Source organism: Chelon labrosus (assembly GCF_963514085.1).
Source record: "Chelon labrosus genome assembly, chromosome: 20".
NCBI lineage: Eukaryota > Metazoa > Chordata > Actinopteri > Mugiliformes > Mugilidae > Chelon > Chelon labrosus.
The window spans coordinates 18029200-18090997 of NC_140353.1; the positions used below are offsets into that span (position 1 = coordinate 18029200).

The following is a 61798-nucleotide window of genomic DNA, read 5'->3' on the forward strand; positions in this document are numbered from 1 at the left end:
AACAAAAACACATGTGCTAAGGTCGTTCAGCCATTGGCTGGTAAACGTATAGGCGGGGTAAAGAAGGAAGCCAAATGTCCCACGTAAATAGGCTACAATGGAGACTTTGCGTACTGTAGGTCTACTTGTTATTATGCTAGCAATATGGTTTATAAACTTACAGCTTGTGCTCGAGCGTCAAGACCGTTTGATGCAACATGAGTTTAACCATATCATGCTCGTTATTTTGCAACGGCTCATCTCTACCTAACCTACCTGCGTTTGTTTGCTTCACGTGTCTCTCTCTGTTGTGTGTGTCACTGGGCTATCCTACATTTCCCATAATGCGCGAAAACTACGGGAAACTACGGGAGCTCGTCAAATCCAAAAAGGTAGATTTTTGCAACTTGGGTCGGATCGAGGTCGGGCTGCTTTCACACCATAAAGGAACCGCACCAGGGTTCGGTAGGAACCGCTCCGAGACCACCTCCTCAGCTGGGTCTCGGTCCGCTTGTTTGGTCCGCACCAGAGTTCGAGTGATTGTATTCACACCAGTCAAAAAGGTCCGAACCAAGCAAGGAAACGAACTTGAGTTCGTTTTAATCGAACTAAACAAGGCAGGTGTGAATACACCCTTAGACTGAATTGGAAGAAAATATTCCAAGTCAAGGCAACAGGTGGTGTTCCAGAAGTGGCAAATATCCTACAGAGACACAAGGGTGTATTTGAGGAAGGACCCAGCAACATCCATGAGTTTAAGGCTTCGATCAGGATGAGGCCAGATGCAAAGTCGATATTTAAGAAGGCCAACCCTTGTGCCATGTGCTCTAAAAGGTGATGGAAAAAGAACTGGACAGACTAGAGGCTATGGGAATCGTATCAAAAACAGACAAAAGCGAATGGGCTGCAACTATAGTGACGGTGCCGAAGGCTGACAAAACAATACGGATTTGTGGAAATTACAAAGTGAATATAAATCAGTGTGTGGAGAAACCTATCCATTGCCAAATGCTGAAGATCTGTTTGCAACACTGGTTGGATGCAAGCTATACTAAGCTGGACTTATCACATGCTTATTAGCAGTTGGAGTTGGATAAAGACTCAGAAAAATACCTCACAGTTAACAAACATCGGGGACTCTACACGTGCCATAGGTTAGCCTGTGGAGTCTCCAGTGCACCATCCATCTTCCAGGCTGTGATGGACCAAATTCTACAGGGAATTGAAAATGTGACGTGTTTCCTGGACGACATTTTGATCACAGCTGGTTAAAGAGAAGAACATCTGTGTAAACTGGAGAAAGTGTTGAGTCGCCTGGAAAAGTACAATGTGAGAGTCAAGCAATCAAAATGTAAGTTCATGACAGACAAAGTGGAATATTTAGGACACATTGTGGACAGTGACAGGCTCCATCCAACGGAGGAGAAAGTGCAGGCCGTCGTAAGTGCACCAACGTCACAGAGTTACGTTCCTTCCTGGGACTACTAAACTACTATGGCAGGTTTATGACAAATCTGTCCATGTAGCTGAAACCTTTACTTGAGCTACTGAAAAAAGAAAGTGTTTGGAAGTGGACATCTGAATGTGAGGCTGTGTTCAAAAGTGCAAAAGATCAACTACTACAGAGCACCATAGTGGTTCATTACGACACTAAAAAGCACTGAAACTAACCTGTGATGCTTCGCCTTATGGTGTTGGCGCTATCATTTCACACGTGATGAAGAATGGTGAGGAAAAGCCCATAGCATTTGCATCTCGCACATTAACAGAAGCTGAAAGCAAATATGCCCAAATAGAGAAGGAAGCCCTCTCTATAATTTTTAGAGTGAAGAAATTTCACGAATATTTATATGGGAGGAAGTTTACTTTCATCACTGACCACAAACCTCTCTTGGCTATTCTTGGGTCCAAGTCAACTATTCCCACACTAGCCGCTTTGAGAATGCAGCAGTGGGCACTCATTTTGATGGCCTATAACTATGAAATACCGCCAGTCTGCAGATCATGCAAATGCCGATGCACTCTCAAGGTTGCCAAGCAAAGTCAAAGATAACACTGCAGAAGAGGGAAAAATATTTTATTTCGCTGTGATGGAGGATTTACCTGTAAAAAACAGTGACAACGCGCAGAGCACAAACAAAGACCCCGTGCTCAGCCGAGTAAGGGAGCTCACCCTAAACGGTTGGCCAAACCACAAAAAGGAGGAGACACTCAAAGCATTCTTACAAGAAGAACTGAACTATCAGTATGGAATTATATTTGTGCCAGTATCCTGAGCGAGCAATGATATATTCTGAGCACACAATGTGAGATTTTGAGCACAGAAAAATATATTTTGCAAGCACATCAATTATATTTCAAAAAGAAATTACACTTGAGCAAACAAAAATATATTCTGTACTCCATAAATGTGTTTGCATGTTAGTTTTACTCATAATGTTCTCTCACAAACTCTTTCCATGGTGCACAAACAGACCGCTGCGCTCGCTCGCTCGCTCGCTCGCTCCCCCATCCCTCTCTCGCTCAACCTCTCTCGCTCTTCGCGCTCGGGTTTGTTCTCTCCGCGCGCTCAGCTTGGCACACACGTTATAAATGTGCCACAAAACCAACCAATCAGAGAGCTGGCGGAAGTACATCCTGATTGGCTGTTCGCTCTCCAATTAGATCGCTTGTTACATTAACCCGGAAAAAACAAAGGAGATCGCATCAGATGGACTCGGACTGGATGAGGAGGACTTCTTTTAAAAACAAATTTCGGTCAGTATTTATTATTATTATGATTATTGTCTGATGTTACGTTAGGGTTGTGTTGTCTGGGCTTACATTATGTCCTCTTATTTTGAGACATTAGCTGTTGTGTGACTGACGAAGACTTTTCCTTTCTGTCCTGGGCACCATTAGATAATGTCAGGTGAACAACAACAACCGCATGTAAGTAGTTTGTGTTGCCTTTGTTATAAACACAGTGAGTTATAAAACATTTGTAAAGTTCTGTTTTTACGTTAGTTTTAAACATTGTAAGTTTGCGAACTAGCAAAACTAGTTTGCAAACCTTTCACTAGCTAATGTTATGTCAAGAAAGTAGTAATGGCTAATAGTTTGACATCTTAATTAGATAATCAGTCATTTTATTTCAACATATAACGCCTGAAGAAGGTACTTTGGCGATATGTCGGGCATTACGAATTGCGTCGGTTTCCTCAGGGCACTCCGGTTTCCCCCACCACCAAAAAACATGTACGATAGGTATAGGGACTGCAGATGGAAATTAGCCATTGGCTATAATCAGATGTGTGTTTACATTCAATACCTAGTACTGAAATGTTCAGTAACATGCGCTGTCCCTCCCAAATAAACTAAACTAAACTAAACTTAAGGAAATAGTCTTGATTACCTTTACATAAGATTTGATATTCTAATGTTGCACTGTCAAATATGATTTGTAGGCATGCATTCCCCTCAGTCACTATTAGCTCTGAAAAGTTTGCTTTTCTGACAACATGGTTATTATGTCTAATGATGAGCTTGTCATGATTTGTGTAGATGATGCAGATAATTTTCACTAACAAACCATGATGCCTTTGTTGGTTGCAGTGAGTGAGAGGGACATGTTTAAAATCCTTGGCAACGGTTCAATAACCAGTAGTTTTAATTTCTATGTTGAGTATAAACAGATACACTTTTATGGAACAGTTGTTTATTTTTATAAACAAAATACACACAGCAGTGTAATATTTTAATAATAGTTTTGACATATTGTTTTTTATTTTTTTGGTCTTTCTGGATCTGTAGGAACTTCAAGACCCAGGCACTGACTGGGAGAGTGTTGTACTGCAAGAGGAGAGTTGTGGTTCCTGAAATCGTATGCCCACTGGATGACGATGCCCTGGAGGAACTTCAGAGAACTACTGATCCTCTGGGACATTCTCAGTCACATGGTCGTGACTTGTACGCACAATTTTTGCACAAGGTGTCTGACATTAGAACATGAATAGACACATTAGCTGTATGAGGTATTGAAAAAAAAAAATGAACAAATAAATGAATAACAAAACTTGGTAACTCTTGTTTGTTTTCAGATCAAACAGCCATTGGTATATTAACTTCTTGTTTTGAGTAGTCTTGTTAAACTCTGTGGAATCCACCACCATATCGCACTGCTTCACTCACGATTCTTCTAAACTCAGTGTAAGTGCGAAGATGCTGTACTGGAAAAGTCACAGTCTGAGTGCATGCACTCACTATTGGGTAACAAACCGAGTGGTCTCCAAGCTTTTCATTGCATTCATGGTCAAAGTTGCATGCTATTTTGAAATGTCTCTTTTCATCAGGGAGGATGGGGATGTGGGATTGCCTGGTCATCCACTGGAGCACATGTGGCACTGCAAAAGGTTCTGTGTCACCAGCTGCACTGTCTGTCTCCCCATCTGTGATTAATATATTTTTCAAATAACATGAATTTAAGAAACAGTTTAAACTGAGTTTAAAAAAAAAAAATCCAAGAATATGTATGCGTTTGGTACATTAAATGATGCTATGTGTATACTATACAGTACATCATACCTGGCATTTCAAGCTCTTCTAAGAAAAAAGTTGATAATCTTCCTCTCAGCTCTTTCCTTAGATGTCCCCTTTTCGCTGTAATGTGGCTGGCAGTTCATCATCATGAAATCAGCATCAGGCTATGAAGAGAGCGAATGCAGATTTGGATAAATATCTTTAAGTGTACAAACTCAGGCTATTAATGACATACAAAATGGTAAGTTAAACAACTGGACTGACAGCTGTACCTCTGTGTGGTCACCAGCTTCAGGAAGGCTCACCATCTGTCTCCCCATGCCCGCCTGAAGGAGTTCAAGCTCCTCTACTGGTAACGGTGTATGGGTTGTATTTTTTGGCAGCGGATAAAAGTTTGACTTGAAATATCCAGGAAAAGATCTGTGGATTAAAATATAAATGTGAGTTTAGTAAGTGTTGTATTCAAATTCTAATTAACATGTTTATATTTTTTTCCAATGTAATCACAAACCAAACTCCTGTCTGAGTGTGATTCAAAATGACAACAAAACGTTTTTTCCCCAGTACAAATGAGAATGACGTTGTGTGGCTTAAATAACAAACCTTGTCATTTCTTGCTGCACAGTTACATTTCTAGGGGCTGGGGCGGGCTGCTCTGTCTCCTGTCTTGTGGGCCTTGTTGAGCCGTTTGTGGCCCAAGTGTCGAGTAGTACAGACACCAGGTTTCTGGCTGCTGACTCAACTGTACCATGACCCTAAATCAATTCATGATGTAACGTTAACATGTTTTCTGTTCAAAGTAATTAGACATGAGACTGGCGGCTGGCCTTAAAATCACGGCTAATGGTTGTTAGCCGCCAGTTTAGCTGGCTATGTTGCCAGCTAGCAAAATTAATTTGATCTAAAAACTGTCGGATAATAGGTGTAGTAGGCATCATCATCAAAGTACCGACCAAAATAGCTAACCGCTAGTTCGCAAACTTACAATGGTTAAAACTAACGTAAAAACAGAACTTTACAAATGTTTTATAACTCACTGTGTTTATAACAAAGGCAACACAAACTACTTACATGTGGTTGTTGTTGTTCACCTGACATTATCTAATGGTGCCCAGGACAGAAAGGAAAAGTCTTCGTCAGTCACACAACAGCTAATGTCTCAAAATAAGAGGACATAATGTAAGCCCAGACAACGCAACCCTAACGTAACATCAGACAATAATCATAATAATAATAAATACTGACCGAAATTTGTTTTTAAAAGAAGTCCTCCTCATCCAGTCCGAGTCCATCTGATGCGATCTCCTTTGTTTTTTCCGGGTTAATGTAACAAGCGATCTAATTGGAGAGCGAACAGCCAATCAGGATGTACTTCCGCCAGCTCTCTGATTGGTTGGTTTTGTGGCACATTTATAACGTGTGTGCCAAGCTGAGCGCGCGGAGAGAACAAACCCGAGCGCGAAGAGCGAGAGAGGTTGAGCGAGAGAGGGATGGGGGAGCGAGCGAGCGCAGCGGTCTGTTTGTGCACCATGGAAAGAGTTTGTGAGAGAACATTATGAGTAAAACTAACATGCAAACACATTTATGGAGTACAGAATATATTTTTGTTTGCTCAAGTGTAATTTCTTTTTGAAATATAATTGATGTGCTTGCAAAATATATTTTTCTGTGCTCAAAATCTCACATTGTGTGCTCAGAATATATCATTGCTCGCTCAGGATACTGGCACAAATATAATTCCATATATCAGTGGAACAAGGATGTGTTCTCTGGGGAACGAGAGGAGTTATAGTCCCTTCAGCTCTCAGAACAAGGCTACATTGTTGGAAATGGCCAACTAGGGTGTGGCAACAGATACACATAGATTTTTGTGAGAAAGATAGACAGTATTTTTTAGTCCTGGTTGACAGTCACTCAAAATGGCTGGAGGTGGATCACATGACAATCACAACATCGGCTAAGACTATTGAAGTTTTGCGTAGCATTTTTTTAATCTTATGGACTTAATGAAGAGGTGGTTTCGGATAATGGGCCACAATTCACATCCAGTGAATTTAGACAGTTTCTGAAGGGAAATGGTATTAAACAAACTTTGGTCCCAGCATATCATCCCGCTTCTAATGGGGCAGCTGAAAGGCAGTGCAGACAGTCAAATCTGCACGGATGATGTTTCTGAAACGTCAGATCAGGAACCGTTTTAGTCTTCTGAAGCCAAGTCTGACTGGGACTGTTGAGGAGAAACAACTACGTCAAAAGAAATACCATGACAGGGGAAGAACCAAACTGAGAGAGTTGTCGGAGGGTGATCGCGTGCGTGTGAGAAATTTTCGTGAGGGAAAGGAGAAATGGATCAGAGGAACTGTTGTAAAACGACTTGGACCTGTTTCTTACCTGATAAATGATGGTGTGAGAGAGCGCACAGTTCACATTGATCACCTGCTACTCTCACATGAAGAAGTTGTGGATTGCAACTACAACACCTCCAATGAACATACTCATCGGACAACCGATCTGGATTCGTCACAACCAAGCAGAGGCATCCCGGAGGCTGAATATAGGATGACTTCTACTCCAGTACCGGCTTGCTCTCCGGTGAAGCCTGCTCCGCTCCCTGCAAGACCTAGCCCTGCTTCCTATCCGCACCCTCCAGTCCTGTGCGGGAATACTGCAGTGAAATCATCAGAGTCGGTGGTTGTACCATCCGACATACAACAACCAGGCCGCCGCTATCCAGTTCGCATTCGGGTTCCTCCTGAAAGACTGAACCTTTGAAGTCCAACATAAACTCTATTTGTCTTGTTTTTGGTCAGGTGTTCTGATTTCCCCTTGTTAGTTCTAAATAGATGGATATTGGTAATACGGGGAAGCTGATTGTTCGGATATTGGGAAACTGGATTGGTATAAGTTGAGAAAACAAGGTTTAAATTCAGAAAAAGACGTTTAAAGTTTAGGGAGAGTAAATGTTCTGTTACAGTATGCATGCTAATTGCAGTATTTTGAGTTTAGGGGGTTAAAGTTTTAAAGGGGAGGAGTGTAATGGATTGAGAGTGTATTGATAGGAGTGTACTGTCCTCTAGTGGGCATTGTGGGTAATGTCACTGGTGGAATCTGATATAGTCAAGTGTTGTTGTGAACGCACTAGTAAAAATCTCCAGTCTATTATTGTTCCCACATCAATATACTACATTTCCTCTTGGAACAGTTCCTCTTCTCCACTACAGCCAGCAGAAAGCAGTAATGCTCCACTGGAGCACAACAGCTCTGCATGCCTGAGCATGCATACGTTCTTCATCTGCTCTGTGATGTTTGTGCTGCTGAGGCCATTCCTGCAAAGGCAGATCTACATTACACAGCATGTTTCAATATGTAGCAGTTCACCTATTGAGCATATGACGTTTAATTAATAACCAGCCGACAGTGGAATCTCATAATCGTGTTAAAACTATTTAGCACAGGCAGAACATACAGTGAACAACAGAGCTCATGAAATACATTACAAACAGTTCACATACCTGTGCATTGAGGGGGCTGATCACTCCAATGATTTTCATCACAAACTATTGCAGCAGCACCCTCTAATTTAGTGTTTTTCAACCTTTTTTGAGCCAAGGTACATTTTTTTCATTGAAAAAATCACAAGGCACACCAGCAACCGAAAATGTTGAAAAAATGAAACTCTGTAGCCTATATTAACAATATAAAGTCATTCTTGTCAAAGTGTCTTGAACAGGAATCAAATAAACACAAAGAAAAATGTCTTATATATATACACAGACACTCGACAATGGCATATTATTTGCAGATAATAATTAATTTGTTTTCAAAAAATGTTTTTTAGATCAATTAGGTGAAATTGGATAATTTCCCACGGCACACCTGACGATTTCTCACGGCACACTAGTGTGCCACGGCACAGTGGTTGAAAAACACTGCTCTAATTTGAAACCATGGTAACAGGAGTACAGAGCAAGTGGTTTACCAGATTTAGAGGACAATATATAATCCCCATTCTTTATCTTGCTTGGAGAGCCACACTGTTGTAAGTCTGGAATTGACTGATAATAGTTTTTCACTTCAACAATAAAATTCAAAGAAACAATTTGTGGTTTGCATGGGAGGCTGATCTCTCATGGGCAGCATAACTGTATATGAAGCTAACCAGGTCCCTAAAAGGATAGCTCAGTAAATGAAATGTTTACATTTACTGATGTACATGATGTATTTGTACTTCTTTGCACTAAAACAAAGGAAAACATTTGGAGTTGTCATTATTTATAGGTTATTATACTAATAACCCCTGAACTAAAATTACTTTGACACCCCTGCTCTAGAAAGTACCTACTGTGAAATATTACTCAACTACTGCTTGCTGTGAGCTAAAAGACCCCATCACTACCATGATGGGATTCGTCATCTCCAAAAAAACAAGAGAGGAAAAACTGAGAGAGAAAATGCAGGCTGGACATTTTTGTCAGCTATACCCCCCGCTTCTACCCCATCAGCAATATTTATGTAATGCCCAGATCCAGTCAGTTGGAAGGTTAGCCTACGTTGGACTCTGCTGAGAGCTCCTCGGGAGGCCACAAGAGGATTACCTAATTGGCTGGAGAACAGAGGATCACAGGCAAATTGAAATCCTTCATCGCTACATTGGCTTCCCAAAGGATGGTGTCCCACATTTGCATCATTAAAGACTGAAATTTGTTTTAAAAAAAATGCAACATTATCATATTTTCTGGTGTTTGCCTTTATACCAAGGGGATGAAAACTTCCCATGCAGCACTGACTTGATGAGAAGTATAGAGTCCCTCCTAGTGCACAGACCAGTCAGGAATATCACCTGATTGGTACTCAGTACTTAGACGTCACATCAAATAACATTGTTTGAGGTGTGTGTCAGTCAGATTTCTTAGACTGGATTTCAAACTGTGCTGAATGTCACTTGCAACTTGACAGTTGCACTGATCGGATTCAGCCCACCATTAGCTGGCTAGGAGCTAAGTGTGTGACTGTATCATCAATCAACTATCTATCACCTAGCACAAGCTGCACAGAGGAGAAAGAAAATGGGCTTGTAGGATATTCTACACCTTTTAAATGTCTCGTTAGGGCACCACCTCCTGTTATCGTAGGAAGAACACGGTTTAAATCAATTTATCAGTCTCAGTTAAATAATTTGCATATCTGAAGGAGTGAATCCTTTTCTACAATTTGTACCAGTCATTCTCTGCCGTAAAACAACATCACAAACAACTTCTTAAGTGTGAATAAATATTTATTTAATAAAGTGACAACTATGAATAAATGAGGGACTAATAAAATATAGGAGTGTAATCAAATAAACGAATATGATAAGGTATGAAATAGCCTAATTAATTTCTGGAGCGATGGTGAGAGATGGAGATGTTTTAAGTCCTAAACTAAAGGGAATGGATTTGATACCTAATCTAATCAATCTTCTCTAAAAGATGTTAAGCCCAAATTATGCTTCCGCGTTGACACAGCGCGAGGGGGCGTACGGACCTATTACGGACCTATTGCGTCCTTGCGGACCCCCGTACGTCCTACGCAAGGACCAGACGTGCACCTCCCAAAAATCCTCGACGCGCGTCGAGACGACGCAGCAGCAACGCAGCAGCAACGCAGCAGCAACGCAGCGGCATTGGCTGTGATTGGTCCGCTAACTACATCCGCTGGAGACCGCTTTTCCGGTTTCCACTCATAAACACCATATTCGCCGGTCCTCTGCCTGGGTACGTTCAAAGGGCGTACAGACCACCTCCGCTGTTGTCTCCTTTGTCTCCTTTGTCGTGCCCTAATTTGCAATAGAAGTATTTCTTCCTCTGCTTGAATAATTTGGAGCTCCAACGCCAGTCTCTCTGTCTCTCTGCCCTCTACCGGTGTGGCATTGAATTGCATTTCGACACGTAAACCCAACGCAGAACCATCACGGTCTCACGACTGCGTCCAAGCAACTGCGTGGCCATTGCGTGACCATTGCGTGATCACTACGCGGAAGCATAATCCTCGCTTTAGTAGAGAGTTTCAAAGTAGTGACACCAACTCTTTGTCTTAAGCGGTAGGAACGATTCAGCCTACTTTTGTAGAGTCTTCTCGGCGTCGGTGATGGCGGAGCGTCGGTGTGACGAGATGGTCAGTGACGGAACGGCACAGCTGATGCAGGTCTCTCTTGGACCGGTAGACGGGACTTGTTGCTTGGTCTGCAACTCCAACACCCAGCTTTGCTTGAGAGCGTTGTAGGTGTTCAGTCAAAGGCAGTGGATGACACTTTGTAATGTCTTTGTGTTTGAAGAAAGAAACCGGATCGTCACGTCTTCTTGATGTCGTTGCTATGGCAACAGCTTCTTGGTTCTTGATCCCTCGAAGAGATTGGGTCTTTCTCTGATATCCCAGCTGACTACGCTCGCTAACTTATAAACGATGTTGATTAGTACTTCGGTTCGTAGAGTATAAAAATGAATAAAGCTAGAAAAATATTTAAGTCACTATAAAATTTGTACGTCGGGAAAAACATCCGACGAGAAACAAACAGAGCTTGAAAAGGACCGGATCGTCAATATTCAAGTTGTTCTTAAAGTTACTAAGTATAAACATGACTAAGTACGTAAAGAAGAAGACTAAAATAAAAGTAAAACGGAAAGTGGAAAGAGATGCGGAGAAAGTAAAGTGCAAAAGTCTAAAAGTCCGGAGAAAGTGCGGCGAAAAGAGCGGAGAAGAAGGAGCTTCTCCCTGGTTTTATGAGTTAATTATTCAGGGCGTGTTTGGATCGGGTTTCCAGATTCTTAGCGCGGAAAAGAAGAGAACGCCTACTTCTTTGTCTCGAGATGTCTTATTGCCTGATCTTCTTAACCTATTTTATATTATTTAATTTAACCATTCCATCACTCATCATGACTCGTTAGCAGTGTTTTTCGTATGCGGCAACACTCAACATTACAACATGACAAGATGACGTATCAGAATGACCACATCAAAATAACTCAAAAGCATCAATAAATTAATAAACTCAAGTTCTCGTTACAGTGACATTTTGCTAATAATAAAAGGTTGGGGTTTCTAAAATAACAATTTCAACAGTTATGATTTCAACTAATAGCTACTATTAGTATAAGAACATACCTAAGGTTCTACGTTCTTTAACTTCAATGATTAAAAGAGAGAAAATACTTTTAAAGATAGCCACTTGATGGCAATGTTGAGCCATCCTTACTGTGACAAATTATGTGAATTTGGGCTAGCTTTATCGTACAAGGATCAAAATCGTCTCATTGTGATCGTAAGCACTTCCTGAACAATAATATATAACTTACCAGGTGATTACATTTTCAATAGTCATATTATCAAACTTAGGCTCTTTTTAGAGAGGAGAAATGCAGATCAGAGTCTGGTTCTGGGGAAAGGAAGTTATTTACGACCTTTTTGTCTGTGTCATTCTCGGAGAGGGGGGAGAGCAAAAAAACCTGTTAAAAGTATGTGTCTCTGAAAAGGAAGAATTAATGAACCACAAACTTAAAACATAATGAAAATAACATTAAGGCTTCTAGACTTTGTCCTTATGAAGTCAAGAGGATTCAATTCATTCTTTGTAGTTCCTGACATCGCGTTGATGTTCTTTCGATTCAGGACTAATCAGTCCAGAAACAAGAGTGGGAAATTCCACAGAGTGTAAATCTGTCTTTTTGGCTCAGATGACGTCCTCAGCATCAGGGAGTTCCGATAGCATGGGTCTGTTCAGTGTTTGGACATGGCACCTTTATGGCTAAGGTGTAAAAGGTTGATCTGTTAGAAGAGTTCTTCTGCAAAACAACTTCGTAAATTTAAATTCCAGAGAGGGGGAGAATTGAGAGGACGACTGGTTCCCCTACAGGCTCATCCAATTAAGGAGCCTCTGCCAAGTTAACAATATAATCTTAATGTGGCATTACTGAATAGAATAGCTTTCACCAACAACGCACCTCGTTAACATTCTCATTAAGATCATTATTTCATAGAAATGTAACCAATGATGCCAGCATCACGCAGCAACTCCATTTTAGCACATGCAAAATGTTTCAGGCCACAACATGTATTACTGTATGGCTTACCTGCTGTTAATGAAAATATAACTGGCTCTTCTCTCAATATTTAGTTTTGTTCATGTTTATGTGCAGTCAATGATTCTACATAGTTGAATAAAACACAGTGGGTTCCTTATTCATGTATGTAACCATTAATGTAAGCTGTAACTCTACAAACTAATGTAGAAAGCTAATGGCTTTACTAGGTCAGGCTGCTTACAAAAAAAAACATCAACTGTAGTTAACGTCAGTCCAAAACTTAAGCATGGTTTATGCTTCTGCAGGACAAAGACGGCGTAACCCATGCACGTAGCCTACACCAGCATTTATACTTGTGCACTCGTCAGTCTGGCTCGCTCTGTAAAAACGACGCCCAAACGGGGTGTGTCTTTTTTGCCAGTTAGATTAATTTTTGTTTTTACTTCCTGCTTTACTTTCTACTTCCTGCTTCACTTTCAACAATTCGCCGAAATTTCGCCTGAGACAATTATTTTTATTATATTATTATTATTCAGAGTTTTAGTTTAGCCTCCAGAATTCTGGTAACAATTCATTGTTACCAGAATTCTTCTTCATTTAATGTGACTAACTAATTTGCAAAAAGAAGCATCATGTTGTATTAAATAATGAACATGGAGACAGGATGACTGTGTTCCATTCCATAATGTGAGGAAGGTTTTCAGAGCTGCTGAGCAGTTTTCACTATAAAAAAAAAATACATGCTGAAGTGAGATGCTGCACACTGTTCACTTTAAATAATGTAATAGCTTATATATTTTTTTTATCATTTAAACATTAACCTTATTCAATAATTCACAACACGCACAGATTGGAGAAAGAGCAAATAATGAGACTTCACAGGTCCCTAAAGGGGAAGTTGACATAAAATGTAAATTGTAGATATACGGGCTGCAATAACATGTCATCCTCAATAATATTATTCATTTCCCCCAGAAAACTAATTTTGAATAAAAATAATTACATATGTTCCTTCTTTATATAAAAATAATTTGTTTTTGTGAGGGCTGCCAAGTCACTAGAATATAATAATAATAATAATAATAATACATTTTATTTATAGGCGCCTTTCAAAACACCCAAGGTCACCGTACAAGCAAAACAGGGTTTAAAATACATAACAGACATCAAAAGCATTTAACAAACTACAAGTATAAGACACTAAAAGATAAGATAAGAATCTGGACATAGGCCACATAGGCCACATAGCTTCATGGCTTCATGGGTCATTTGCTTGCATCTAGTCCAAATGAGCCATCCTAGGATGGGTATGAGAATGTTCTGGTTATGACTGTCGTGTTCAGTAAGTTCACAGTAGCTGTCCCTACATGAGATCAACGTGTTCCGAGTTGCCTCCACTCAGACCAGGGGAGGAGTATTGAGAGTTGTTTGATTCACCAGCTCTGCTGCCTGTATGGAGTTGCAAAGTCCCGGGAAACATCGGGAAATGTTGAAACCTGTAGTCCAGCCTGAGGCTCCTGCACCACTACTGGCGACGCCATCACCACCAGCTGTGGCAATTCTTGATGGTGACTCCTCCAGTCACCTTCCTGAAACCCCGTTGCCAATGATTGCTGCAGTGCCAAATGTCTCATGCTCGACAGGCCCCTCTGTGGTGACCCCATTAGAAACCAGGCATGTTTTTATAAACAACTCCAGCATGTCTACAGCAACTCAATGGGCTTCCTGGGCCTGTGTCTCAGTCTGCCATCTGTAGGCCATGGTGCTAGTGTTGAGCATCTTCTTTGTCCATCATCAGGCCGACAATGCAAAAGTGGGGGGTAGATGTAGCCATATGTAGTCTTCCTCCATGCCACTGTTGGGCACTGAGCCAAGGTCTCAGCACTCTCATTTCTGGGCAGCGCCATATGCACTTTTATAGTCAGGTGCCACGCCTCTTCCTTCTCTCCTTTCTCTGATCATCCCCATGGTCGTGACTGCAGCCTGGTGTTGTGTCATGTTTCTGTGTTTTAGGTTTTCCAGGGATCCTGATTGTGTTCCTTCCTGTGATTCCCCTTTTGATTGCTTCATTGTTTGCCCTTGTGTGCTCTGCCCTTCACCTGTCATGTCACCCCTCTGCCCACGCGTGTATATATAGCCCTGCCTTTCCCTTGACTTTAGACAACATGTCTGGGGCATGTTCCTGGTTATGGTCCCGGAGCGGCTGTAGCTCAGTAGGTAGAGCGGGTTGTCCACGAACCAGAGGGTTAGCGGTTCGATCCCCCTGAATGTGCCACATGCCGAAGCGTCCTTGAGCAAGACACTGAACCCCCAGTTGCTCCCAGTGCGTGGCACTGGTGTGTGAATGTGTGAGTGCTTGTGTGAACGAATGGGTAGATGCGTCTGTGACTGTAAAGCGCTTTGAGTGCCAATAGGTAGAAAAGCGCTATATAAAAGCAAGGCCATTTACCATTTAAAGTGACTTTACGTACATAATTTCAAGAACTTTCTTTGTTTCACATATATGGTTTGTGAAGGCCATTCCTTTATGTTAACAAGTACCTTTGCAGATGCTTTATGATGCTTTAGATAGAGCAATATTTTGCACAGCAGCCTCAGAACTGAGTATGCACAGTAATACATGCCATGTTTTGCACAAATGTCAATTTATATCCATCGATTGTACGTAACATCACTGAGGTCTCGAGAGAAAATGCAGGCATCATCCAGAATGTGGCGGAGAAATTTGAGTCTTAAACAAGGCCAGACTCTCCTTGCCATGGTAACAAACAACATGGGTGACCAAGTGCAGAAGCATGTTACATGCTCTGAACTCTTCCTGGACTTTGTGCCCCCCAAGTCAGCCACCAGCCTTTGTAGAGGGGCAGCCAACTTGGCGAAACCTTCCACAAACCGGTGGTAGTAACTGGCAAAGCTGAGAAACGACCACAGTTCAGGGATGGTAGTTGGAGGCTGCCAGTTTGCCTCCACTGGTTTGTGGGATCAGTGGAGACACCTTTGTCTGAAATAACATGGCCCAAAAGGTGCACTTCCTGCTGGAAAAAGGCACAAAGTCCAGGTGGTGATCAACTGTGTAGGAGAAAACCAGGATGTCATCAAGATAAAGTAGCAAAGACCCGCATTGCTGGTCACCAAAAATCTGTTGCTTCGATCTCCGGAAGGTGCTCGGGGCATTGCAGAGCCCAAAGGGCATGCGATTCCACTCGAAGAGGTCAAATGGAGTGCAGAATGCCATTTTGGGCTCTGCAATGCCCCGAGCACCTTCCAGAGATTGATGTGACCTGGTTGTACACACTGGCAAGGTCCATGGTGGAAAACCAGCGAACACCTGTCAGGGCATCAAGGGACTCCTCAATGCGACAAAGAGGAAACGCATCTTTCCTGGTTTTGTTGTTTAATTGCCTGTTGTCAACGTACAGGCGGAGACTGCCATCTTTCTTTTTAGCTGACATGCGGATAATTCCGTCGCACATGGCTGGCATGGCTCTGCTCAGGGTCAACCGGCACAGTCCAGATCGGTCGGACTAATTGTTTTCACATTTATGACAGTTTCCCAGCATCACCTCTAAGTGTAGCCAAAGGATCAACAGCTGTAGAAGCCAGCGTACGTCAGCCATGACGGTGGCGTGAGGCACGTACAAGTTCGGCGTCATTTCCCTCTTGATACATCTGAACTTTTCCGTGAACGAGTACCTACGTAACGTTTTTGTGCGCACGCAGCCTTCGTACATGAGGCCCCAGGTGCTTCCAATGTAGACTGCACCATCTAGTATTAGTAGAGGGGGTGAGAAGGGGATTCTTTCTTTTGTGTTTTCTTTTGTTAAGCCTAATAACATTAATTTAAGATTAAAATATTTTTTTGAAGTATTACCTTTAAAAGGGTTTGATTTAAAAACTTTGTTTACATTTGTAGTTTCTTGGTTTGGTTGCTTACATTTCTACCGCTGTACCTTTAAAGATGGTTCAGTCCAAGAGTATTTAAGATCATGTGTTAAGGCATTTTGTCTCTTCCTTTTTGTGTGTGGGCTTGGGAACCTGAGATCATTGAAATCTGCTGCCAGGTTGTAATTTCTTTTTGTATTAAAAACTATCAGAGCTCTGAGTTCTGCTGTTTGTGGTCATCATTTTGCTAAACTTAATGCTTCTTCAGAAGGCTGCTCTCATTCTGTGGGGGGTAAAAACATCAATCCCTAATACTTCCAAACTGGGCTCCGTAATTCCACTTTTCCACTCATGACTAAGACATGAGCAGAGCAGACAGAAGGTGAGTGAGTGGATCAGTGGTTATCTAGTAAATAACACTATCGCTTTAAATCCTACACCTGTAAACGGAGGCAGTCCTGGTGATCATGCTAAAACATGTTAAGGTATTATTGAGTAGCAGTTAAGAGCAACTTTCAAACACCCCCAGGATATTTTGTACTAAATGGATCCATTTGTCAAGAAGTCTTATCTTCAAACAAACACATGTTAAACAAACATACTGATGGTTTCATTTTATCAGTTAGGTAGCTATCCAACGTCGTTTTTTAATGTGTGTGCAGGTGTATTTTGTATTGTTTTGCCTTTAATCCATAGGAGTCTCAGGCTGTTTTTGAATACCTTTTGCCTTTATATATCACATAAAAAGACACGTTCACCCTTGTTTAGTATTTGTTTTTTTTTTCTTTTTAAACCAACTTTGGCTCCTCCTCCATCCACATCAGACTTCTCTGGTATATTAGTCATGTAGAGTAGTATCAGCTGATTTGAACACTTTTTCTTCTCTTGTAAAATGACCAGACTGTAAAATGAACATACTGAAAGAAATGCAACGCCTGCCCAGCGCATCCCATTTTTATGCACAGTCTTTTTTTTTTTGAATATTTTTGTACTATCAAATTAAAAGTATCATATCTCCGGTTTTACAAGGTCTATCAATGTCAAACAAAAGCGAACAGCGATCATAAACTAGCAAAGCTTAAACAACTACATGTACTTGGCTGAGATTCTGAGCATTGGTAAAGGTCCCCAAATGTCACATGCCCCCAACCAGTAATAGCCTGCAGCATAAGGTATTATAGATAGGAGGTAAAATAGCCTTTAATGTCATTGTACAGTCATGTACACAACATAATTATGACCCTCTACAGCTTTTTTTGCCACATCAACGGTGACTCTGTGGAGATGGTCCCCACTTTCAAATTCCTTGGAACTCACATCTCCAATGATGAGAAGGGGGGATTGGAGAGGAGAAGCTTCAGCTTTGTCCATCCTGGAATTGATGACCACCTCCTTGTTTTTTTGGTGTTGAGGGACAAGTTGTTCTCAACACACCACACACGACATGCCGGTGCAGTTAATCCCAGTAAACCATGTCCTTATATCCTCCTGTGATGAGCCCCACCACATTTTATCATTGCATCTGCGGGGTGAGTGGGAGCACAGTTGTGGTTAGCATACAGTATAGGGCTCAGCACACTGTGGGGAACCATTGCCGTATTGAGAGTGGGGGAGCTTAAAGTCTGCGGTGTTTACAGGAATGTCTTTAATCCAAGCACAAATGAGAACGGGGAAATCCAGGGCAGCTTGTTCACAAGAATTTCGACAAAGCTTTGCTAACAGCAGGTTGCGACAGGTTGCTAACAGCAGTATGGAGCATTAACAGAGCATTAACAGTTGACCTGTTTGCTCTGTATGCAAACTGACAGGGATCACAGAAGGGAGGCAGGGTCTGATGTATTGAGATATGAGAAATTCAATATGACCAATGGTATTAATGTGATGGGCCTGTAGTCACATATTCCCCAAGGTTTGGGGAACAGGGATCGTAGAAGCCGACTTGAGACAGGGTGGGATTGTGGTGTGTGTTGGGATGAGGTTCAAGATCTTGGAGGTGACCACAGGCAGTCTTTGAGCAAACACTGCATAGTTGGGAAGATGGTCTAGGGAAGGAGACTACAGAAGAACGATGAAACTTTTAGATTCATAGCACTTCGGTCGATCTGAGACTCCTGCTTTCAACAGAAGCTCAGCAAAATACTTCCAGATACAGCCAACAACAGACTTTGCGGGCTTGTACCAGCCTCTCTCGGTTAATTTGCTCTGGAGCTGTCTGAGCATGTCATATCATTGGAGAACTTTTTTTCTGCCTTTTCCACAGTCAAGTCAAACTCGAAGTCAAACCTGATGAATGCGGGGATGGAAAAACTTGAAATTAGAAATAATGAAATGCTTCTTAATGAAATCAAGAGGAGAAATTTTACAAGATATGGAAACCTTTTACTAGTTTAAAGTTGCAGACAAGATGCTTTTAGCCCTACAAATATTCCACAGGTACACAGGTAACAAAGTCACTTTGTCATTTGTTCATTGTTACACGAAAGCTGATTTAGAATCGGGACCAGATGAAATAAAAACAGAATTGTGCATTTTACAAATGAAAAATGCACTGCATTCAATGAGCTGTCTTTTTGTTTCCAGTGGATTTACATTTTAATGTCCAACTAATCCAGCAGGGAAGATGGACGCACCCTTAACCTGGAAATACAGGCGATCCAAGATATTTCAAAAGATAACTTTATCCTCTTTTTTTTGTCAAATTTCAAAATGAACATGCACATTTTTAAAACTTTGTTAGCAGTGTACATTGCAATGAATATCTAAAACTAAGCAGAAGCAGCTCGGCATGCTTGAGTTTTGTTGTTTTGTATTCTTATATTTAAAAAATTGCAAAATAACTTTTTCTTACAATGACTTGAATTCAGTGCAACACCGTTATATGATTGATTTGTGATAACACAATCTCGTATCAAATATAAAAGCGCACATAAAAACAATTTAAAAAAAAAAGATCAAATAGAATCATGGCCTGCATTTGTTGCTCTCAGGTTGTGTTTTTTTTGTTTTTTTTTACAGTGTAAGACTTTCAGCCCGTCTTATGAGTGAAGTTCACGTTCTCATGAAAAATATATGGTTTCCTCACTTTTACAAAATTACACAATGATTTTGACCCGGGGCTACAGCTCTCTTAGATTTGCATATAAGGATACTACCAAGAGCATGTTCACATCCAGTGCAGATTTTGTTAGCAGTGTACATTGCAATGAATATCTAAAACTAAGCAGAAGCAGCTCGGCATGCTTGAGTTTTGTTGTTTTGTATTCTTATATTTAAAAAATTGCAAAATAACTTTTTCTTACAATGACTTGAATTCAGTGCAACACCGTTACGTGATTGATTTGTGATAACACAATCTCGTATCAAATATAAAAGCGCACATAAAAACAATTTAAAAAAAAAAGATCAAATAGAATCATGGCCTGCATTTGTTGCTCTCAGGTTGTGTTTTTTTTGTTTTTTTTTACAGTGTAAGACTTTCAGCCCGTCTTATGAGTGAAGTTCACGTTCTCATGAAAAATATATGGTTTCCTCACTTTTACAAAATTACACAATGATTTTGACCCGGGGCTACAGCTCTCTTAGATTTGCATATAAGGATACTACCAAGAGCATGTTCACATCCAGTGCAGATTTTGTTAGCAGTGTACATTGCAATGAATATCTAAAACTAAGCAGAAGCAGCTCGGCATGCTTGAGTTTTGTTGTTTTGTATTCTTATATTTAAAAAATTGCAAAATAACTTTTTCTTACAATGACTTGAATTCAGTGCAACACCGTTACGTGATTGATTTGTGATAACACAATCTCGTATCAAATATAAAAGCGCACATAAAAACAATAAAAAAAAAAAAAGATCAAATAGAATCATGGCCTGCATTTGTTGCTCTCAGGTTGTGTTTTTTTTGTTTTTTTTTACAGTGTAAGACTTTCAGCCCGTCTTATGAGTGAAGTTCACGTTCTCATGAAAAATATATGGTTTCCTCACTTTTACAAAATTACACAATGATTTTGACCCGGGGCTACAGCTCTCTTAGATTTGCATATAAGGATACTACCAAGAGCATGTTCACATCCAGTGCAGATTTTGTGGACCTCTGCATGTACAAGCAGGTTTAGTTTTTAAAAGTCATTCTTCCAAATGAGAGGCTTAGTCGTCACTAAATTCTGTAAAGGTCTCTTAACAACCTGAGGGGAAGATAATCAGGGGTGCGTATAGCCTTTTTTCTATTTCTGTATGGGAGAACGTTAGATTAGATTAGATTAGATTAGATTAGATACTTTAGGGCACTGGCAATGAAAGTCTGATAGAACATGTCCAGCAGCTTCCGGCAGATATGAAACAACCTTCCTTACCCTAAGGAAATGGAGACGGTTCTGAACTTTTTTGTATCCTGAGTCTACGTCAGCCAACCCGTCCAGTTTGTGGTGATCCAGCTGTAGACCCAGGTACTCATAGGTCCGAACCACCTCAACACACTCCCCATTCATGTAGATGGAGCCTGAACCTCTGGAAATCCACTACCATCTCTTTGGTTTTAGCTGTATTGAGCCGAAGGTGGTTTGCTTTGCACCATGAAACAAAGTTGTTCACCGGATTCTTGTGATCCTGTTCGTGTCCATCCCTGATACACCCCACAATTGCATGAATCATAAAGGAATTTCTTCAGAGGTGGACAGCAGTAGTTTCTAGATAATATGTAGGGAAATAACTCACTTTATAAAACATGAATGTTGTCTCATAAAAAGACAATGAAAGAAAAATGCATAGCTGTGGTGGAAGATGTATTGTGATTATTGTTATCCATTATAAGTTAAACTCATGAGTAAAAGTGAAGTGGGACAACTTTGTATTTGATGGTATTTTTTTATTCACTCTGTAGATAAAAGACAAATAAGCCAACGTTTCCTTCGATTTGTATTGGTTTATTTATGCTGCAGAAGTAAAGAAACATAACATGGCAATTTCCCAATTTTATTGCTCATTCTCTTTAGCATACAGGTGGAGTGTGAGGATACTTATAACTACAGCTATGCTTTATGACAAATCTAAGATTATTCCCTGTAGGACCTTGATGGAAGTGTTTTATAGATACTGTTTAGAGTCCATGTTGTCTTTCTCCATGATTGGTTGGTTTGGTAAACTCAGGTAAATCGCAGAAACGCACAGCATTGTGAAAAGCAGCAAGAAACATTTTGGGAACCAACAAAGAAGTGTGTCTGATGGTTCTGGAGACCGGCAGAGATTCCGTTTGAAGGGTTTCATACAGCAAGCACAAAAGACAAAAACTAGCAACCCTTCGTAAGCTGCTCCCAGGAGACAACTGAAGAAACTGCTCCGAGCATCACCCTTTTATGCTCAGTCTTTCCCTCTTTTCTCTGTTCAGCTGAAACAACCTAAAACCTGGTGTCAATTTTCAAACTTTATTGCTTTTTTAAAATTTTTTATTTTTTTTTCCTTCCCACTCTGTACCTGTGCTTTATGTGCACTCTGACCATCTTTTAATGGTGTCCTAACTTCCGGAAATGTCCTACCACACCTGTCTGTGAACGCCACATTCTGCCTCACAATTACTGATTTAAGATTATATTATTACAAAACATTATATCTAAAGTTTTGTCATGTTAATGGAGGCTAAACATGTTCCCAAAGCACACTTTAATTTGAACTACATTTCTATGTTAGTCCAAATACGCGAAACACACCCTCTTCATTGTGGTGCACCCCAAAACTATGCAACCACAAAAACTGAACAGCTAAAAGGACATCATTCCTTTTATTTCCATTAATTTCAAGGATCAGGAATTATCCTTACTAATGTATGTGATAAACACATTATTCTGTTTTGTTTCTGAATATAAATGTATTCTACAAACAGTTATGTGCCTGCCTCAATTCTATGGTAGCTTACATGCACACCTTAGACACAATCTTGACAATAAGCAGAGGGCACCGTGTCTTTATTTACACTCACACACACAAAAAAAATCTATTTTGTTGCAGCGGTACCATTCCTGCATGGGACCCGTAACATAATTTACTTCCTAGTAGCTTTTAACCTGTCACACTATATCATACAGTAATTCTAACTCACATGTTTACCATCCCAGCTGTTATGCTATGGGACATGAATAAACGAACTGAACCGACTAAACTTGACTCTAGTTCCTCTATATAGGCATATAATTATCATTATTTCTCCCCAGAACCTCTCACCTGGCAGAACTGAGGTCAGACATGAGACACTTCACTCTAACCATGCTCTGCCTCTGGAATGAACCTATTTATTTTTTTTAAATTCACAATCCTATTTGAGCCATTGAAAGATGTTTGTCTGAGGGGCAAAACCTTGAGTTAAAGTTTGAACAAGCACAAATTGTTCCAACAATCCATGTTATGACGCTTGCCAAATTCAAAGGAAATTCAACATTATCATAACATGTTATAACAGCAATCATTCTTGGACTAATGCCTGTTCTTAAAAAATAATCAAATAAATCTGCGCCGCTACATGGTTATATTATCTGGCAAATCTGTGTAGGGAATTGGCAAATTGGCGGCCCTGCAGCTGCAGGCGCCCCTGCTTGCTGAGAAGGTGTCGTGCACAGAAGGTGTGTGTGAGAAAGGGAAAGGGGAGGGGGGCGCAGGGGACAGTTAACCTCTGGGTCTCTCCCAAATTGAATGGACGGGGGGGTCCACTTTATAAAAGGGCTGAAGTCAGTCACACTTTGACTTTCTTCCATATAACGCACATTTCATTCATAATATTATAAATACAGGCCTATAACTTCTGCATGTTTTTGTATTTATGAATTGTGTGAAATGGCCAAATAAAAATAGGTAATACAAAACGATTATGTGGTCACCAAGGTGAATTGGTTTAGTCTTGACTTCTGGTCGTGAGTGACAGAACTGGGGGGGATGGAAATCTGTTGATTGTCGAGTGTCAAACGCAGAGATGGACAGAAAAAGGTCAAAGCTATCAGGTATCATAACTAGTGTTATTGGAGCTAGTGTTATTGTCGTGTTGTGTTATTTACCCTAAAGTGAAAAATCCCACAGTAGTCCTCAAACGTCTGGTCAAGGGGGACAACCTGGCAGAAGACTGTGTTCTGGAACATCAGACCTCCAATAGACGCAAGAAACCAGCAGTTTCCTGATAAAAATAGGAAACATTCACCGAGTGACTAATCAGTTAGACACATCAGTAAAATATCATGAATGAAGAAAGGAGCCTACCCAGTAGTCCTCGACTAAAGTCAAACCTGGAGAATCCATCAAGAATAAACGATGGATCAGGAGCAATTTTCTGAAAAAGAGGGACTCAATTAAACTTCGTAAAGACTTATAGACTGGATTCACTTTTTCAAAGTCAACCCTAATTCAACTGCACTTATTTGCTAAAATCGACCAAGGAGAGATCCTCTGAGAAAAACTCCCATTAACAGTTTGAGGACAATATACACAACAGAAATGTTATAGTGAAGCCAACTAAAAAGTCATAAAGTAACATTTTTTTAAATTTTTTACTTTCTTTCCAACATTCATCCCTACTCCCACTACAACATTTTTTCCTATAGAAATCTGGGGTTTAATTTATTCAAGACAGATTAACAGCAGTATACTGTATCTAAATAAAATTTAGATACAGAAGTTAGTTTTTGTTTTATTAAAAAAACACTAAATTATTCTAACTTTATGGGCAACAGTGTAGTTAGCGTGTTAAAAGATCTCTTATGTGATTTAACAATTTCACAACACTCACCGCTGGTCTCAGCCACTCCATGCAGGCCAGGTCAGAGGGGCTCAGTAACGCTTGGCCGATGGAACACGTTATCGATGTACCTTACTCCTTTGATCGTGCAGTACTGTTTAAGCTGCTGGTAGTCTTGGTTGTGTACTTGTGTCAGGCTCCATCCTGCTGGGGATGACTGCTGCCATCAAGGAGTGTCATTGCTATGGGGCAGGGGTGCCTGGACTGGCTTAGGTGTGTGGTACATGTCTACCTACGTGGTGGGGTGTAAAGGGTACCCCAATCTTACCTATAGTCCGCACCTTCCACCACAACTGAAATAAACTGTAGAAAATGGGTCCACACATCTCGATAACACGGTAGGCGGCAGAAAACAAAAGAACACTCAAACACCTACAACAAAATATGGATTTTCACATTTCATGGACACAGCTGTGCCCAGGCTTAGATTCAAAGAGCCTTTTGAGGGCTTAGCCCATGAAATAAGGATTTTTTTTTTTTTAAATAACAATGAGAAAAATCATGTAAGGTAATCATATCTGACAGATTTACAACTGAATTAGTAATTTATATTGTATCTGCTCATTTGTTTTTGCCAATTAATTAATTCCACCAGACATCTTGAACCCGTGTGAAAACTAACATCACAACAGTTTTTGTCAAGGGACTTTGAGTAAATCAGTTACACATACCGTTATGATGATGTCCAATAGGTAATTTCTGACATCTGTGTGTTTCAATGAAAAAACAGCATCTCAACAAAACACTAATGTGGATATGCAACAGGGGGAATTCCTTGATTTCAGAATATTGTGACTTCTATCCTCACCTATAGTGTCTCTACAGATTCACGGCTTATGCCTTTAACAATAAAGAGATAAAGTTGCTGTTTTCAAGGTGGAAGTATGGGCACTACTTTAACCTTATTTAGTTAAAAGGCAAGGACATACACGAGAAGTGTACATTACGCTCAGAAGAAAATCAAATTCTTAGACGTATTTAAACATTTTTTTTTTTTAAAGTAACTAGTTACTTTCCCTGGTAACTAGTTACTTTTATAGTGGAGTAATTCAGTTACTAACTCAGTTACTTTTTGGGAGAAATAACTAATAACTATAACTAATTCATGTCTCTTATGATATTTTTAGAGATTCTTTAAAGGTGTACCAAAACTCTGTTAAGTCAGCTAGAACAGAGTATTACTCTAAATTGATTGCCAATAATGCTCACAGACCAAAAATATTGTTTAGTACCATCAACTCTATTTTAAATCCTCCTGCTGCTGTTTCCATTATCTCTCCCACCACTGAAAACTGTGAGAAGTTTCTCAATTTCTTCATTGATAAGATTAATAACATTAAATCTCAAATTCCTTCCCTAAATTCTGATCCCTCAGTTATAAAACTCTCACCCAGCTGCCTTCAGCAGTGGCAACCTGTGTCACCCTCCCAGCTATTTGAAGTGGTCTCTCATATGAAATCCTCCTCTTGCCACTCAGATGTTTTACCTTCACACCTGTTTAAGGAAGTCTTTAACATCATTTGCCCTGTTGTTTTGGCTATTATCAATAGCTCCCTATCTACTGCAGTGGTCCCCTCTAGTTTTAAGCATGCAATTGTCCAACCTCTACTAAAGAAGCCCAGTCTTGATTACAGTGACCTGAAAAACTATAGGCCTATTTCCAAATTACCTTTTGTTTCAAAGATCCTGGAAAAAGTTGTTCTCTCTCAGGTCACCTCTTATTTGAATGCTTTCAGTATCCTAGATAAATTTCAGTCAGGTTTTAGAAAACTTCATAGCACTGAATCTGTTCTACTTAAGGTGCAAAATGATATTCTTTGCTCAGTAGATAATGGCTCTTGTGCCCTTTTAGCACTTCTTGACCTTAGTGCCGCTTTTGACACCATTGACCATAGCATCCTTTTAAAACGTCTGGAGGTTGAAGTTGGTCTGCAAGGGGTGGTGTTGAATTGGTTCACATCTTATCTGAAGGATAGAACATTCTCTGTTAGATTAGGTAATTGCTCTTCGTCCATTGCTCCTATTAAATGTGGTGTCCCTCAGGGTTCCATTTTAGGCCCGTTGCTATTCTCCCTATATATGCTGCCTCTTGGCTCCATCTTTAACAAACATAACATTCAATATCACTGCTATGCTGATGACACTCAATTTTACCTGCCATTAGCAGCTGGAAGTTCTGGCACTTTGGAAAGCCTGTTTAACTGCCTTAATGACATAAAGAGTTGGATGGCTGCAAATTTCTTACAATTAAATGAAAAGAAAACAGAGATAATTATTTTTGGTCCACACAGCTCTGTTCCTAAAATAAGAAATGCACTTGGGCCACTGGCTGTAAATTGCCACAGTGAGGTCAGAAATCTAGGTGTTTTCCTAGATTCCTCTTTGAATTTCAATAAGCAAGTCAGTAGTGTGGTTAAGGGAAGCTTTTTTCAACTAAGAACAATAGCTAAATTAAAGCCCTGGCTGTCATATACTGATTTAGAAACTGTAATCTATGCTTTTGTTACATCTAGGCTGGACTATTGTAACTCTCTGTATTTAGGTCTGAACCAATCTACCCTTGCTAGACTTCAATTAGTTCAAAATGCAGCAGCAAGGCTTCTTACTGGAACAAAGAAACATATGCACATAAGTCCTGTGCTGGCCCAACTCCACTGGTTACCTGTCAAATACAGAATTCATTTTAAAGTTTTACTTTTTGTTTTCAAAGCCCTAAATGGAATGGCACCACAGTATATCTGTGACCTTTTAAGTCCCTACTGTCCTTCTAGGCCACTGAGGTCTTCCTCACAACATCTTCTCTCAGTCCCAAATGCAATCCTAAAAACTAAAGGGGATAGGGCTTTTTCGGTTGCTGCCCCTAGACTCTGGAATAATCTCCCTATAGAAATTAAGTCCTGTCCCACCATCACTAGTTTTAAATCAAATTTAAAGACCCATCTATTTTCTTTGGCCCATAATGTCCATTAATTTCTCCCCTTGTTTGTTTATTTATCTTATTTCTATTTCTTTTCAGTATTATATTAACTGGCATCTTTAACTTTACTGTACATCTTTCTCTAGTAGTATTAGTTTCAGTAACCATATGTTCTTTTATCTACAATCATAATCTGTTTATTATTATTATTATTATTATTATTATTTTGTATTTCCATTTATTTATGTTTTATTTACTTTTTTTTGTCATTTATATTTTTGTTTTTATTACTGTATATATTTTATTTCTGTGAGCACCTTGGGTCAATTACATTGCGTTTAAGTGTGCTATATAAATAAACGTGACTTGACTTGACTTGACTTGACTTTTTAGACGTAACGTGCCCAACACTGGAAATAATGAGGCCAAGTTAGTCTGGATATCATTATATATTCTGTAAACATTTGAGTGAAAAGTTTATGAATTTTTCATTAGGCTCCCAGCCAGGCTAGCATTCCAAACAATAAAGAAAAACATCTCTTGATTTCTTTAAAAGATTTGACTGAAGCAATAAATATGTAATAATGATAACAAACGGTTAATGATTACAGTTTAGAATAAATTAATAATATAAATTATCAGTGTGATTAATAGGATGATGTATGTTCACGCTCTGAGTTAAACTCACTACACGTACACACATACTCACAGTAGCTGTTCGTGTTTATTTTAAAAAACAGGTTATCACATGTAATGAGGTTCCATCTCAAGTCTAACATCAACATTGTCTGATGTCCAAGACTAGTTCTGTTACATTTTCACATTATGTATATATTGCAATTTGTCTGTAAAGATTCTCAGTGATCCAGGTCATGGTACATCTAAAACAAAACAGGAAAACTTCCAAACTACTAATCATGGCACGTCTACTTGTTTCTGATTTAGTACTGACAGTACAGTCAAAGTTATAAAAATGCGCTTTCAGTACATTTTATGTCATGCTCATTTGCAGAAAAATAAATGTTATATTTATTTTGAAATACGACAAAAAAAAAAAAAAAAAAAAAAATTCTTTTGTTGTGGCTTCTCTTGTATTTCCGGATGAAAGTACATCCATCTTGCTGGGTTAAGTGTACATTGAAAAGTACATCCACTGAAAATAAAGAGAGAGACAGCTTATTAGAATAGAACAATGAAATTAAAAGTGCTCTCCTATCAGTGCATTATTAATAAAAAGAATAAATAAAAAAAACATAACAATTATTAATCCAGTGCAGTTATTAATAAAGTAATGCAGCTTTTAATTTATTTCCTCTGCTTGTGAGTGTGAATCGACAGCAATGGTTTGGGAAAAGATGTAACAATGAAGAAGTGCCTTTATTACCTCTGACTCTTGAAGATGCATGGCTTTTCCATCAGACATCTGTTTGAAGATCTCTGTTGAGGAAACACACATTGTAAAACAGATTGTATCACCTTAAGTGTAATAAAATGTCAGATTGCACATCATGTTCACTGATGCACAAAACAGGGTTCTACTGTTATTTTTCTTAGATTTGATTTCACCAAACATTTAAGTGATCACAGATCACGATCAATCAGAATTTTTTTCCGACCACATTTCTTCCCGGAAGAAGATGGTTCCCCACTGTCTCTCCAGTTTTTAATAATGCATTGGGCAGTTCTTAACCTAATTTTAGTAATTTCTTCAATCTCCTTAGATGTTTTTTCTGCTTGATGCATGCCAATGATTTGACCATTCTCAAACAGACTGTTCCATGACCAAGGGATGTGTCTTTAGACACGGTTGTTGAAGAAATGAGAAGGTACTCATTGCATCAGTTGGGGTTAAATAACTTGCTGCCAGCTGAAAGATAATCGCCCATGCAGTAATTATCCAATAGGAGCCTCGTACATATTTGCTTAGTTAAATCCAGGTGGCAACTTTATTTTGCCCAGACAGTGTATGTTTAGAAGAGATTGATCAATAAAGTTTTGAGAAGATATACACTTTATCTATCAAGAATAAATCACAGTGTCACAATCGTTTTCATGAGAAGAGGTAAAACATATTTTATTCCAACTGCATGGGCTGCAGTGTATTTACATTCCTGTTGTCATCATTTGCCCCTCTTCACTTACTGTACATGCAGTCCAAGCGAATAATGAGACTGATGAAGCTCTCCAGCGTCATGTGTCCAGCCGAGGCGCCGTAGCGCAGAGCCATCAGATTGAGCATGTCATCACTGACCCTCATTCCTACAAACACACACGGTAACAGTAACACAGTAAACTTTGACAAGTCTAATTCTCATCTACAGAATTGGCCACATCTTCCCAGGAATTGGCCAATCCCAGCTACATCCACAAGACCCATCAATGTTTTTAAGAAAACTGTAAAAATCCAACTGGAATAACATACTTGGTAAATGTGCTATTTGTACTTTACTTGTACTTTACTTGTACTTTTACATGACATGAGACATGGCTAATTTGTGTGGGGTTAAGAACACCGGTGACTTCTGCAATATGACAAATTACTGGAGGTCCCCAGATCGTACTATGCCTGCAAGTACTATCTCAAGGACACATCATTTCAGACAATTCTTGCTCTTGAGGTACATAAGGTAAACATGCTAGGCTAATTTGCCTGGTCTTTGTTGAAGTTATTAATTTAGGTTACAACTAAAACTCTGGGCCTTCTTGTCTTGCGGTTGCCTGAAGAAGCAGACAAGTTCCAGCAGGCATGAGGAGCTGCAGCTGCAGCGGTTGTGGATGTAAAACTGTCAGACAACACAGGAAGGGAAAACAGGACTTGGGACAGCCTGGTCAAGTCAATAAGACAGGAGAACCACTGACCATGACTGATGGAATTCTTGAGTTGTGGAAATAGGAACTTTGAGAAGTACCTGAACCCAACCAGCATTTCCTGTGTGGAAGAGGCAGCATCTGAAATCTGAAGACTTGGGGGAAGGCTTTCCTCATATTCTCAGAAGCAATCATATAAGAATCTGCTTGGTGGTAAGGGTCCAGGTGTGGATAAGATTCACCCTGTGATGCTGAAGACTCTTGTCATTGCTGGGCAGTCTTTGCCTCTTCAGTGTAAGATAACATAAGGCTGCCACAAGGTTTCTGGAGATAGTTTCCTTGTTGACTGGCAGACTAGAATTGTGTGTACCATTTTGAAGGAGTGTGCGCCTATGGTATCCCACTTCTCAGATTTCAAGCAAAGCTGAAATAGAAATCTGGACCTTCCTTAGAGAGTCCTGGGAGCACGGGATATCAGTAATATCGATTAGGGAATAAATAAGACCTATACCTGAAGACACAAAAGCATTCCTCAGCTCAGTCAGTGACAGCGTTCCTGTTCGTGAAACGTCAGTGAGAAAGAAAATGTCCTGTGGAAAGAAAAAAACACCAACACTGATGAAGAAAGTCTTTTCATATATGTACATTCAGACATATGTGTACATTTAAGCTGGACTTGGTTCCATTTACCTTGTATGTGACAACCTTGTTCCACAGACGGATAAATTCCTGACTGTTCAGTTTGCCTGTGATAGATGTCTTGTTAACCCAGTATTAAGGGAGCAAAATGTATAAGTCTTAGCCTAACCTCTAAATTAAGTAATATCTGTTGTATCAACATGACAGCAGACATGTTTGTAAATTACTGACACACTAATGACTAGCTGTGTAATATGCTTTACCAAAGGTAATCTGCAATCTGGCATAACAGTAACAACTGCATCTAAATATCATCGGTTCTTATGAGGTAGCATTACGGTCGTGATGTTTAGTGGTAATAATCTTGTGTTTCATGTAATTACGGACATACAAGATTTTCACTGTAGGATTTAAGCAGCTTCAAAGAAGAAAATGAAGACACAATTTAACTATTATTTGCTGTGTGTGAGTCATCATGAGCAATGTCAACAGGATACATCCATCAGTGCAACCATGCTGCGGCAGGCATCAATGCTGAAGCCTCCAGACTTCAAGTCTCCTAAAAGGAGCAGACAATGTGTGTCAGAGGTATAGCTATCTTCAGCATCTTTGAGCTCTTATGTTTTAGCACACTGGAATACTTTGCAGTTCAAACCTTTCAGGATTCTGTCATTCAGAAGCCTCTGAAGCTGCTCAGCATCCACTTCTTCATACTGGAAATGACAATAAGATAAGACTGTGATGAGCTTTCTGCCAGCCCATGTGCTAACACAACAAACAAACCTGTCCCTTCAGCCTGCCAGGAAACACTGTTGCTTTATTTGATCAAGGTTTAGGTTGCTGTAATTGCAGTGCTTTCATGCTGAGAGAAACAGGATTACAGGGCTGCACATATTGTTGACATGTTGTAATATGGAGTTACAGGGTCACCATGTTTTGGCCCTTTTATGTCTTGTTAGCAGCTGAATGCTGAGTGCAGCCTGTGACATCATAACTACTAACTGAATGTTTAAAATATGGTGTTAAGGCAAAGATTAGACTCAGGGTTATCCACTTAAACTGACCCTTCACAATACATTACATGCAGCATTTTAATCCATTATACAAATAAAACTATGATTTACAGCAGCTTGAAATAATTTCCAAATTGGTGTATACATTAAATGACTTTTAATAAAAGGTTGCAAGGTGTGATTAAACTCAATATATACAGTTATACTAATCAAACGCATGACAGAAATTACCTTGTCAGAGTACTGACGGAAGACGCCCCTCTTACTTTCATCGTTGTCTGCATTTTTGACATTCTTAAGCTAAGAGTCAAAGGCAGAAGAGAAAGTAGGAAAGAAAATGTATTGCCATCTAAAGTCTAATTGAAAATACAACAGCATAATTTAGTTCACATAATACTGCAACAAAACAGCATAATACACAGACAACTGTGACAATGTACCATCTTAACCGTTTCAACTGGTTCAGGTGTGTTGTGTCCAGAATTCTCGCTGTAAAGTAAGAACAAAGTGTGTGTTAGATTTTGTCTTCATATAAAACAGCAGTAATTTCATTGACACAGGCAGTCAGTGTGAACATACTAGCAATGGGTCTCTGTCTTGGAGTGAATGGTCAGGATGAAGGAGGCCGTCTCATTGGGATTAAAGGTTGATGGCACAATCAGGTATTCACCAGGCTTCAGTGTGAGTAACTCTATTACGTCCCGGGCATTCATGTAGGTTCTAGTTTGGGCAATTGGTGCTTTGGCGTTAAAGAACGAAGCAGGGAACTTCCCCTTCTGCGCCTTATACTACAATAACACATACAAGATTTCCGATTATTTACATGATTTGTAAAATGTTTGGAAGGAACAATTTGTAAGGAAAACATGGACCGGGATTGAAAAGTTCCTTACTTGTTCAGTCACCTTGATGGAAATGAGTGGAAAAATGTTCATGTTGAAGAAGAAAAAAAAAAAGAAGTTTAATTTAATGCACACATTTTCTCAATAACAGAATATCAACAGAAGATAAACTATAAAAAAGAGATAAAACAAGGAAATACTTATACATAAGAGATGCTCATCAAATTGCATTGTGAGCAATAATATTAAAGCTTATAGCTACTGCCTGTGAAAAGCTGACAACAATAAACAGGCTGAAAGGACTTTGACTGTGGTCGTCCGTTCACCGTGTTTACTTTCAATTTTACTGTGACCCTCTTTCTATCCGGTTAGACTACGCTCCCATGACAGAATGTTTATTAATCTAACAGTGCTTGAACGTTCAGTTTCTGTTCTTCAAAGATGATGATGGTTTAATTTACCAACATAAGTTACCACGATTATCTGGAATATCATTCTGTGTTTCACAAAAGTCTTAGACACTTTTTATGATTGTGATTTTTCAGCAGTATCCAACGTTTAGTCCATTACAGTTTAGTCCAGTATTCCTGACTGTATCTGATATATGCAAGTGGTCTACAGCAGATTTATCATTGTTTAATTATGCTTTCTATGTCTGCAATGTAAATTACAAAGCTATAATGAAGTTATTGTTAATTACAGCTGTGTAATTGTGTTATAATTAACAATAAAATGCAATAACTACCTCAAACACAGAGAATCCGATGTGGAGGTTTTGCACCAGGCGTCTGTTCCTCTTGTCAGGCTTTTGCATGAGCGACACCAGCACATTTTTTTCACTGTCTTTCTCTGAATAGTCGCCATAGACCTTGACTCTAAACTGTGGATTAGTCCAGAAACTGTCTGATGACACAAAGAAAAAGAATCCGTCAAAGCATATGATTTACTTTCTAAGATGCAGAGTTAAGTAGTTGCATCTCTAGCATTGTGACAGGAATCTCTATTTTGGGTCCATGACATTAAACACTGGTTTGAGCTCTCAGTGCTCAGATAAAGGTAAGATAATAGAGTCTTATTTTATCCTTTGTATAGTCCTGTCCTATGTTTAAACACTCTAGACACAGTTCACGATGCTTTAAACTACATTTAGTTTTTTAAAGCTAGGTCTTCCCTGTAAGTATAAACCTGTAATGTTCTTGTGTCTTGATTAGCTGAAAATTATAATCTCAACATGGTATTTCCAATAAAGTTATTTTTAAATCAATCAGAGGGATATTAGATAAGAAAACAACAACTGAATAACCGATTTGAGCCCAGAATTGCACTGCACTCCACTGATAAATTCAGATTCTTCCAGCTTTGTATTTATAATTTAAGCTATTATAGTTGTATATTTACACTGTTTGTACTGTATATATTGGTACAGGTTCCGGTTTTGTCCTCTGCTGGTCAAGAGAGGTGAAGACTGTTTAAATCTGGTGTTCCTTCCCTCAGATGAAGCTGATCTGGGTAATCGTAAGGGTCTGGTAAATAGGTGTGGGAACCATGGATCTCTCTCTCATACCTTCTTCTCCCAGCCATTGAAGCTGGAGTCATTGCTTATGTAACGCTTGTTTTACCGATTTATTATGTTTGATGGGTTTGGTAGTCTTTATTTTTTTCGGTCTTATTTCTGATTAGGGTTCAGTTTGGTATGTGTAGGGTTAGAGGGGAGACACCAGATCTAACGGTCCTTTGTGGGCTGGCCTGAGTGGCTTCTTCTTTGTTAAGTTAATTTGACCGACCCATCATGTTTTTTGTTTATTGTGTTAGTTGCTTAATTTTTAATAAATTATAGTTTAAAGCAACTTTTGCTTGTGTTCAATCACTTCACTGGGAGCCAGTCCAAGGTGGTCGTAACAGTACGGTGCACATAAGTTATACAGTTATGGCAAACTAGGCCTCTTAAACAAGCACAGCCTAGTTAGTTCTGTGCAATTCTTCAGTTGCAATTTTCAGCACATTTGCATGTAATGTAACGTACATCATGTACTTTACTTTATTGGTCTGAATACCTCTGTTGTTCAGGCAGCCTCCAGCAGTGGTTCCTGCAACCCATCGGCTATGATACATGAAGGTCTTCCACTCGGAACAGGAGTTTGCGTCAATGAAGTCTGGACTCAGGCCGCAGATGTCAAGATCTTCGTAGAACTTGCAGAAATCTTCCAGCGTCATCCTGTGGAAATTGGGTTAGTTTAGATTTTTCATTTGGAGGTGCTGATAAAAATGTGAAACCCCAAACTTGTGAAGTACAGTGCAAAAATATTTTCATTGTCTACATTTGCTTACCAGAACTCGCCATCATTATTCACTGAATGGCATTTTTCACGGTCTTGTAAACTCACAGTTTGCCACAGAGGGGACCTTGAAGACAGTTTAAAGACGGTCAGTATAAGTAAGAGAAGCAATATCTTATCAGTTTTCACCATTCAGAGGGAGTTTACAACATATGCCCTGAGGGCTGTATGTTTGAGAGATAGAGAGAATAACATTTGAATGATTTTGTCATTGCAATCTCAATAGCTTCACAATGCCTACAGAAGACAGGGTGAAGACAATTCAGTAACCAAAAACTCAAACAGGGAACAAATTGCAAAGCATTATTTTTTTCGTATTTGTTTTAGATTTTTTTGTCGACATTTTGCCCTGTTTCTACAAAAATGTTTTCCATTTTCCACATCTTATAAGGTCCAATATTATGACATACTGTAACTTATTTATAAAGACTGCAAGACGTTCTCACTTATCACTCCAGTCTCCGTTCCACTCTCCTTTTCCCCAGGGGTTCCACAAACGAATCAGGTTGTAAAGTTTTCCTTGGCTCGTCATCTGATCAGCAATCATTACCAGAGAAATCGTTATAATTATCATGTGTTAAGATTATTGTGTGAATGAATAAGCAGCAGCGGATTTATGATAGATAGATTTATTCCCAAGTGCAATACTTCACCTGTGTGACACCAGTCACAGTGTAGGCATGGCCTTGGACCAATCCGTTTGGTGATACGGTGTTAGCGGGTGTCTCCTACAAGTTAAGGACATGCATCATTGCCAAAATTTGAGCAAGAAAATATATAGCAAGCTGTTCATAGTGTTTGGCATTCGTGTGTGAATGTGAGAGTGTTTGTGTGAACAAGTGGGTAGATGTGTGACTGTTAAGAGCTTTGAATAGCTAGGTGTGTTATAAACATACAACCAGAGGTTGCGCTAGACTTTTTCGTTGTCAGTCATTTTGACTGACAGGGTCATAAAAATCCCGTCATAATCTATTTTTACCCATCACTTTAATTTTTTTTAAAATGATAATAATGCAATTCAATAGCATTTAATTTTCATTAAAATATCATTAACTTTAAGTACTTATTAGTACGCTAGCGCTAACAGCTCTTAGATGGCACCGTAGGGTTGAAGTGCTTCGGTGGTATTCAAACTCTTTTATTTTGCACATTTTGCACAAAAACTCATCACTCCAAGCAACGTGCTTTCATCCGATTCCTCCATTTTGATAGCCGTTAGCTGCATAGACATAGACATATATACATATATATTGTATATATGTCTATGGTTAGCCGAGCTCTGACGTGTGCATCAGTATAATCGGTGTACCAGGAAATCGTGCACTGATAAAAGTTCTGCGATGTTTGGAACGCAAATTGCCATTAGAGACAAGAGCCAATTAATTACGTCACTCGCCACCAAGTGGTCAGGGGTGTGAATTGCAATCTGTCGAAATGACAGATGGCCTTTAGATTTTTCCGTCACAGTTTTACAAAAACGGTCAGTGACGGAAAATATTCGGTTAACGCGACCCCTGCATACAACAAATTGTACCATTTACCAATCCATGTGTGCTGAGGGAGTCTGTCATGTTTGAAATGTACATGTATACACAGATCAAGCATGACATTATGACCGCCTGCCTAATATTGTGTAGGTCTCCATTGTGCCTCCAAAACAGTTGTGACTCATTAGAGAATGGACATGGGCCTTCTGAGGGTGTCCTGTGGTGCCTGGCAACAGAATGTTGTTATTGGGGGCCTTTGGGTCCTATGGGTTGAGGGGAGGGGCCTCTGTGGATCATGCTTGTTCCAGTGCATCCTACTGAGACTTGAACAGTTTGGAATCTAGTGAATTTGGAGGTCAGGTCAACACCTTGTGCTGTTTTTCATGATTTTTGAGTTGTTCCTAAACCGTTTTAGTGTGTGTATCTGTGTCAGGCTGCATCCTGCTGGGGATGGCTGCTGCCATCAAGGACTGTCATTGCTATGGGGTGGGGGTGTCTGGTCTGGTCTAGGTGGGTGGTACATGCCTAAGTAACATCCACATGAATGCCAGGCCCAAAAGTTTCCCAGCAGAACATTGGATTGTCACAAGATGGTCAATGTTATTTACTTCTCCTGTCAGTGGTTATAATGTTATGTCTGATTGTTGTATATACTGTAGCTACCTATTGGTAGAAAGGCATGACATAAATGTAAAACCATGCTGCCTCACAGAGAGTTAAATGTGAGGTAAATATGAGGCTACCGCTGCCAGCTGGTTAGTTTAGTTTAGCACACACACTGGAAATATGGTTTAAAAGGTTTTGTAGTCTATAGGTTCACTTCAGCTAAGTGCATTTTTCCGTGCATGCAGCACTGCCTGCTAAGTGCATAAACTTGACACAAGAATGGTGTCAAGGACAAGATTTACAAGTTTTACAGACGTTTGTAAAATACCTCTTGTGAAAGAACTCTCTCTTGCAATAAAGTAGGTGCCTCCTGTGACAAATCACAAACGAGGCTGAGTCTCATATCCAGCTCTCTTAATGTTAAGTATTAAAGATAATACTGCTGTTTGCATATTTGTAAATGTACTGACAGCTGATCTAATATCTAAGACCACACCATCTCCGACAATGTTGCTCTTTGAATTTAACATCAACACATTTTGATTATCTTTTATCATTTTAAACAACAATAGCATATATAGTTTTGTAACAGTGATGTTGTTGTAAAGCAAGTATATACATGGGGTTTTCGCTTAACTACCTGTTGGTTATAGTTAAATAGTTAGTATTGAACTACAAGAGTAGTGTTATCAAAAATGACATAAATAAGAAAGCAATCTGAATAGTTTTCCCAAAATTCAAACTAATTTAAGCAAGAACCTCGCACACGGTTTGTCAGATAAAGCTCTGCAAAAAAATAAGGCCAAATTTTTCAGGTTGAATTTACTGACATAATTGAGAAGACTTGGGTTGATCTAAACCTCTTAAACCTGTTTTTCTGTTCAAGCTGAAGTTTATTTTATTCCTGAGCATCTAAAAAAACTGCAAACTAATGAGCCATGTTTCTTGTATGTGGCATATTTCTACTTACACCCTGAGGTGTACCACAGCCCATCAGTGTTTTGGAATTGCCAGCTCTGCACATCAGCCCCCACAGGTCTGGAGGTGGTTGTGACAGCTTGATACACATGTGAACACCACCGGTGAAGTCCATCATAGCCTCTGCAGGAGTCCCAGCACTCATGTCGGTGTAGGAACCACACACCTTGGCATAAGCTTTCTCCAGCAGAGCGGGCCAGAATTCATTTTGGTCTTTGGAATGAACAAAGATCAGTTTGCCATTTATTGTTGGCAGCTTGTCATCAATGACAATATCCACCCATCTCCCAAACCTCCAGAACTGCAAAGAAAAAAATACAGAAATAACAAGGCTATGTGTTATAAACAGGATTTATTTTGTAAAATATGACACTGCAGGTGCAATAACTTCTGTGTCAGTATATTGACGGTATTTTACCTGATAATCCAGGTAAAGTCCCTATTTAACTGGGGTTAAATTACAGACTCCAAGCTAGAGTTTGAAGCATTTTACATCCAGATCAGTTCAACTCAATTGGCTTGTCTTGGGGGACCAACAACACCATTTGTCCATTTTCTATCTGGTTGGGTAATGGTCGCAGAACGCTAAGCAAGGTGGTCCAGATGTTCTCTCTGTGCAGCCATGTTTTCTAACTCCGGCCAGGTTTTCCCAAGGAGATCCCAGTCCAGGCGATGACTAATCTCTACAACATAATCTGGGAATGGTCTAAATTTTCCCACTAGAAGCCAAATTGGCTGCTTGGACTCACAATCTCAATCTTTTGGTCACTAACTAAACCTTAGGTAATGGTTGGACCGTCCCTCTCCACCACAACAAGCTGATACAATCACTGCAATAATGCTAAAGCTGTAACAATCCACCATGCTCCATTTTACCGTCATTCATGAAGACCTCAAGATACTACTTACTTCAAATAGATTTTGATACATTTTTTGTATTTGCATTCATTGTAGGAATATCAAGTAAACATGTATCCAATGTGTGGAGGAATGGAGTTACTTATTCATAAAATATTAGCAAAGACAATTTTTTAAATATGTTGAAACCAAAGGTAGAATGAATAAAACAAAAATTTTGCAAATCCAGTCTGATTTTAAGTAGTTCACAGAAATCTACTGACTCACCATAATGAAATCCCAATGGCATGTTACCTGACTATGAATATATGCCTGTCCAAAATAATTGCTGGTGTTAGTAGTATTTACCTTGAAGTGAAACAGTCCGCAGTAGTTGTCATCAAATCTTTGCTCCAGGGGGACAACTTGCTTGAGAACATGATTCTGGAATGTCAGTGCTCCAATAGACGCAAGAAACCAACAGTTTCCTGTTCAAAGATAAAAAGAATAATTCACTGAGTCATCTGAAAACAAGACACATACAACAGAAAAATATCATAAATGAAAACATTTCCTAACCAAGTAGCCCTTGACCAAAGTCAAACCTGGAGAGCCCATCAACTACAAAGTCTGGATTTGGGGCGATTTTCTGAAACAGAGGGAAAGCTGATGAGTCAACAGACATTTTAAGATAAGGTTGCAGGTTCCACTTGAATAAAAGTGTCCCTTCCTAAAAAAAAAACTTTACTGAAGCCAAATTCCACTGCTTCTGTTCTATTGCATTCTTGAATTTAGCTGAAAGTAAAATATCTCAATTTGTTTTCACTGGCAAGCTCATCAAAAAGGTAAACTATTGGACCCTTCCAAATTAATATCCAAATAGCATGTTACCTAATATTCTGATAAAAAGTGAGTCTGGAACTTACTGGGTTGTAATGATTGTTCCAGTGTTAGTGAAATAATTAAGCGTTACCAGGAGTTTTGGCTTGCAAAAACCTTTGAGTTACACTGTAAAACGGAAGATGATACAATACATTCAGGTCTGTAAATGAGATGAGGAAATTACTCATCTTTGCAAATAACTAGCCTGTTAATGCATTGCATTGCAATTTCTCATTATTCATACAAATATGTGTGTGGACGTCACAGTGGTTTGTCAAGGAGAGGATGAAGTACTGATGAAAGCTTTCTTTCCCTGGAATAGTTGTACAGTCTTTAAGCATACCTTTGTAATAATACAATGTTAATAAATGTCTCAAATGTCAATTATGAGGGAGCATTTCAAGTACCATATACTATAAAATGTAAGAGAGTATTTTGCTTCAGTATAGTACTACTTACAGTGCACTTTTTAAAATGTGTCAAACAACTGTGCTGTGACATCCAGAAACCTGACCTACTTGTATTTAGTCTTTATTATTTTAGTTTGGATTGTAGGTGACCGGTAGTCCTGTTTTCGGTTTTTGTTCATGTTGTTTAGGTTTACTTTAAGCACTTTAAGTTAGTTGGGATGAGGTCGGGGTCCTATGGCCCTATGTGGGCTGGCCTCGTGTCCGAATCCCTCTTTTGTTCTTTTTGGCTGGCACCTACAGTCCTTTTTGGTTCTTTGAGTTTGTTTGTCCCCTGCTCTTGTTTTTGAATTTAAATAAAACACACATTTTTGAAGACCCTCCAATTGTTGTCTGGCGTCCCTTTATATGTTATGTGTCTGTTGAGCCTTAGAGACCGTAACAAATGCAAATGCAAATGCAAATTCCACCTGAGACAGTCAGTCTCTGAGTTTGTTTGCAGAAAGAATGCTGTGAGTTGAAAGTGTTCAAACACAGCATTTCAGTATGATTATTATTTGTTTTTACTGTCAGCAGTATTACATGCTTGATTTGATCTTTAACAGTTTGTGTGGTAAAGGGACCTCATCTGTGGATCTCAACTATTTCACAACACTCACTGCTGGTCTCAGCCACACCACGCGGGCCAGGTCTGCGGGGCTCAGTAACCCTTGGCCGATGGAGCGCCGGTCAGGGGGGAACATGTCATCGATGTACCTTACTCCTTTGATCATGCAGTACTGTTTAAGCTGCTCGTAGTCTTGTTTGAAGAACTTCTCAGGGTTGGTGATGCTCCCATGACCGTCTTGCCTTTGGCGAGCCTCCATGATTTCCAGACACACACCGGGCAGAGGCATGGCTACAGCGTTTGGGTTCTGATTGCAAGAATTTTAAATGTTAACTTAACAGGAGAAATGAGATATTCAAGGACAAAGCACCAGAAAATATATTCAGAAAGCTTTGGCTTCATGTCAGTGTTATGAAAATGATACGTAAGAATAGCCTGAACAGCAGGAACAACAGAAGTCAGAGCCATCAGTCAAGCAATGACTCAACTCGTCTCAGGCATGCTTTAACCAGCTACGGTATTTTGCAAAAAGCTACGATAATAGAGGAGTTCTGTAACTTTAGTAGACAAAGTGGCACACTGAGCACACACTGTTAAAAATTTTCCTGTAAAATAACAGTAAAGAACTGGCAGCAGGGTTACTGTATAATTAACATTTTTTACTGTCACTAAAATTTACAGTTTGTGCTGTTATTGAAAAATACAGTGTTTACTGTTTGTTAAGATTACTTTCACAATACAAAAAATACATTATAAGTCTTCACAAAATCTACAAACTATGTACTTTGTGAAAGAACAGATCGCCGAGAGGCGGGGTACACCCTGTACAGGTCTCCAGTGCATCGCAGGGCTAACACAGAGAGACAGACAACCATTCACTCTCACACCTACAGCCAATTTAGAATCACCAATGAACCTGTCTTGTCTGAGCATGTCTTTGGACAATGGGAGGAAGCCGGAGTACCCGGAGAGAACCCACGCAGACACAGGGAGAACATGCAAACTCCACACAGAAAGGCCCAGTCAGCCCATGGATTCAAACCCGGGACCTTTTCGCTGTGAGGCATCAGTGCTAACCACCTCACCACCGTGCCGCCCGAACAGATTCAGCTTCCCATGTGTAGTTCAGGTTAAATTTCCCAGAATGCAAAAAGTACATCATGATACCGTGATTTAGAAGGTTTGGATGAATGATTAGTTTTAAAATGCTGTATTTTAGGAAAACAGTATAGTTCTGTTAAAAGAACAGTAAATCACCAAAATTTCACAGTCTTTTGTTTGTATTAACGGTATTGTATTCAAAAATAACAGGTTAATGCTGTTGGAATTCTGCTGTAAATTAACAGCAATTTCTAACAGTGCAGATAATGGTCACACAATAACATGTAAGGAGAATGCAGATTGTTTGCACTCCTGATAAATGCTTTCATAGTTTAATACAGTCAGTAATTTAAACACCCTGTATTGCATAATAATGACTAAGACATTTATTTCAGTAATAATTTTTTATAATTTTTTTTAAGACAATTTTTAAGATTTTCAATGAGGAAGTCTAGTAGTGTGGTATCCTATCAAGCTAATAAAATATTCACCAATATCAAGTTGTGCTTTTCATTTTCACTTGTCATGGACTGATAATCCTTGATAAAGCTGCAGTAGTCCAAAAAAATAAAAACATTCTATTTCCTGTCTGTTTATAAAGAATGCTACTATTAGTAACTGAAACTGTACATCTTTATTGTATGAAGTACAGCATGCATTCTCAAGACATCTCCATCTGGGATCATGTGCACATCTTCAAGTACTGTATACACCCCCAGCTTGTTAGCTTTGCTGCCTGGTTGCAACAAGAAACATTGTTATGCAGTACTAAACTGTCAAGTCAGAATCAACTGGTTCAAATTTCTGGATAAAACTGAAGAACTTACCTCACTGTCTCACGCGAAAAGTGTGCAGTGCAGTGCAGTGCAGTGGAGGGGCGAATAGATCAGCAGGTGATAGTGGAGTCGCTCTTATAAGCCTGTAAATGCCTGAGGCCACCAGGATTTGCGACGTGGGCTTGTGCTTCTCAGTGTAACATGCAAATTACATTTAGACAAACTCCGCCTGTGGTCACCAGACACTTACCTGTTCCTGCTGCAGGCGACAAGCAGAGAGAAGGAAACAGAGAGAGAAAGAGAGAGGAGGAGTTTCGTTGTCCATGGCTTGAACCTGAAACCTGCACAAGTTCAGGTTAAAAGCCCTACTGTGGTTTATGTATGTGTATATTATACGTATGTGTATACATTCAACCTCAGAGCACTAAAGCAGCTGTCAATGATTAGTCATGGCATAAAACTGTCATATTTACTGCACTTGTTGAATGAAGTCATTACCATGTGAGTGACAGGGGACTCAATAAAACATCTAGACTTTTCTGAACAGTTTTTCCACTCATCCATTTAGCTTCTTTTCTCCCGAAAGACTGGTGGGGAGTGGGGTTTTAATAGGAACATCTGTGGGTGATGCCCATGTGATGACTTTGTATGTTGCAAATTAACTGATACCAACTTAACATCAGACAATAATTTCTTACTTCAACACCCATTTTCAGTAAATTTCAGTAATTTGTGTATTAGGTATCCTAAACCAAAACAGAAAGCAGGAAGCATTTGTGATGACCACTCTACCTCTTTCCATCTCTCCATCAGTGTAATCGTATTGTTGCTGGGGGACTCGTTTGCTCACATATTGTTTATATGCTACAGGTACCACATGCTTCGCCTACATGCTCTTCATCTGTTTGCTTCTGCAACTCTCCTTTCTCTGTTTGCGTACCTCTACCCATCCTAGCCTCAAGGAGTTTTCCCTGACCACTGCTACCTTAGTGCCTGCTCTGGGGGTTTCAGGCTTTGGGTTCTGTAAAGTCTTGACACAGTTTGGATTGTTAGTGATGCTATGGACAGCTACCTGACCAGTTGAACCTCATTTTACTGAATCTTAAGCAAGAACATTCAGTTTTTTAAACTGACAGGCATACATTCACATGGCCTTCTGTAGACAAACTGGTTGGAGGCATTCTTCCTCTCTTACATATGAATTGACACATACGTTTTGTATTGAAATGCCACCAAACTTTCGACGTGAATCAGCTAAAGAATGTCATTACTGTGTTGTCTACACATGTCCAAGAGCAGGGGAGAAGTCAGTCAGACTTTATTTGTGAAAATATAATGACCTCATTTTCCGTCAATGTTCAGGCCTGGCTGTCACTCAGGATTCTTCGTACTACAGAAACAAAATCATGGTGTGTGCCAACTGTCATGATAAGTCAGCCAAGCATGAATCTCTCACCATATCACAATTGGCAATCTTTCTACCTGACGATTGTTCACTTTGCAAGAAGCAAACACACTGCCATTTTATGGTGTGGCTAAGAACAGTTATGCTGCTTGACACGCAAAGCGTCACGAGGACTGAAGGAAGTTAAGGAGCTGTTTTGAGGATCATTTGAGACTAACGTTATCTGCAGACAACCTGGCTGTGACAAATATTATATTTCAACTCTGAAACCAAAGATCACCACCACCAAAAGCACTCTGTATACCAAGTATGCAACAAGAAAGACAGGGCTAATCAATGGACTCTATTCTTTCTTTTAAAAAGCTGGCCTTTGGGGGGGGGGGGTGTCATTCTCTCTGGAATATTAAACAAAACCAGATCTATTTTGGGGTACTTTTATCCCTAGACAGGGTCAGTGAAGGGAGACAGGAAACCGTGGGGTGAGAGAGGGGGCTTTTGACATGCAGTTATAAGGATTTAAGAGAGTTATTTTTTTTTTCTCAATCATCAGAATACAGAAAATACCTTATGTATAGCTGTGTGTTTACTCACAATATTTGCTTTTTCCCAGAAGACTTCCTAAAGATGCATTTTTATAACAACACCCACATTTAGTATTTAGTACATTCCTACATGCCTTCAGTAAATGAAGGTGCTTTGATGTCACATGGCCTCTAGATGGTGCTGTAATAATAATAATATAATAATGCTAGTAGCATGTCAAATCAAGGAATCAATTATGGAAACAAGAATTATATTGTGGCTTACTTATACTGTCCATAAGATATCTAAACCCTCAAGCTTAAAATTAACTGGTGTGGACAATAAACTATGGTGTTATATTCAGACAACCTTGCTAATATTTATTCAAGTTCAGGAATTCCCTCACATGATTTATTTTTTCTTTACATGTCTGGGCAGCCCCAGTCATTTGTGTATCTGGGGCTGACTAAAGGACTGTATAAAGCTCTACTGTATGTGCGTCTGCACAGAGTTGGCAGCTGCAACTTGGGCTCGGGCAGGGCTTCGTAAAGGAACATAACTTTATTCCAGCAGTAGCCTCAGGCATCAAAAGGCGCTATAAAAACACTGGAGCTTCTTCGAACACACCTGCTGATGCACCCAGTCTCTGCACTTTCTAGCTGTGGGAGGTGAGGTAAGGCTGAGATTCCGTGTCCTGATAAACCTTTAAACAATTTTATTCACACTTTGTCTTGCAGTTTAGAAGCCTTGTGTCCTCTTTTTTTTTTAGCAACATTTGAAACTGAAAATGACTCTTTGTGTAGTGTTATGTCCACGGCTTACTCCACAGTGGGGAGATCAGAGGTGTGGGTGGGTTGCACGCTTTTATCCCTTATTGAAAAGGTTATCTGAAAAGATTTCAACTGAAAGCAAATATGGAATTGATGTTTTGGTTTGCTGTATAATGTAAATTACAGTAAATACTCAGTGAATGAATCACTCCTTTTTAGTACTTTCAGAGGTGCATAAATTAAAGGTGAGGTAAAGATTTAAATTAACTTGTGCAAAAGCCGAAAGCAAGCGGGTATGTTGAGGAAGGTAGCGAATGGATCTAAAGAAGTCAGTCCATGGAGCATGTGCTATGACTCAAGTGCAGATATTATCTTTGTTGTATGAGCATGCATACAAGTTTCCATACCTGTCACTTATATACGCATATGGTTTGACATGTTTGGGTGTGTCACCAGGGTCCATAGTGATAATAAAACAAGGGGAGTTATGCTGGAAGAGTTCAAAAGGGCACAGAGAATGACTGTTAACATGTATACTTTTGAATATTTTTATTCCAAAAGCTCTGAAACACTGCAGCAATGCCTGCTCCCGGTGTGTGCATGAACATCATCAGCGCGCGTCACAGGAAAGATGGTTACGGCATTGTCACCAACCCTGAGAGGTTCCTCAACCAAGACTACCAGCAGCTGCGACAGTACTGCATCATCCGACGGGTAAGGTTCATCGACGAGATGTTTCCACCTGACAGAAATTCCATCGGAGAGGGGATACTGAAGCCTTCTGACCTGGCCCGAGTGGAGTGGAGGAGACCAGCGGTGAGTGCTGAAACACATGTACAAGAAAGTTATCAGGCACAGTGGGCGGTTAATTCAACATCAGTTGAGTGGTGCACCTGTATGTTTAACCAACCATATCAAATTCAAGGTGTCACCTATAGCTGTATTCAGTGTTTCTGTTAACTAGAAGGAGAAAGACAAAATGATAACAACACACTGCTTGTGTTCTAAATAATTGATACTGTTTACATATAAGTGTTGCATGTGAAAATGGGTAACTATTAGCCAACAAGCTCATTGTAAAAAATCTAAATGTCTCCTGTTTCAGAAAATCGTTCCCAATCCGTCTTTTGTCGTCGATGGAGTCTCCAGGTTTGACTTTGGTCAAGGCTTAGTGGGTAGGAACTTTGCTTCATTCACTATTATCCCCTGAAATGTGTTTCCATCAGTGTCATGCAAGTTCAGACAAGAAGCTGATAGCATATAACTCAGGGCACACAACTAAGATCAGATGAACACCCCTGAGCAATTATTGTAGTAATGTGTTTTCTGTCTCCTTGAGGTGTTATCATTTTATTGCTAAACTATAAAACTGTCATTACGAATAATTATTACCAATTTTACTGTCTTTTTTTTTTTTTAACCAGGAAACTGCTGGTTTCTTGCATCTATCGGAGCTCTGACCTTCCAGAAGGACATCCTTGGGCAAGTTGTTCCTCTTGAGCAAAACTTTGATGAGGACTACTGCGGGCTGTTCCACTTCAGGGTAAATACACTGCTAGGTTTTCTGATGAATGTAAAATTATTGTCATTTATACAAGTAATTGTTGTCAGATTCATGACATATGGCATACCTGCTTTGCAATCCATAAATCTCTCCTTGTTCACTTCTCTTTTGACTGTTTAGTTCTGGAGATTTGGAAGATGGGTAGATGTGATCATTGATGACAAGCTCCCAACAATCAATGGGAACCTAATCTTTGTCCACTCCAAAGACCCGACTGAGTTCTGGCCTGCTTTGCTGGAAAAAGCTTATGCAAAGTAAGACAAAACAGTATTGAAGAACCCTTGTTTCTTTGTCTTCAAACTTTTTTTCACAGTGACAGTTTGTGAGATTAACTTCACACTCACTTGTGTCAGGGTGTGTGGTTCCTACTCGGACATGAATGCCGGAACTCCTGCCGAAGCTTTGGTGGACTTCACTGGCGGGGTCCACATTTGTATCCAGCTGTCAGACCCTCCGCCAAACCTGTGGGAAATGATGTGCAGAGCTGGCCAAACCAAGTCACTGATGGGTTGTGGCACACCGCAGGGTGTAAGCACAATTACACACCACACAAAAGCACATACTGGTTTTGTTGTAAACTGTGCTGAACCACTTGGTAATGTCTGAAGGGGCACCTTCATCTTAAGATGAAGGGGATCTTAGCCCAGAGTTATGAAGTTTGTACTGTTAAACATTGAGCTTAGATAGATCTGTGTTGCTGCCAAAGGTACAGTTGTTCTGACGGGCAACTCCTCCTCAAGTCATATGTAAAGACTGAAGGAATGCCAGGATGTCAGTCACTGCAAATTTCTTGAGGTAAACGATAGCCCCACCTGGTAAGGCAGAACACGGGAAGATTTCAGCTATCAACAAGAGTCCTTTCATACACATTGAAACAATCAATACAAATTGATGTTTAAAGGATATGATCCATATGCCCTTCACAGTCTTTCAAGTTGATCCATAGATGGCTCCATAGACCCTTGGTTTTTTAAGTCGGGCCTCTTTCAGTTTTGTAAGCACATTAATTCGGAAAATACACACCTCCCAAACCGTGAGAGAAACGGATTTTGTCTAACTGAAAAGTGCTTGAGGCTAGTGACATGTTAGGAACTGAGGTCTGGATTACTCCAGTTTAATCATGAGTGTGTCCAGTGGATGCAGTTGTCACATTAATGCAGCTCATTGTGTCAAGTCAGAGTAGTGTTGACATAATATATCCTATCGTATTGGGCTTCTCTTGGAAATGTTAGAAGTCATTATTATTCCATAAAGTTGACTCAGTGACAAAGATTTGTAGAAAAAAAGTTTTCCACTAGTAAGCATTTAGAAGGTACATGGAGACAGTGCCGGGCTATTTCAGTTTCCTGCCACCTGATTAAGCAGATATGTGGTAGGTATACAAGTGCACACAAAATCCATTTCTGATTGTGGTCATTTGTTGAGTGGTTATCATGGGCTACACAAGGCTTCCTGCAATAATTACGTATATGTCTTTATATTTGCTAGGAGACATCAGCCAACACCGTGCAAGTAAATGGACTGGTCCAAGGCCATGCCTACTCTGTCACAGGAGTTAAAGAGGTAAAGAAATTGTGTAAAAGGCATTGCAACATACAATAAACAAGGTTTCATTGGTCATAAAAGCTTCATCACCTGCAGGTAAAAGGCAGGTACTGAAGGTCAACTCTGTGAACAGTTTAGAGTTTTGAGTTGTCTCTACTGTGAAGCAGGTAATATTAAAATAAGTACATCTTGTATTTCTCTGGTTATGCTCAGGTGATGAGCCAAGGACAGCTGGTAAAACTGGTGCGTTTGTGGAACCCCTGGGGCACAGTAGAGTGGAAAGGAGACTGGAGTGATCAGTGAGTGCAACTCTAACACTGTGACAAACAAGGTTTGAAAATCACACACTGCTCATGTATACATAGCAACAGACAATTAGATATCAACAATCTGTATCTGCTTCTTTATAATAATGTATACAGTTTTATACTTAGCAGGCTTTGTTGCTTTAGGTGGTATTGTATCAGAGCCATGTGAAGCTTTTCTGCAGATATCCTTGAATGATAATCTCATAATTGCAAACCAGTTGTGTGAGTTAAGAAAAAATAACAGGGTAGGTGAATAGGTACAGGGCTGTTGTTAAGATATAGAGTTTCTCATGAGTAAGGTATATGGGAAGCTTTATCAGTTTTAATGAACATAAACGTGACATAAACCACCTCTTGGCTTCTCTCATGAAATAAATAAACAATACTGAAAATGTCTGTCCTTAACCAAACACAAGCATAACCCAAAAAGTAGTATACATCGCACACTGGAGAGTATTTTGCTGACTTTATTTGGCGTGAACAACGCGTTTCGCAATTTGCTTCATCAGGTTCACGTTCACAGTCAATCTGACATCCGCAGGTGAAATAGATGGTAGCAACATCACATGACCACACCAGTATAACCCAGTACAAGCATAACCCAGTTCATGCTATTGTCTCATATGGTTGTACAGTTTGTGTTGAGAGAATTTTAACACTGCATTCTGTATGAACCAAACGTACATGACCCCAGGACCAGAACACTAACAAGTTTCCCAAACTGGTTCTGGCAGTCGTCAGTCTTAATGCACAGCAAATGCAGCTTACTCTGCTCTTCACTCTAACTGAGCTATATGCGTTGCAAATTAACGTTAGCTGAGTAGACTTGGTTCAATGATAACATTGTCATGTGACAGTGGTCCTGAATTTCTGCTGAACCGTAGAAAAGCAAAGCCTGTCAAAGTTAGTGTGAGTATGAAGTATATCCAACACAAAGACTTCATTTTCATTTGACAGAGATAATTATGAAGGTGGTTTGTGACTTGGAAGTGTGCCATGTTGTCTCAGCTTTGAACAGTCAAGATCGGAACTGTCTTGCAAAATAGCCAAAATAAATAAATAAATAAATCAGCTCTTGACATACAGGCACTTTGTCAAAAAGTTCTGTAATTTTCCATATTCCAGAAGTCCACGTATTTTTAAGAAAAGATTAGAGATTGGGGGAAAGGTATTAAAATGCCATTCCCTCTTTAATGGCCTAAAGGTAAATCCACAACATATGTTAAAACAAACTGTCAGTGCAAGCAAAACAGGCAATCATTTAGTCTTAGTGTGCTCGGCAACATAAAAAGCAAAAACAAAACACTGAAAACAACAGTGCCAGATGATTGCATGATCCTTTCTTGATCTTTAAAAAAATCCCTTCTCAACATAAAGTGAAAAGTGAGGAATGCTCTCTGAAAACCTAGGCATGTCATTATCCAAGTCTGTGATAAAGAGAAGATGTCATGACAAAAAAATAAATAAAGATGGTTCACTACAAGAGATAAAAGATGAAGCAAGATAATTCACAAAGAAATCATAAAAGTCGGATCTGGCACTTTGGGCAGTCCGTGTTGGTGATCAAGGAAACAAGATAGCTCAGGGGGTTTTCCCGGATGCCTAGATCTTGAAGTTTAAGCATGCACTCTTTAAATGCTGTAGCTTGACTATGTTTAGGTAAATAGCAAAAATAACAAATAGTTTCCAAAAATACCAAAAAAAATTTACCTAACTGAATGTATACAATTATCAACATATCATCTCTCTTAAAAAAAAAAATTCTCACAAGGTCACCATTCTGGCAAACTGTGAGTCCTCAAGATCGAGACCTGTGCCTCTCAGTCCGTGATGATGGAGAGTTTTGGTAAGTAAGTTGAAATCAAAATTTGTCATTTCCAAAAGAGCAGAATTCATGTTTTTGTTTGTTTTTTTACATACAAATCGAGAGTAGTTAGCAGAAAACTCTCAATGAACGAAAAAAACACTCAACGCAGATAATATAATAAAAATGTACATTAAAGAATTTGTGTTGTATTGATTGTATGGTACGTCAACACAATCTAGATATTGTGACTCTCAAACTATTGTATTTAGTTTAGCATTTCATAAAATACACACTCTTCATGGTGGCAGAAATAGCAAGTGCTATAAAATACAGTAATCCCTCGCCACTTCGCGGTTCACTTTTCGCGGACTAGCTACTAGGAAAATACAGCCAATAAAATCGCATCATCCCGCACATACACCAAGCGTTCAGCATCTCGCCTTGTCCATTTCACGTTGTGATCTTGCTGCGCGTAGTGTTTCTGTGCGTTGTTGTGTGAACTTTCGGTAACAGTGTTGCAGTTAATTAATGAATTGCCTCCCTTGTTGTTAAAATTATTACGTGTGTAGTGTAGCGAGTCGACCTTGCAGTAATGTTCTTGTTGTAATGTTTAAGTTCTGTGATTTCTGACTGTTGTTGTTTTGGCGAAGTTACGGCCGCCAGTAACTATTACAGTTCATGTAATAAAAGAAAGGTTTGCGGCACTCCTCGTTATCCTTTTAACGTCTGGTCAGACGCCACAGTATGTTTAAGAGTGTAGAAAGTGTTTTAAGAGCATATAAAGTGTTTATAAGAGTATGGAAACGGTTAATAAGAGTGTGGGAAGGGTTCATAAAGGTTTAAAATACATATACAACAGTATAATTAATAAAATAAATACATATAAAACTGTATAAATAATAAAATAAATATGTGGTCGCTACTTTGCGGATTCTCTTTTCGCGGGAGGAGTCTGGAACATAACCCCCGCGATAGACGAGGGAATACTGTAGTTGTGGTGATTGATAGTTGATAAATGAAAAGAAACATCATTTCTTTTATGGAAAATGGTTTCATATATTTCATCTTCACAGTCAGAGACTTGGCAGTATATTATTTGTTATCTAAATTAATGTCTGCTTTCAAGGATGACCCTGGAAGACTTCCGTAAGTTCTACACAGATCTTGACATCTGCTGCCTGTGCCCTGACTTCCTTGATGGAAGCTCCTCTTGCCACTGGAAGACTTCCTTCTATGAGGGCAGATGGGTCGCAGGAACCACTGCTGGAGGCTGCATGAATAACCTTGGTACTTTCACAATGTGCCAGAATAACTCATTGAACAGTATATATGTGACTGTTTTTCAGTATAGACAATACACTGCAACAAATTTCATGCAAAAACAGCAATTAAACGTTTTCTAAAACACATAGGTGCATCAGATTTTAACAAACAATCCCAATCGATTCTTCTAATCCCATATTGTGATTAAGAGCTTGCTTGGAATATTTTGGCTGTCTTTGCCTTCCAGGGAGCTTCTGGACTAATCCACAGTACCGGGTCAAGATTGACAAAATGGACAGTGAATGTGCTGAGAAACTGGTTGAAGAAAACATGCTGGTGTCCCTCATGCAAAAACCTGACAAGAGGAACAGACGCATGGTTCAAAATCTCCACATCGGGTTCTCTGTGTTTGAGGTTAGTGTTACCCTTTGTTGTTTCTGTCACACTCGGCAAGGCTGTTGTTCCACAGATACACTGTGCACGGCAAGAGCGAAATTTAACCATTTCTGTGGCCTCAGATGTTTTTTGTCCTTGTGTTGAATGAGTAGCTGTTGGGATGTAAATGAACCCATTAGTCCCATAAGTAGTCCTTGCATCAAATGACATTCACTTACAGACTTTCTTTGTTTTCTTGATGCTATGATTTGACTGGAACTGATTATTTTCATTGTTCCCGACATGAACTCCCTTTCTTCTGATTTCCTCCAAGATCACTGGAGAGGTAAGTCAAACTGTTACTCCAATTCCAAGACACACTCCACACTGTCCACCTATATTCAAGACTGAGAGGAACTGCAAGGAAACTAACTATCTGTTTTTTACTGATATTCCAGTACATGGCACAGATTGGGAAATTCCCAGCCTCTTTCTTCGGGAGAAACAAACCAGTCGGCCAAAGTAAAACCTTCATAGACGCACGTGAGGTGATGGAGCTCATGGCCCTGAAGCCTGGTGAATACCTGATAGTGCCGTCCACTTTCAATCCCAATGAGACTGCGTCCTTCCTCCTGACCATCATCTCCAAAGCAGAAACCCACATCCAGTAAGCTACTCACTAACTTATTAATTCGTCTTCAAGTTAGTGATACAATTAATCTGCATCCATCAAATTTGACTAAGATAAGATAATATAGGACTTTATTTATCCCCATGGGGAAAATAGAGAACTTCGAAATGTCAAAGTTGGGGAGCTGTGAACTCATATTATACTTATTTTGTGTAGAATAATGTAACATAATGATGTTTCTTGTCTTTTCTCTCAGTGAGAATTCTGGTGGCCATAGCCATGAACATGAGGATGAAAAAGAGGTGAGCTATATTTAAATTTACTATTTATTGTCGTAGTCTCGGGTCAATAACTCTTCGCGGTAGCAATGGTTAAAAAACTGGCACAGTTTTTAAGTCATATGCTGATTACACTCAAGATATATGACACACTGTGTATTCTTTTGCAGCCCATTCAAACTAGAAAGGGTGAAGGCGACGAAGAAAAGAGAACCCTGTTTCGTCAGTTCTCTGACAAGGTATCGCGCGTGATCTACGTTGGAAATATGTGACATTTCTCCTTTCCTCGAGAACTTTCCTAATTCTCATTTCATTTCCAGTACGAAGAAGTGGACGCAGAGCAGCTCCAGAGGCTCCTGAATGAGAAAATTCTGAGAGGTTTGGCCAGCAAAACAACCAAAGAGTTTTTTGTCGGACTAGTTATTTTTTTCTACCAAGTTATGTTTTTTTGTGCTATTTTGATTTAGGAGACTTGAAATCTGGAGGCTTCAGCATCGATGCCTGTCGCAGCATGGTTGCTCTAATGGATGTATCCTCCTGTGCGATATTCAGTTTGAATCGCAAAATGGCCACACAGACACACACATTCCTCCCTTTTGTATGATATTTCAGCAGCAGATTTGAGTTAGATTACTTTTGGCAGGAAAGATTTTCTATCCTGTTCCACAGGTGGAATCTCTCATGAGTATTGCAGTTACATAAAACCAAAAATCAGCATACATGCCAAAACCTGCAAGGTTTTTATCTATTTAAAGGTCAGGCTAAGGCATGAGACAACATGTACAGTGCTGATGCCTTAATTGGGGGTTAAAAAGACATCTATCACAGGGAAATTGAATGGAGAAGAATTTGTCCGTCTGTGGAAGAAGGTTGTTACATACAAGGTAAGAGGAATAAGGTTAGAGGAAGATATAAAAAGACAAAAACTTCCTGACAAATGTATATGTATAATTCTGCAGGAAGATCCCCACTGCTAACTTCTCTTTATCCAGGACATATTCTACAGGACTGATGTTTCACAAACAGGGACACTGTCACTGAGTGAGCTGAGGAATGCTATCATGGCTGCAGGTAGATGATCTATCAGTTCTTTTTGAGTACTACAGGCAAAACAAAACCATCTGAGGATGTTATGGGTGCACAACATGAGAAAATACAAAAACTATGCTGTGATTAATAATTTTAACAGAGCTGACAACGTCCCCTCGGTTTTATGGACTTTTAGTTTAAGTGTAGGTTACAGGTGTTTTGTTATCTGGCCCACAAATGTGCCATTTCGGTGAATTCTAAAGTGCTATGGTGTAGTTTCCGACTGCAGTAGGCAGCTATTTTCAGTCTAAAGTAACACAAAACACACAACATTATCTGCTCCACACTAAACAGACACAACTAGGAATTAGCTGTGGAATGTCAGACGATAAAGAGTCAGGTAGTAGAGCCCCAAACCTGCTAAATCAGAGTGACTCTATATGGGACTTGCACCGACTCCAAATGAATGACAGTGTGGCTGCTTAACTGCTTATCAGGAAAACGCCAACATAACAAGTTAACAAACCTAGTATGTCATCTAAATGGGATATGCCAAAGTTGTGTTGAAAGCTTCTCCCACAAAAAAGGAACCAAAAGAATTAGGTATTTTCAGCAAAGTACAAGAACGAAAGTAACTACTTTGCATTTCAAGAAAAAAAGGTTAGGAGCATACTTAGATTGAAAAGAGCATTATTTTCTTTTATTTCTGGTACTGTTAGTTAAATACAGAGAGAACATGTGGGTGCAGAATGAAAATTTATGTTTGAAACATGAGCATGCAAGGTAATAGTTCGACAGTTAGATTTCAAGGGGGGAATCCAGAACAATGAAGGTAGATAGGGACAGAAACCCCCGGAACCTAGAAGATGGTGTGGGTGGAGAAGTAGATGAGTTATGTTGGGGGTGGAAGGAGACTTTTGAGGAAGACTTTAGGGATCACCATAGAGAGGTGGAAGATGGGTTGCACAACATTCAAGTCAGCACAAGCAAGAGGGAATGACTGGTTTGGGGCTAATAGAGATAAGGAAATAGAGCAATAGCCAACATTCACAACAGGTCAGGAGGGGACAGATTTTGCTAAACTTTCAAAATAAAAATAATTGCTGTACCGGATAGCCAGCAACCTCTCATATCAACCATACCTGATGCTCTGTATGATGATCAGGAAAGAAGATGAGCGATGAAATGCTGAATTTGATGGCTCTGCGTTACGGCGCCTCCTCTGGACACATAACACTGGAGAGCTTCATCTGTCTAGTGATCCGCTTGGAGTGCATGCACGGTAAGTAAATCTGGACATCTGACAAGAATAGACAGCACTTAAACTCTTTATGGCTGCAAAATACAAAAGCTTCGCAACAATCGAAATCTCTGCAAAAAGTATTTTTGATAATAGATAAATAAAAAATTAATGAACATGAGGTGAATTTGGTGGAAGTATTTAGGCAAGAATCCATGGGAATGGATAGATTACTTAATGCAATGGACTGGCGAATGACATATTCAGAAGACCTTATATGACACACACTCTTTATTCTTAAGTATATAACATAGTAGTGCACATATTGGCCTGTTCCCACAGATACTCAAGTAAATATTTTCTTACCATGACTCATTCATTTTTACTGCCTTTAAAGTTTTGGAAGTAGTAAGAATGTGTATTTTTTTCAACAGAAATCTTCAGCCAGTTGTCTGACGGAATGGCCATGACTCTTCGCGAACCAGAGGTGATAGAAGTTTTTTAAAAAAAGTTGGGCTTAGTTTAAGATTTTAATCTGTTACAATCTACAGCTGTTCATTTCAGTAGGATTATATAAAATGACATTATCTGCAACTGTAAGTACCACTGTGTTGGAAGTAGTTCAAGATCAGTATTTCGTTCTTGTACTTCATGTTTAATTTGTTGTGATGCAGTGATCATGCTTTTAATCTGTCCTACAGATATGAAACAGAAATAATCTATCCCATCTTTACTTACAGTGGATGTACCTTGCGATGTACACTTAACCTGACTGAGAAGATGAACTGCAGGATTGGAAGATAGAAAGAAAATGAGTTCAAAATACTTTCTTCTGGAAATGGATGTGAATATTGCTGCAGTGGTCATTGCCAATGTTGCTCAGCTGTTACAGTATGACTGGATCTAATGAGTCTGTGGTCCTCCTAACTGAGGTTACATTGACATATTACATTTGTTACAATTACCAGTACTAATACAAATACTAATAAAACAAAATTGTTTTTGGGTGAGGTATATTTGATGAAAAACTGAACTGGATCATGAACGCATGCTTACTGTTATCATTAATCGCATGTGTTTTTACACTTGAAAGTGAATATATAGCCAAAGAAAAATCTAACCTTTGAATTTTACTGTTGTTACTGTTTTTTCCTACTGTTAATTTTAAGTGGGTTACCGCAGCTTCACTGTTAGGTGGTGGTGATAGCCTTCTTTTAGCCATGCTTCTTAACTATGCCCGCGCATTGGCACCAGCTATTGAATAGATTAGCATCGAGTTAGGTATAGACTTGTCACCACTCAGGATAAATCCTAATCACTGTAGGGATCCCGTCACCTTTCATCTAGTGCCATCATCATTTTTGGTTTTTGTTTCTTAAAAGTGTCTTGTAATTGCATGTCATGCTGCTCACTTGTGCCTTAAATTGCCACCCGGGGAAAAATAAAGTTTTCTGAATCTGAATAATGATCAAATGTTAGCATGGTGACTTGGTAAACTAAGACGGTGTTGATGGTAAATGTTTTTGTATTGAAAATATGACCATGTAAGCATGTTGACATTTAGCTCACATCACCATTGCCTGTATGTGCAACCTCGCAGACCTCTTAACTAGCTTAACCATAGGTTGTTATGATTGTAACCTAGATTCGCTTATTCGATATTTGTACTTTTTAAGTGCTTACTGCGATTTTACACATGCAATTTGACCTTTTTTAATCACTTTGTACTTAACAGAATAAAGATATATTGATACAGTTGTAGTGACCATCAAAATTTCTTCACTCTCTAATATCTCGAAGATTGTGACATACAACAGTTTAGGAAACATGGCACAAATCATGTCTATGCAGTCATGTTCTACATGAAAAACAGACTTACAAGAATGTCACCTTTTGATCACTTTGTCTTCCATATAAAACTATCCACATAAAAATTCACATTCAAATTGTTTTCAATTAAACAGCAATTTAAAAGTGTTAAGTCGGATTTGTGGAAGGTAAAATCCATAATTCTGAGGACCTGCCATGTGCATTACAACAGACACCATGCTCAAGTTGGCGCATATGTGTACATGGTACTCGTATTCGTACCTGTATGTCTTACACACTTGAGGAAAGAGAAGAGCCAAGTTATCAGCCGATCACCAAATGGAGGTTGGGTGTTGGGGATGGGCCATATTCAATCCCTTCATTGGAGAAGTGGCTGGCAGGAGCAGTGGTCAGAAGGTCATTCGTGCCCGTTGTGGTGGTACTCTAACCCAAGGAAGCCATCAAGCTGCAAGGCATCCTCTGTAGCAAATCAGTCAAGAAGATTGTGGCGTACTCCGATGCCACTGTGGGTTCTTTCGGCAGGGATTGATAGAGTAATGACGTTTTAGTTCTTTATTGTCTGGTCACAACACAGTTACACGTATAAGTGTTCTTTGCAGGCGCAGTCTCGCCCTGCCAACAGCCACGCGTGTCGTCTTCTGTGTTGTGTCTCATCTCCCGCAGGTCCAGCACGCTACTGTGTTTAAAAGGAGAGAGTGATTAGTCCAACAGGATGCAGGTGTGCCAATCACTCTCACCTGGTGCTGCTCTCATGAACCCTCTCCACACCTCTCTACTGCAGCCGATGCACCACGCCCCCTCCACATACCTCCACCGCCTGACTTAGGCCGGGGAGCCGTCCGGCCTAGCCCACTCCCCACCCCCCCCTCCCCATGGGAGCGGGAAAGGAAGTCGGCCACAGCCATCTGTGCCCCCGGCCTATGGATCACCTTGAACTTAAATGGCTGCAGTGCCAGATACCAACGGGTGATCCGAGCGTTGGCATCTTTCATGCGGTGGAGCCACTGGAGGGGAGCGTGGTCCGAGCAGAGGGTGAATGGGCGCCCCAGCAGGTAGTACCGCAGAGCATCGACCGCCCACCGGATGGCCAGGCACTCCCTCTCCACTGTGCTGTACCTGGCCTCCCTTTCGGACAGCTTCCGGCTGATGTAGAGAACCGGGCGGTCGACACCCCGTACCTGCTGGGACAGAACGGCCCCCAGCCCTCTGCCCGACGCATCAGTCTGCAGGACAAAAGGGAGAGAGAAGTTAGGTGTGTGGAGAAGAGGCTCCCCACAGAGGGCCTGCTTTACCCTCTCAAGCGACACCTGGCACTGCTCCGTCCACTGGACCGGATCTGAGGCACCCTTTCGGGTGAGGTCGGTCAAGGGACTGGTCAGCTCTGCGAAGTTGGGAATGAATCGCCGGTAATAGCCGGCCAGCCCCAAAAACCGCCGCACCTCTTTTTTGGTCTTGGGCCTTGGGCAGCCTGCAATCGCTGCTGTCTTATCTACCTGTGGACGCACCTGCCCACAGCCCAAGTGGTACCCCAGATACCGTACCTCCCTCCGTCCAACTGCACACTTCTTCGGGTTGGCCGTGAGCCCCGCCCGCCTCAGTGACTCAAGCACCTCGGCCACCTGCTGCACATGCTCCGCCCAGGTATTACTATGGATGATAACGTCATCCAGGTAGGCGGCAGCATATGCAGCATGTGGACGCAGCACTCGGTCCATGAGGCGCTGAAATGTGGCTGGGGCCCCGAACAACCCGAACGGAAGTGTAACGAATTGGTACAAACCGTACGGAGTGGAGAAGGCCGTTTTCTCCCTAGACTCTGGAGACAAGGGAATCTGCCAGTAGCCTTTGGTCAAATCCAGTGTCGTAAAAAAACGAGCAGTGCCCAGGCGATCCAGGAGTTCGTCGACCCGGGGCATAGGATAGGCATCAAACTGTGAAACATCATTCACCCTGCTATAGTCCACACAGAACCGGATAGACCCATCGTTCTTGATTACAAGAACGATGGGGCTACACCAGGCACTGTTGGACTCCTCTATTACCCCCATCTCCAACATAGCTTTCAATTCGGCCTGAACCACTTTTCTCTTATGTTCAGGTAACCGATAGGGCCGTGAACGCACTGTCACGCCCGGGTGAGTCTCAATATGGTGTTGAATAAGGCTTGTGCGTCCTGGCAGGGGGGAGAACACATCAGCATAACGCTGCTGCAACCTGGCTATGTCTGCTCTCTGGGACGGTGAGAGATGGCTTTCGCAAAGGAGCGAGGCAGGATTGGTTGATTTTGGTACCTCAGGCCCCAACTCATCTTTCTCTGTAATTGCCGTCACCAGAGAAACAGACTCAGCCTCTCTCCAAGCTTTAAGGAGGTTGAGGTGATAAATCTGTGTCGCACCTCCCCTGTCCGATCGCACAAGCTCATAGTCAACGTCACCCACTCGCCGTGTGACCACAAAGGGTCCTTGCCACTTGGCGAGTAATTTGGAGTTAGACGATGGGAGTAATACAAGCACTTTATCTCCCGGTGAAAATTGTCTTAACCTAGATCCTCTGTTATAGAGCCGCTGCTGACGTTCCTGGGCCTGGAGCAAATTCTCACGTGATAACTGTCCTAGTGTGTGGAGTTTTGCTCTCAGGTCCAGGACGTATTGAACTTCGTTTTTACTGGGGCTTGGACCTTCCTCCCAGCTTTCTTTAACTAGGTCCAAAACCCCGCGTGGTTTCCTGCCAAACAGCAGTTCAAAGGGAGAAAATCCCGTGGAGGCCTGGGGTACCTCGCGCACTGCAAACAACAGAGGATCCAGCCACTTATCCCAATTGCGACTATCATCGTGAACAAACTTACGGATCATGGACTTGTCAGGTTCAACCAGCCTAAGACATACAAAATCTTATACACAAAGTTAATGCCTGGTTCAATTAACCTGAAACATTCAGAACACCACCCAAGGGGAAGTGCTATTTGTAGATGGTTCTTCTAAAAAGAATGAACTAGGAAAGACATTGACGGGGTATGCAGTTGTGACTTCCACAGCTGTGCTAAAAGCAGGACAGCTTCCATCACATTACTCAGCTCAAGCAGCAGAGTTGGTAGCACTGACTGAAGCATGTAAATTAATGAAAGATAAAGAAGCAACAATTTCTACTGACAGTCAATATGCATACGCCACAGTTCATACTTTTGCACAATATTGGAAAAATAGAGGTATGGTGACCTCACCGGAAAACCAGTAACACATGCTGAACTTTTAACAAACTTACTGCAAGCAGTACAGTTGCCAAAGACGCTAGCTATATGTAAATGTGCAGCACATACGTCCGGAAAAGACATAATATCTCAGGGCAATGCATTTGCAGATGAAACAGCATGGTTGATCCTTTAAATCTTTCCTACTTTTAGCTGTTTGCTCTGCCAACTCTTGACAGTTATGTTGCATGCCATCTTCAGAAAGAGGCATCAACGTGGCAGGATTAAGGGTAGTGCACCTCTCTATTGTAAGATGAGGTTGTGATAACAATGTAGACATGCATGATAAGTGTCTTGCTGGTGACAAGAATGTCGTATTAGTTTGTAGCAACAGAACAGAGACTGCATGTGGCACTTTCAGAACAAGAGGGTGGAACAAAACTACCGTAGCACTAGATTCTACGGCCATGGAAGCTGCTATTACGGCTCTTACACAGTGAGGTAATGCACATGCCACACTATCTAATTTGGATGAGAAGTATGCTATCGGTTTCATCTTATCCCCCGTGTAGTTGCCAATACTGAGGTCATAAAATGACCTTTACAATCTACCATCTGAACAAAAGGTTTACTGTAGTCTGGTAGTGCTAACACTGAGCTGGACACCAAGACTTGTTTTATCTTACAAAATGACATCATCTGTTTTTTTTGTTACAGGTTTAGGAGCCTGGAGAATAGCAGTCTTCCTATCTTCCACTATCGTTCATCCTCCCGCACTAAGATTATGTCCCAAATATTTTGTCTGTTCCTTGCACAACTGGAGCTTGCTCTTACTTGCTTTATGACCTTCTACTGGTACTGAAAAGAATGCATTACTAATATCTACTACAGTAAATACTTTTGCATCTGGTCTTAAGGAATTCAGTAATGTGTGAGGATCAGGGACACATGGAGCTCTCTGTATTACAGCATTATTTACAGCTTGCAAATCCTGTACCATGCACCATCCCACGGATGGTGCTTGCTTTTTTACAGGAAAAATTGGGGTGTTGCAGGGGGAGTCTTCACACTTAATTATCACCCCTGCTGCAATCAGATCCTCGATTACTGGTTTGATTCCTTCATATGCATCTTGTTTTAGTGGGTATTGTCTTACACATGGTCTATACTCTGTTTTAGGTCTAATTTGTACCGGTAGAGCTCCTTTTACTAATCCTACATCAGTTGAACCTTTAGACCATAATTTGTCTGGGATATCTTTTAACAACTCTTCCTCGGCCTCAGTGAGCATTACGTATCACTGAGCTTTTTGGTCCAAATGGATGCCTTCCTGCACTTGGACTGACCAGAATAAGGCTTTCTTAGTTAATCCTGTTTGTGTACTGTACCACGTGTTTACAGATGTAGCCACCCAATCAGTTGCATTTTCCCCTTGTTGCACTATTTTACCCAAATCTTTCCACTGTTGATGATTACTTTTGTACAAAGAGATGTGGGGAGGAGTCCACATTCTGTGCAACTTTGAAACTTCATCTGGCAATGTTACCCCAGCTACCACTGCACTCTCGGTGTCACCGTACAAGTAGTTTATGGTGATTTT

General features: G+C 40.2%; 2 protein-coding genes across 2 annotated transcripts; one reads left to right on the plus strand and one right to left on the minus strand.

The window, feature by feature from the left end:
• Window positions 1-27830: 27830 nt before the first annotated feature.
• On the minus strand, window positions 27831-42036 carry LOC311505129 (calpain-8-like). Its single transcript, XM_084568535.1, has 20 exons — window positions 40620-42036; window positions 39251-39320; window positions 39041-39159; window positions 37827-38135; window positions 35417-35491; window positions 35210-35295; window positions 34756-34830; window positions 34482-34642; window positions 33173-33330; window positions 32434-32490; window positions 32165-32373; window positions 32026-32074; window positions 31817-31885; window positions 31228-31285; window positions 31070-31131; window positions 30624-30692; window positions 30445-30523; window positions 29268-29384; window positions 28510-28562; window positions 27831-28278 (listed from the first exon to the last, which is right to left on the minus strand). The coding sequence occupies exons 1-20, from the start codon at window positions 40854-40856 to the stop codon at window positions 28252-28254; spliced, it is 2139 nt and encodes a 712-aa protein (XP_084424661.1). The 5' UTR covers window positions 40857-42036; the 3' UTR covers window positions 27831-28251.
• Window positions 42037-44878: 2842 nt separating this feature from the next.
• Window positions 44879-56939, plus strand: LOC311505504 (calpain-1 catalytic subunit). The gene is made up of 21 exons (XM_084569108.1): window positions 44879-45044; window positions 45703-45957; window positions 46247-46316; window positions 46566-46684; window positions 46826-46959; window positions 47059-47233; window positions 48194-48268; window positions 48464-48549; window positions 50330-50404; window positions 51492-51652; window positions 51876-52048; window positions 52462-52670; window positions 52891-52936; window positions 53083-53151; window positions 53233-53290; window positions 53380-53441; window positions 53728-53796; window positions 53905-53983; window positions 55107-55223; window positions 55616-55668; window positions 55922-56939. The coding sequence occupies exons 2-21, from the start codon at window positions 45721-45723 to the stop codon at window positions 55946-55948; spliced, it is 2094 nt and encodes a 697-aa protein (XP_084425234.1). The 5' UTR covers window positions 44879-45044; window positions 45703-45720; the 3' UTR covers window positions 55949-56939.
• The last annotated feature ends 4859 nt before the right edge of the window (window positions 56940-61798 follow it).

Coding starts and splice junctions, on each gene's coding strand:
- LOC311505129 (XM_084568535.1), bottom strand. CDS start 40,856: ATGCCTCTGCCCGGTGTGTGTCTGGAAATCATGGAGGCTCGCCAAAGG. Junction 31,886..32,025: donor CAGTTGAAACGGTTAAGATG/GTACATTGTCAC, acceptor TTTGACTCTTAG/CTTAAGAATGTCAAAAATGC. Junction 29,385..30,444: donor GAATGCTTTTGTGTCTTCAG/GTATAGGTCTTA, acceptor GTGTGTTTGTAG/GAATGAGGGTCAGTGATGAC.
- LOC311505504 (XM_084569108.1), top strand. CDS start 45,721: ATGCCTGCTCCCGGTGTGTGCATGAACATCATCAGCGCGCGTCACAGG. Junction 51,653..51,875: donor AGGCTGCATGAATAACCTTG/GTACTTTCACAA, acceptor TTTGCCTTCCAG/GGAGCTTCTGGACTAATCCA. Junction 55,224..55,615: donor CCGCTTGGAGTGCATGCACG/GTAAGTAAATCT, acceptor TTTTTTCAACAG/AAATCTTCAGCCAGTTGTCT.